Raw genomic sequence first — 72,089 nt, forward strand, 5'->3', positions numbered from 1 at the left:
ACCAAGTAGGCATGCCACGATATTAGAAATGAGTAGATGAGTGAGAAATTTCGGCCAATGTTTCTCAATCATGCATTTATTTAGTTAGTTGTGGACCACCTGACTAGTGATATGAATCTTGGGATGAGAAATCTATGCAGTGTAGCCGTCTGATGGATGCCTTTGGATATTTCACCTATCTGGCACACTGGCACATGCGATGGCGTGTGCATTAGTGAAGTTATATATCTTTTCAATATTCCCACTATATGTACTGTATTTGATGTTGGAAGTTGTCATGTGTTTGGACTTTAGAGGCTGATGGTGGAGGGATCCACTCTTTTATTAGTCGTGTCATTTAAAATATGGTGGTGAACCTTCAACCGTACATGGCATGCTGAGGTCAATCTAGACCCTCCGAGTCTCTAACCCAATGTGTAGTTGGGATATAATAAAAAATTTGTAAATATCTGACTTTTCCTTTCAAATTCGTACCACTCACTGTTTTACTTTTAACAATTCATTTAAAAGCCATTAAGTGGATCGTTAGGACTTGGGATTGCTTAGAGATGTGGTCTATCTACAGTGGACCACAAAATTTGGATACTCTGAGTAGCATTTCTCTTGATAGAACTAACTTTAGGGCTTGCTTAGGTGCCACTATGTTTTCAATTTTATTTTATTTTTTTCATTTTCCCCCTTTGACCCAGATATATATACTTTTAACTACTCATTTGAAATACATTATTTGGCTGGTTAGGATTGCTTGATGGTGTTATTTTAGCAATATTTTTCTCCCAACAAAGGGAACTACAATTTGGCTGGTCTTATTGGGACTTTCCTTAATAAAACTTAGCACTTGAGTGCCACTGTATTTTCATTTATTTTTATCTTCTTACAAATTTTAAGTGGGCTACAACAAGTGATCATATAGAAGTTTTAAGTGTGATTCTACATTACTCTTGTGCTGTGTCCCACCTGAGTTTTTGACGAGAATGATTCTTGGGATGCACGGAGCCCACAACGTGTTGGATTCTAAATATACATAATCGAAAGTCTCCTTACTACCATGGGTTCAAATACATGTGAGCATTCTGTCATGCTCCTAATTGAAAAGCACCACGTGGGCATGATCAATGTGAGACCTATAGTGGAAGGAATCATGGGGTGTAGGAAAAAAAAAAAGGGAAGAGATCCTTCTTCTTCATAATTAATAAGTATCCTTAAATTCATGATGCCAGAAATTATTTTAAAATGAAGACTTAAAGTAGATATTTATTTTTTTTTCATGAAGAGAATGATATACAATGCACAGATGTTGACTTTGAATGGGTAATGCATTCCCAAAACACTAATGCAATTAGATTGAATGATTTTTTATTTTTTTTTTACAAAAATTAAATATTTATTAAAAAAATTTTTAAAAATTATATGAAGCAATCGCAGTCAAATTCTCAAAATAAATGTACTTATGCAAGCAATGACAGACAATAACTATAAAACTAACCAAAAATAATAACTTCTTTAGATGTAACTTTAATCTAATAAATGACATTTTTTCACAAAATCAGTCCACACTGTAGAGTTCATTGAGACCTTTCCAAGATATAATCAAAGAACATAATGAAAAGTTATGCTTGGAATCCATAGTTTGTGCTTGGCTTTTACCTTAAATTGAACTTTTTGGCCCTCCTTCCTATCCAAACTGTCTATGAAATCCTTCATTATCCATTCTACATCAAAAGGGTTCACTCTAGGTTGCACATCTGCCATGCGCACATTATGCTTCTTTATTGACGGCATTTCATTGCTACACGCGCAGTCCACTTCCTTCTCCTTTCAACCCTTTGTAGTTGATTAGTACACCCTTTCCTTTGTATGGCTGCAACTTGAGTTCAGTCAATTCAAAGTCGATTGATCCAATTGGAGTATCACTATGGCTTGCAATCAATTTCTTAATCACACATGTTTAGCTGAATATAGGCCTTCATTAATACGCATGGATATGCGTTCAATTGAATTGCATGAACACCTGCGGCCACCATGATGTTTATTTGCTATCAACCTATATTGATTAGCTCAGTCAAACCTGATAAAGGGAAAAACAAATATCAGCTTGATCCAAAACCTATCTCTCAAAAAATTTCAACAATAGGTGTTCAATCCCCCGCGTTTCCAATAGTGTCGTCCACTTAATCTTTGTCTGTGCTTTATTTTTGGGCCCATGCCTTAAAATGAGCTGGAAAAATAGATGAGTTGCATGGATAAAACATATACACCATGGTAAGGCCTATGTAGGGCGTATAGAGCACCATCCTGTAGCCAGAGTGCTTGCCATGTTAGAGTGCAATGGGCATCCTTACATAGGTGAATTATTGCCATTTATAAAGATACTACTCTACACATATCCATAAGAGACGGTTAGTGGTAACATGACTAAGGACTTAAAATTATAGGCATTGATATGGAAATAGTGCAAATGTAGGCATTGATTTATCATTGGCGCAAAATGTAAAGGGCCATGCGGCAAAAGCTCTGTCTGATGTGCCACCTAAAAGTCATCACGCCGTTCAGACCATTCGGTCAACGACGTGTAAAATGGATGGTAAGGATGAGAAAAAGAGAGTGGAAGAGAATAGAAAGGTTTGTTTGGATGCGGTTAATGGAATCTCTTGTAATATTAATCTCATATGGAAAAGAGAGAGAGAGAGAGAGAGAGAGAGAGAGAGATATGAGGGTGTGGGTGAACTTTGCAACTAAGTAAAGATAAAGGTGACGTTGATTGGAAGTTGGTTTGATTTTTTTTTTCTTCCATCGGTTGCTGTTGTTAAAAATAAAAAATAAAATAAATAAAAGAAACATTTGTGAAGATTTTGATACTTTAAAGCGGGTTAATATATTTTCATTCTATTCATATTCTATGTGGTAGAGATGATGGTGACTCTTGGACCACACACATGGAATGGCTGGATGGCTAGTGAAGTTGTAGACCAGTTGTGTATGGTTCTGAAATTTTCCTTGGTATTTTAACCGTTAACTGTATTACTTCTAACCATTGATTTGAAAGCCATTCAAAAGAGGCATATGAGTCTAGTCCTACAGTAGAAATTTGAATTCGAAAGAACAGGTGTATTTAACAGTCAGGATGGGTGCATGTTGCATTTCTCTTTATAAAATTGACTTCAGATATTGTTTGGGTGGTGGTGTTGTATTTTTATTTATTTTATTTTACCCATACAATCCTGTCCAGGGAACCGTTGTGCATGGCAATTGTGTACTCAGAGAAAAAATAAAATCTTCAAGAAAGTGATACTATTCCTTTAGAGCTTATTTAATTGCAGGTAAATACCACCAAACAGTGCTGAAATCATAATAATTGTTAGTTCCGGCTGGCTGGAAGGCCGGTGAAATTGCACCATGAAAATATTAAAATCCAAATTTTCTCAACTGCTTTCCGAGTCAAAACTTTTTAGGCCCACCATGATATATGTGTTATATCCACACTGTCCATTCATTTTTCAGGATCATTTTAGTGCATAAACCTAGAAATAAGGCAAATCCAAAGCTCAAGTGGACCACACCATAGAAAACAGTGGATTCAACGGTGAGCATCATTATCCTACTACTTATGGTGTGGTCAACTTGATATTAGCACCTGCCCCATTTTTGAGCTCATGCCCTAAAATAATCTAGCAAATTGAATGGACAGCATAGGTAAAATGCAGACGTCATGGTGGAGCTCACACAATTTTGCTATGTATTACACAACTGTACCTGTCACCTAATATAATATAGGTCATCTAAGGGACTATTGGATGGTAAGTTACTTATGCCTTGAGGAGCTTATTTTAATTTCTACTTATTAAACTAAAGTGTTTATCTTTAAATAAAAAAATTTAATTATAATTAATCATAAACCAAACTTACTTATCTTGAATAACTTATCTACTGCTGTAAATTGAATAAAATAACTTATACGGTGGTATCCAAATGGGCCCTTGGAAATTCAATCAATTATCAACCATCCATCCAAGAGCCAATTGAAGAACGGGCAACATAAGCGGACACATACACACATGTTGTGTAGACAGGCGCGCCCAGTCAAGGACGTTCTTTCAAAACGCTGTTGTAAGTATGGCGCGAATTCCACCCTTAAGTCCTTTGAGAGATGGAAGGAGTGGGAGTTATTTCATATTTTAGCTGCTTATGGTCTACATACGCACTTAGAAACTGCAGAGGTTGCGTTTATGGACTCAAACCAACTAAAATGTGAAACCCACTTTCACAATTTACAGTCCACAGCTCTGATTTAACGATCCTAAACTCTGATTTTCAGACGTGGCCTGTTTGTTGAAATAAGGGTCTGCTTGGGAGCGTGGATTTGGAACCCTGGATTCAGGACCCCCTTGGATTTGAAATCCTCCTATTGTGTTTGGCACCTTATATTGGGAATCATCTTCAATCCAAAAGTAGTTATGCATGGTGTATTTATATGGGCTTGAATTTAATTACTAAATCAACTTTAATATCTTTAATTAATGAATGTATGTAATGTTTAACACAATGGCTGCAGTCAGCTCACTGAAATATATGCTTTGCCTGAAAATGATGAAATTACAAGTCTCGGATGGGCCACAAGCATAAAATCATGTCCGAGTGACTAACCAATGATGTTTAACCGTTGATTTACATGGACAATGTTTGGTTGGTGCTGATCATCATATATATTAAAGTAATTATAATGATGCAATTGATAACCTAATTGTTTTGGGACATCATTAGTAGGCCACGTGCACACTAGAATAATAGTCCAGTGGCAGATATGTTACACATGCGACTCTTGGAAGGATTTTAGATGCAATCTAAGCTCTCCTCAATAGATTTCAAACACCCTCTTTGAGAGGATTCCAAACCCCTGCATTTGAAACCACCAGGAAATTCTAAATCCCCTGGTGCCAAATGAACCCTAAGATGATTGAACATTTTTCATTTTTAGCCCATCGAATGTCTACCAATATGATAATGAGAAAATCTAATAAGTATGATTTTTGGTTCATGATACATCCAAACTAATTTCAAGAGTCTATTGTGAATTACTTATCTATAGACATATAACTTTCAAGTGATTTCTGAGTGCCTATATATCACTCACCGCACTCTCTCAGAGTATTAAGTTTTTATCCAGAAAGACGGTCTCCACGGTTCCTATCTGTCTGTCTTTTTTAAGTATAAAACTAACAATTAGAGAGATTGAAATGTGGTTGCTCCAAGGGTGACATGGTTGCCACCTCCAAAGCATTGATATAGGTGCGAAGGGCTCACCTCGATGATGCAATGTATATCCAGGCCGTACATCTATGTTGCCAGCTTATTTCAAGGTGTGATCAGATACAAATATTAGTTAAGTGGAGAATGTTACAAGAAACAGTAGTTATTGACCATTAAAAACCTTCAATGGGCCACAAATGTTTTGAATCAACTTGATTTTCATTTTTTTTTTTTTTTTTTCATCCATACTTGTTTGACCTTATCAACGGGAATAGTCAACAAACGGTGCAGTAGACTCTCGGATGTTTCTAACAGAAGCATTCAACAACCACAATTTCCTTTAGTATGGTCCACCTAAATTTTTTATCTTACTCTCTTCAGACCATGTTACACCCTAAGATAAACTGATAAAACATGTCCACAACATTAGAACTAGGCACCGAGTCGAGTTGGACCAAGTTAGGGCTTGCCTGGCTTGATTCGGTTTTAAAATATGCCTAACCCGAACTTAACCCGACTTAGTACCGAGTTCAGCATACCTAACCCGATCCGAGTCTGGTATGCCCTAGACTGATCCGAACCGAGTCCGAACTAGCCAAAGGTACTAAGTTGAGTCGAGTTGGCACTGAGTCAAATCAAGAGATGAGGGAGGGAGGGAGTGGAGAGGAGAGAGAGGAGGAGGAGGAAGAGGAAGATACCGAGAGAAGGAAAGAGAGAGTTTGCGTTTGGATCGGGGTCGAGTGTGACGGTAGGGTTAAAGATACTTAGAAACTATGATATATATATATATATATATATTCGAGTTGAGTTGGGTTTCGGATTGAGTTGAGTATGACCTGATCGAGTTTCGAGTTGAATCGGGTTAAGTTATTAGGTAACTCGGACTCAACTTAGTTTGAATTTGAATTAGGAGAAGCTTTTAGACCAACTCACCCATTCAATTCGGATTGAGTCGAATCTAAACGTGCCAGACAAATTGAATCAGGTGATTCGAGTTATTGGTGCCCACCTCTACACAGCATGGATATACAATGCATGCATCAAGGTGGGCCCTACGGGCAGGCCACACCGACATAGCTGGTTCCACGTCGCAGCCAAGTCGCGCCCACTTGCAATCTCTTATAGTCAAAAACTTCCAAAAGTTACTAAAAGATGATCGCTGACAGGTGGGCCCACTGGGGAAATTCAAATACCATGCGTCATTGATGTGTATGGTGGCTTCAAAAAAGTATTTTTGTTTTTTCCTTTTTTTTCTCTTTAAGGTAGACTGTTGGATTAAGAATAATACGATCAGTATTCGACCCGTCAAATTAACGGACTCGATCTAATCCACGTACACGCGGATTGCATCCTGCCCACCTCCACGTACTTCGGTTTAGGCAAGGTATTCTGTGGGGCCCACCGTGATCTATGTGTTTTATCCACGTCGTTCATTCATTTTAACGGATCATTTTTAGGTAGGAGCCTAAATCACATCCAAAGCTCAAGTGGACCACACCACAGGATGCAGTGTTAATAGTAACGCCTACCGTTGAAACTATCTTAGGGCCCACCGTGATGTATATTTGCCATCCAACCTTAAAAACTGATTACACTGACTTGGATGAAGGGAAAACACGAATATCAGCTAGATCAAAAACTTCTGCACCTCTCAAAAAGTTTTTAATGGTGTCCGTTTAATATTCATTGTGTGGTCCACTTAAGGCTTTGATTTGCCTCCTTTTTGGGCTCATACCCTAAAATGATCTTTCAAAATTGATGAACGGAATAGATAGAATAAATATATCAAGGTGGGCCCCACGGAACCGATACGATACACAATGGAGGCACTGCAAGATAGAGACACTTTTATCATTCCACGCAATCTGTGGGGCCCACCCACGAGAATAGTTTCCCTCCGTCCGCGTTGATGACTCGAGAAGGAAGGCCCGCTCAATCATACTCCCCACTTGCATGGTGCGAACGCCAGAGGAAGGGAGAACTTCCCCTGCCACGTGTCGTGCCTTCGGACCGTCCCTGACGGACGCGGATTTCCTGGTAAAGCAAGTTCCTGCCAAGGACGATGGGTGGGGCCACTGTGATGTTTGTGAAAAATCCACCCCGTCCATCCGTTTTTCGAGCTCATTTGAGTAATCTCAACCAAAAATTAGGGGGATCAAAAACTCAAGTGGATCACACGAAAGGGAAAATTGTGGAAAGAAATTCCTACCGTTGAAACCTTCCTGGGCTCCACCTTGATGTTTATATGCCATCCAAACCGTTTATAAGGCAATTTCCACTGGGATGAAGTTAAAAAATAAAAATTTAGCCTGATATAAATCTTTTCCTGTCATAAGAATGTTTCAACAGCACTCACTGAATCTCCACTTTTTCCTCATGTGTGTCCCGTATGAGATTTAGATCCACTCCATTTTTGTTGTGATGAACTAAAATGATCCAGTAAAACGGATGTACGGGTTGGATCTCTCACAAAATCTCGGTGGGCCCCAACCAGCATACATCGGCAGGAACTTCCTGCCAAAGGCTTTCGCGGGAAATCCGCGCCCGTCTCTGACACCACCGACTTCTCAGACTATTGTCGTCTTCAGCAGACACGTGGCATAGATAGGATGGCGAATCTCGAGAATTTGGCGAATTTTTTATTAATTGGTATTATCGTGATAATATCTCGAGGGTTTACAAAATCAGATTTTCGTGATTTTACAGTGATTTAATGTAAAATCTATTTAACCGCTAAAATAAATCATGTTCCACCTATATTTATAAATTTGAAAATCCTTCATTAGTTTAGAATAAATATTTTTTTATATTTTATTTTCAGCGAGGATTTGCCCATTATACCGTCAGAGGCCGAGAAATTTCCGAGAACGAGATTTTCATTATGCTCGTGCAACCCGTCCGTACTGTGCGTAGATTATCCGTGCGACGTCCGGAATGGTTAGCTGCCAGCTGCACTCGCTTCACACATGAAAACGACCCACACGAGTGAAAAACATGGACCGTTCGTTTGACGATATATATCTAAGCATTCAGGCCTATACTATGTAACTTGGTGGGTTTTGCATGAATGAAGCAAATGGAATGGCTAAAAGAAGTTGATCAATGGTTGAAAATCCATACATATGTGTGGCCCAGTATTTGAATTTGTCGGTCTGATTTTTTACAGAATGAATCAATACAGGAAGATAACCTGAAAATCCGGTCCGATCTCTCACACGTATGTCTTGTATCCACACGTGAACGGAGGGCACTTTGTAATGTACTCGAGCGACTGCGATTAGCTACTCAAACTCTTGCCTCAGTCGTCCAAATCCTGAATATTTGATACTCTGGCAGAATGTGAGGGATGATACGCGCATGCAGTTAGAAATTCTTGAGAATTTGCAAACGTGGCATACAAGCAATTCAAATAAAAAGACAGTCTAAATTATGCTTATCAGGTTAGATGTGTCATGCGCCATGCTGGGGCCCACACGCAGCTAGATGCACAAGATTTTCATCAGAAGCTAGTCGTGTGTGAGACGTTGTTCAGTTGGGCCCACCTCGAATAGACCAAAGTTGAGAAAATCCAGCCGATTGTGGGCCCCAGCCATCGGACGGATGTTTAAAACCAGGTCGGAGCGCACAGATGTAATGATCAGTGCTATTGGACGGCTGGCAGTGTCTGAGCATGTTTTTAACGGTGGTGGGGCCCTCTGGATGAATATTTCAGATCATCACTGGTGGGTCACAGTCTATAGTTTCAGACATACCTGTTCCTGGTTTCAGAAAAACCAGTGGCTGGTTTCACCCCTCCCACTAAATCTAATGTCCCATTCAAACCCAAGAAAAGATTCGTAGGCCGCTACACCACCCCAATTGATGGTCCAAATCAATCCCCACTTGCCCCAATACAGGTTGACCGGGTCAATGCCTGTGGGCCTCACCACGTGATAGGCTGTACTGGCGGCTTGCACGGTTCTTATGGATGGGACATGGAAGATCCGAAAATCTAACCGTTCATCAGATACTGATAATCTATTTGTACTCATCAGCTCATAAGCGACATACATCCGTGCCCACCGGAGAAGTGTTCATCATCACCGTGAATTTACTTCATGGATGGTGGGGATGGTGGCAAACTGACACCTAAACAAGCGTGGACCCCATCGTGAAGATGATGATAAGCGAAATCCGAGCTAGATCACTTACTTAGGTGGGCCATTTCTGTAGGAAAAGATTGGACGGTGTAAAATAACTTGCCGAGTTCACATCCAACATAGACCACGTGTCCCACCTGGTCAGTCGATCCTTTAAGTTGGCACGCCTGTCGGGTGTAAGGATGCGGGGGAGATGTAAGTTTACCACGGGAGTTATTTGCTACTCCGCAATTGATGAAGGTTGATACGCAGGCACTTATAAACTGTAAACGTGGCATACATTCACTCGATTAAATAGACTAAATTGTCCAACACAACGTCGATAAGTGGAAATCCGAGAATTATATTCGTTCAACAATCCTAGCCTTTGCTTCTTGAACACTTGATTATTGAAATAGGATCATTGGACAATTTTCATTAGCCGTCCAATAAATGTCCAGCAATCCTCTAGTCAGATAATCAAATAAGCGTGATTTTTCGGTTCAAGATCCATCCAGGCTGGGACCCGTAATTAGACGGTTTAGTTTGATTACTTATATGCCAGTAAGTTCTTAGTTTCTAACTGCCTGTGTATCATCCATAACACTCTGCCAGAGTATCAGAGTTCCTCTCGTCAGTGCGTGGGATCCGAACATCATCATAGACGTTATGATTCTCTTGAGAATTCATCAACTACGCGCCAGGTAGCGAACCATCTTTCCCTCAAACATGCCACTCCTGTGGGAAATCGCTACCATGAAAACGGTAGGCCCCTCAATGAAGATCACATGAAACAAAAAATAGTCCATTATGTTTATCTTCCGGGCCACAAACTTAGAATCAATGGAGAACCGACGGTTTGATTCAACGCACAGCGTAGGCTGATATGATCATCAGATAAGTTGTATTTTAAAATGCATGATCTCCATGGTGGGGCTTGTATTTTACACGGTACTGATTTTCTAAAAAGTGTGAATAATATAGTACGGCACCAATGGATGTAGGTTCTCCCTCCACGACGTGTCGGGAATATTTGCTATTATTTCGTACTCAGCAAGAAATATAGGTGGGCCACATGAACGTACGGACAACTCCGCGTGATTTTATCCCAGTGGCGGGTGGTGGGCGGCTTTCAATTCTTCGAACCTCAGTCGAGGACATACACGTGTAAGTCGTCATGTACGTCTGTTGCACTGGGCCTTGATGTGGACGATCATGAACGTAGAACATTCACATGATTTATTAATTTCATCGCCGTGTTATTCAAAACCTTCCGAATTGTGGGCCACATTTGGGATGGGGCATGATCAAAAAGTTATCTTACCTTGAGAGATAATGTCAAATCTTAATTTAATTAGATTATTTAATTATTAAGTATACTTTGATTAAGTCAAACTAAAAAAAGTGTTAGGTAGGAAACTTCCTTGGCTAGTCATTGGGATTGTGTGCATTTAGGGCCTGTTTGGCCAGGCAGGCTGGATTGGATTAGATTGTATTAGAAGGGATTGGAAGGAGTAATCCTGGGATTGGCCGGGCGTGCCAAACAAGCACGATGAAATTTTGCCTGGATTGGAGCAATCCCATGGGATTGCCAGCAATCCACTGACATCACCATCATTACCTTGACATCCACCCAATCCCTCCTAATCCCACCTAATCCCATGATTTTTGCCTGGGACATGTTTGGATGAACAAATTGGAAGGGATTGGCTGGGCGTAATCCCGGGATTGACTAGGCGGGCCAAACATACTTGGTGGTAGATTCCCTGGATTTAGCAATCCCATGGGATTGCCTACAATCCACTGACACAGCCATCATTGAATGCAATCCACCCTATTACAATCTAATCCCGTGGGATGGGCCTGTCCAAACACGCCCTTAGGGTGTGTTTGGCCGGGCACTGGATATGGGATTATGAGGGTTATCCCACGCCATCTCATCCCATCCCTGTTTGGGATGGCGGGATGTACCTCGCCCTCGTAAACACCGCCCGTAGCTAACTTGGATTCTACCAATCCCAAGATGTGAATTTTCACCTCTATGTGCGGCCCACCAAGATATCAATGAGATATCCACTCCGTCCATCATTTTCACCGGCCTACATTTAGTCATAAACTTATTTTTAGGCAAATATAAAAACAGTGAGTGGGGCACACTACAAGAAGCAGTGTAGATGCAAACCCATCCATTTGGGACGGTCCAAACAGGCTGTTGTATATCCCATGGGCTATCCCAAACCCATGGGATCAAGGGACAAATACTGACACCACCATCATTACCTTAAAATCCATTCCATCCCACCTAATCCCATGGAATTGGTCCAACCAAACATGCCCTTAGATGGTCTAGATATTTAAATTACCAAGTATTATAGAGCTCAGATATTGCAACTGTCATCAATTATAATTTCTTTGTTTGGACAACTCTTATAGTGGGCATTGTAATTCTCATAAATTGTAATATTTGTATTTGGCTGACTTACAAATTGAGAATTATGTGTGGTGTATTTGTAATTTATCCATGAAGTGTCCAAACTAAGTAAACAAGCCTTGCTCAAAATCACTTATATTAGAAAATCCTAACTGCCCCTTCAATGTTTAGTGAAATGAGATAACCATACTGATTCCACTAAAAATGATCTGATTATTGATCTAAATCATCCATCATATGGTCCCAACCTTATTGCTAATAAATATAAAAAAAAAAAAAAATCACTTTTGTCAAATGATCTTCACGCTCGTTTAATGGCTATTGAAATGGATGGTTTATGTTGATTATGTTGCAAATGGTTCAATCATTGCCAAGAATATCCATCATGTGGGTCCCACTTTTAGTTGCCCATACCTTTTGAAAAATTACTTCCATTGGAGAATCCTAAATGACTATTCAATGCTAAAGAAATGAATGGTCCATGTTAATAATATTATACATTTGGGTCCCATTCTTGATTTCCCACATTCTTGGAAAATCACTTTAGTTGAATGATCCAAATTTGGGAAAAGAAATTATGATGGTTCATATTAATCATGTTATAAATGTTCTGATCATTGATCATGTGAAAATAAATCATGTGGGTCCTATCCTCGAATGCACATCCCTCTAAAAAATTATTTTGATTTCAGTGATCCTAATCTTCCAATCAATGTCTAGAAAAATTAATAGTCCATATTAATCATGCCACAAAGGGTCAGATCATTGATCTATAACCTGACATCCATGACATCCATCATATATGTCCCACTTGTGATTCATATCCTTCTAGAAATACCGATAAGGTTGGATGATTATAACCCCCAATCAGTGGCTAGGAAAATGAATAACTGATATTGATCCTACTAAAAATGATTAGATCATTGATCTAGACCATTGATCATTTGGGTCCCACCCTTAGATGTTCACCCCCTCAAAAAAATCACTTTGATTGATAATCTCAATCTTCCAATCGATGCCTACAAAAATCATACCACAAGTGTTTTAATCATTAATTTATTATATCGACTATGCAAGACCCATCCTTAATTGCCCATCCCTCTTAAAAATCACTTCGATTGGATAATCCTAACCTACAATCAACAGTTATGAAAATGAATGGTCCACACTATTCATATATATTAAAAGTGGTTCCAATATTAATCTAGACATCCATCACATGGGTCCCACTTCTAATTGCCCATTCCTTTAAAATAAAAAATTAAAAAAAAATCACTTGATTAATCAACCTTCCAATCGGTTTCAAGGAAAATGGATAGTCCATGTTGACCATAATATAAATGGTGTCATCATTGATTTAGACCCTCAATTGTGCCTGCTCCATAGCTTTCATTGCCCATTCCTCTTAAAAACATTACTTCTGACCAATGACCGTAAAGCAAGATATGCAAAATCCTTAATAGTTAGAGTAAAATTTCATCATCTTTTTAGAAATTGAAAGCATAAATTTTCTAACATCATAATATCCCGTGCTCATTTAAATTGTCAAGATCTTTTATTCCCGTCATCGTTTGAACATCAAAATCATGAAGCTAATGGGTATTAAAATACTCAGCCATTCAAATTCTCCTAACACAAATGCACCTTACAATTTTGATGCTAATAGGATTAGGAAATGTATATATGGGAATAGGTTGGCATGTGTACACAGTATCCAGTTCTTTCTCTCCTCTTATTTTTTGAATAAAAGTAATTTTTGTCTATTGTCTCTCTTTCATTCTCTTCTATTTACACTTCTTGTCTCCTCTTTATTCTTGTCCATGGATGTTAAGACCTTTCTCTCCATATCAATCATTGCTTGTATGATGCTTTAAAGCCCCTTGGGTAAGTATAGATTAGTTAAGTTTTATTCCACTTTCTATTAGTTCTCCCATCATGTACTTTTTTCTTTTGGTATTGGTGTACTCGAATATGTTAACATTGAGTGTTATTATTTTTAAAATTCTTATGATAAAGAATTGTTAAAATTGAAAAGTATGGTTGCAAAGCATTTGATGAGCTAGAGCCTTTGGGATATATCTTTAGAGCGATATCAAAAGGGCAATGAACCAAGCAGACTTGCAAATTGAAGAAAGAATCATTAGAACGCTCCATATATGATATATATTTCTTATAAATCAAATACGCTTTCCTGTGTTAGAGAATTAGATTCAACAAATTAAAGGGATCTTGGGTTCAAGTCCTTGCCTTAGTGGTAGACTCTGAGGAGTTTCAACAGAGGTATTGGGTTCGATACCCATAGGTGGTGAAATCCTAGTACGGTGGTGTGCATGGGTGTGTGTGAAAAAAGAAAAGCAAAAAAAAAGAAGCATGCTATGCTTCACCATATTGCATAAGAAGGTGAGCGGTATTAGGAATGCATTTTTGGTAGTAGAATTAAGAGTAATTAAGCAATGTAACAACTTTGTGGTGGAGTTTTTTAAAAAAGTAAAAAGTTTATATAATCCAATAAAGGAAGTGGGTATAAGGATGAAAAATAACACTTAAGTAATGATCATTTCATAAATTTTAAGGACCGATTTTCATGCTATGAGTGTTAATTCAACAAAAGAAGCTTATATAGAGAATGACGGTTAGTATGTAACTACAGAAAACGTTCTTTTTAAAGAGAGAGAGAGAGAGAGAGAGAGAGAGAAAAACTAAAGACCTAAAGTAGTTCTAAAATGGTAAAAATAAGTAATAATATTTTATTTTTATAAACACGTCAAACTTGTGAAATAAGGAAAAGACATGGCATAGAAAAGAATTTTCAAAATTTTCACCAAAATCACCAATAATTTTAAAATTATCAACAATCTCTGACATCCACCACCCATTGAATAGGTTGGTCTACCATAATGATTGCGTAGTGCAAAAATCAACCCATTCCACAGCTGGTCACACCATATAAAACAATGAATACTCACTAATATAACAAATAAGTATAGGTGTGGCTCCCTCTGATAGGTGGACGACTAAGTCAATTTTTTCATAAGGTGATCTCATGGTAGGGCCAACCTGTTGGATAAGTTAGATACCGCACATGCATAATAGCATAATATACATCCATTGGTTGGATGATATATTAGTGGTCCAACCGGCTGTGCATGAGAAAAATAACGCGGGCTATTAGTTCATATATGCGTGTATTGTGTGTGTGCGTGCGCATGCATGCGTGCTAAATTAGAAAATGAAAGTGCGGTTCTGATGAGTGGATGTGGTGACTTTCTCACCAATTGATCTTCATTATGCTAAGTATGTGGTGGATCTGTAGGATGTTATACACGCCTAATAGATTGGAAGTTGTTCAATGGGTGGATCAAACCATCATAAATTATAGTCCACCCAGCTGATAAATTCCAACCTCTCATATTTATACAACATCCAACCCATAGAATAGGTTGGCCCTATCATGATGATTACCTTATGCAAATATCTGCCACATTCACTCATTGAGTGGACCACACTTGCATTTTTCTATTATCAATGGTAGACATTTTGTTCTGTGATTGGTCCTTCTGATGAGCAGATGGGGCTGATACTTGTATTTAGTGATCCTCATGGTGGGGGCAACCCATTGGATGGTTTGGATGTTGCACTTTCTTAATAAGTTGGGAGTTATCCACTAAGTCGACCACAATGGTTCAACCGATTGGACTTGAGGTCTTGCATGTATCTACGTATTTCTATCTTCTTCTTTGAAAATGTGGTTCCCTTAGGTGCCCTTGAATTTTTAAATAGCTATTGGGAATGTGATGGCACGTGAACCCAAACTCTGGTCATTTTCTAACATTGTTTTGAAGACCATTGATTGGATGGCTATGATCTTTTGTTTTCTTTATTGCTTACATGCACAGTAGAGAGAAACTAGATGGATAGTAATATATCATCCAACTGGTTGGATGTGCGCATTTATTTAATACACGAGCAGCCTATGACACTTTATACACAAGCACTCACTAGTTACACTGATGAAATTCTGCGAGCCACCTTGGCTAAGTTACAGAACTAAAACTAAAGTGGTTGAACGATTCTAACCTTTGAAAGATTTTGAAATATGATTTTTTTGATGTTTTCGTTTTAACGGTCCAATAAATATGCGCAAATATTGCGATTGGCAGATAATCAAATAATCTTAATTTTTAGTTCGTGACTCTTGGGATGCACGGTGCCATGAGGAGGTAGCAGATGGACGGTTTGGATTCCACATACACATCACGTGTGTTGGCTCAGAACTCGAACATAGAACGTGGGATCATTCCGGCGGTCTAATTATATGTATGTAGACGGCAGATCAACGTCTTAGGATCTTTCAATATGGAAGATATACAGGGCCTTACCGTTCTACATACAGAGCAGCCCATATGAACGGTTTAGATCATTGATCGTTGACCCCACTTACATGGAATAACTCTATGGGCCCACCATGATGCATGTATTTTATCCACACTGTCCATTCACTTTTTCAAATAATTTTATTCAGAAAAACAAAAAAGAGGCAGTTAAAAGACTAAGTGGACCACACAAAAGGAAGAAGTAGGGATTGAATGCTTACCGTTAAAAACTTCTCAGCCGCGAGATCTCGAGACGAGTCAGTCGAATATATCGTAATCAATACATTGAGAGTTCGCATTGTTTTCCTCGCAAGATCTACAAAAGACACGGCCGCTTTCCTGATCCAAATCCTCGGGAACAAATAATACCGGACGCGGATTGCGTTCTTAGTCAGTACGCTATACCGTACAGAGTAACCTGTGGAGCCCACTGTAATCTAAGTGTCTTATCCAAGCCGTTCATCAGTTTTATCAGATTATTTTAATGTAAAATAAAAAAAATTTGAATCGTATAAAATCACGAATGGACCACACCATATGAAACAGTAGGGATAGTGAAGTGTACCGTTGAAATCTTCTCAGGGCCCACAGTGATGATTATTTGTCATCCATCTGGTTCATAAGTTCAAACAGTCATGGAAGAAAGGAAAACACAAATATCATCTGGATCCAAAATTTCTGTGGTCCCTAAAAATTTTTCAACGGTAAGCATTCATTTCCTACTTTTTCTATCGTGTTGTCCATTTGAGATCTAGATATGATTTAATTTTTGGATCATGCTATAAAATTAGGTGGAAAATTAGATGGACAGAGCGGATAAAACAAATAAATCACTGTGGGTGCCACAGAGTTTACTCGGTACGGTATACTGTACTGAGTAACTCAGTACGCAAGCCACGTCCCTCATTACCGTTATGATGTATTGAATATCGCTCCCTCCCACATGACATTACAACTGACACGTCACCCGGTTGGAGCTTTGCCCACAAACCGGACGCTGCCACGCATGTGTCTTGTATATCCACGCCGGACAGCGGATTAGGTGTGGTCACACCCAAAACGGTGCAGCTCTAACCGTAGGTCCTATCTTGATGTGTTTATTGTATATCCATGCCGTCCATTCTCTTTTTCAACTCATTTAATTGCAATAGCCCAGAATAAAGAGATCCAAACATCAGGTGGACCGTACCATAAGAAAAACTGGTGATTGAACGCCCACCATTAAAAACAATGGTGATTGAATGCACCTATAATGTTTATTTTCCATCCAACCTGTTGATAAACTCACAAAGACTCAGAAGAGGGGAGAATTTTCAGGTTGATCCAAAATTATTTGGTGGCTCATGAGAATTTTGTAATGGTCAATCACTACTGTTTCCTGTGGTGTGGTCTACCTGAGATTTTTATATACTTCATTTTTCTTTTTTATTATTATGCCATAAAACAAGATGAAAATGCGGATGAACGGCGTGGATATACAATTTATTTATCAGGGTGGTCCCTTCTGTCAGGGCCGCACCATGTTGGGTGATCCCAGTGCGCACCTAATCCGCTACCTAACTTGGACGTATTCAGTTCAGGCAGGGGCTATGTAGCGTCCACCATGATGTTTGGGTCTTTATCCACGCCATCCATCCATTTTCCGGATCATTTTATGGTACTAGCCCAAAAATGAAGCACATCTAAGCTCAAGTGGACCACACAGCGAAGAATAAACGCCCAACATTAAAATCTTTTTGGGACCGGCAGAAGTTTTGATTAAGCTGGTATTTGTGTTTTCCCTTCACTCAGGTCTACGTGACCTTATCATAGACCTTATGAAAACGTTGGATGGCAAATCAAATTCACAGAAGGCCCTAGGAAGGTTTCAACGGTAGGCACCACTGCTTCCGGTGGTGTAGTCCACTTCAGCCGTTGATATGCCTCAATTTTGAGCCCATATACTTAAAATCATCTGAAAGAAATGGATGGACGGAGTGGATAAAAAAGATACATCACAGTGGGGCCCAAACAACCCCTGCATAGAGAAACTGCAATCCGTTTCCGTGCCCGTGTAATCCAAAGCCCTATGGGCCCACACGCAACGTCCGTGTGACATCCACTCCTTTCATCTTCAGATCGTTTTATGGATATGACCTCATCAGTTTCTCAAGGTCAAGTGGGCCACACCACTAGCAATGATGGGATGCAAACGACGGGCCATTAAAACCCTACGAGCCGGCCACACGTTATGACGTCTCATGCGTGTGGATGATCTTTCATTGCAAGAACCCCTGTAAATTCGTTGGTAAGAAAAAGTATGCCTTTCTAACCGGTCGTCACACGAGTGGAATCTACGAGGAAAATGGGCCAACAGTTTCCATCCAACTTAAAAGTGTGCATGGCCCGAAAGATGATTGGACCGTCTTGATTACACGAAACAGCAATCTAACCAGTGGGACCCACCACGATGACGCGATTGGGAAGCGGATTGGCTGGTGTACCACACACCACACGTGATGTGTGTACGTGTCGTGCGAAGACGAGCGCTGAAACTCCTTGAGCTCCGAGCTGTAGGAACGGTTCAAAGGAGATTAAAGTTATATGTGCCCACAATGATGTATTTATTATATCCACACCGTTCATACATTTGAAGATATAATTTTAGAGGATGATACTTAAAATTATTGGTATCCAAATCTCAAGTGGACCACACCACAAATAGAAGTGGGGAGAATGATTCTTACCGTTAAAACATTCGTAGGGACCACCATCACAAGGTCACACACCTGGAAGAAGAGTCGAGACAAATATCATATTGATCCAAAACTTCTGTGACCTCAGAAGGCTTTCAATGGTATACGTTCAATCTCCCACTGCTTTTTGTAGCGTGGTCCATTTGACCTTTGGATCTGTCTTATTTTTCTGTCGAAGATTTAGAACGAGCTCGTAAAATGGACGGACGGTTTGGATATAATACATACCTCATGGTGGGATCCACAGAACTTGTTGACGTACAAACACCAGCAGGGTGTGTGGTGTGTGGTGCACCAGCCAATCCGCTTCCACCCGATTGGGCCTTGGACAGAACGCGTCTTGCATCCCCGCAAGTGCGACCCGCGAATACCACTAACATGGACGCGAGCTGCGCGTTGCAATCAGTTATCCAGAGCCCGGTTTGGCTGCTGACCCCCACATCAGCTAGCTAGCTGATGTTGAAGCTCTGTGGGCCCCACCATGATGTATTCGTTTTATCCACGCTGTCCATCCATTTTACTAGATCATTTTAGGATATGAATTAAAAAATAAGGCATATCCAAATCTCAGTTGGACCACAAAACAAAAACTCTTGGGATTGAACGCTTACCGTTGAAATTTTTTTGGGGCCACGGAAGTTTTGGATCAAGCTTATATTTGTGTTTTCCCTTCATTCCGGTCTGGGTGACCTTATCAACCGGTTGGATGGAAAATAAACATTACAGTAGACCCTAGGAGATTTTGATGGTGGACGTTCAATCAATACGTTTTTCCTGTGACGTGATCCACCTGTGATTTAGATCTACCTCATTTTCAGGATCATGCTATAAAATAAGATGAAAAAATGGATTAACGGTGTGGATAAGACACATACATTATGGTGGGGCCCACATAGCTTGGACACAAGCTAGCTGGCTGGTGTTGGGTCACTAGCCAAACCACGTCAGTAATTGAGAGCACTTGAACGCTTCGGATCTTATCACCGCAGGAAGCTTCTGCGAAACGGTACAAACGGACGTGGGACCCACTAAAGGACGCCAAAGAGCAGTGTAATTCCATCAATGTTGGCTCGCCACGTGGACAACGCTAACCATGGTTAAACACTCCGGAGTAGCCTCTAAATGATCGGTTTCTTCAAAACTGATTTCGAGTGAGAGAGGAAGAGCGATGAGAGAGTGAGAAAAACAGAAGAAAAGGGAGCGAAACTCCTCCTTCCCATTCAGAGGTTAGAAATTCGATCAGCAAATGTCCGATTTTTTGTGAATTCCGAACCATTTATTCTTAAATTTTCATTTTCTCGATCTTTTTCTGTTGAATTCGCAATTCTAATCGACCGGATTTGTCTACTTTTAGGTCGACTTCTAGCTTTGGGTTTGAAGGCATCTGAAGTTCTGTTTAGGTTTGGGATTTTGGGGTTTTTCCAGTCTTTGTAAGTATTTGAATTCTGGAAAGATTTGAAGAATCTTCTGTAAAATTGAATTTTTCTGTTCGCTGCTGCTATAGAATTATGCTGTTTCGAGTTCGTTTCTGGATTCGGTTTGGATGGTTTTGTCCAATTTCTGGTTTTGTAGATTTGAAAAAACTTCGTTTTGGTTTTTTTTTTGCCTCTCTCTCTCTCTCTCTTTTATGCAGTTTACTGTTTTAGTTCTTTGAATATCTTATGGTTGTCTTGAGAAATTCTTTTGAAGTTTCTTGTTCAGTATTTCTTTGATGAATTTGAGCGATGTTTTCTTGAATCTTTTTTTTTTAAAAAAAAAAAAAAACCTTTTTAATTTTTGTATATTTTATTTTTGAAAGAAGATGAATTTGGTATTTGATTTGTATATCCCTGAGTTTCTTTTTAGAAAGAATTCTCAAGAGGATCCAGGAATCTGGTGTTGAAGCCTTACATTTATTTCTTAGTCGTCCAATTCTGTTCATTTCCATCCCTGATTTCAAAATTTTGGGAATTCTATTTGAATTCCAGTTCATGCTTTCTGCAAATCTTCCATTCTGAATTTGATTTCTTAGATGATTGCTGAAGAATTTGTTCTCCCTTGAAATTTTATTATCAATCATCTTACAAATTGGGTTCGTTCCAATGTATTCTTACAGCCGGCGTTTGTCCTCTCTAGGACTTAGAGAGGATGGTAATTTTTCTTCTTCTTTTTTTTCTTCCCAGATTGATTCCACGTTTCTGTGTTCTAGTAGTAGTTGTTAACACAGAATCCATTTCCTTGCTGTCTTTGATCTTTTGTCGAGTGCATCACCTTACCAATCAGAAAATATCCGATTTTATTTATTTATTTATTTTTATTTTTATTTTTGTGAATTTCAAAGCATTTATTCTTGAATGTTCGGTTTCTCAATCTTTTTCTGTTGAATTCAGATTTGGAATCAAGTGGATTCGTCTACTTTTAGGTCGATTTTGAGCTTTGGGTTTAAAAGCAGCTGAAGTTCTGTTTAGATTTTGGTTTTTAGGGCTTTCCCCCTCTCTCTAAGTATTCGAATTCTGGAAAGATTTGAAGAATCTTCTCTAGAATTGTATTCCTCTTCTCTGCTACCATAGAATTCTGCTGTTTCGAGTTTGTTTCTAGATTCAGTTGGGATGCTTTTGTAGAAATTCTGGTTTTATGGATTTGAAAAGTCTTTGATTTGGGTTTCTGTTTTCAGTCGTTTATTGTTTCAGGCAGTTCTTTGAAGATCTTATGTTTGTCTTGAGTGATTCTTTTTTTTTTTTCTTTTTTTAAATCTTTGTATATTTTATTTTTAAAAGAAGAAAGTGTGGTGAATTTGTTATTTCAATTGTAGATCCTTGAGTTTCTTTTCAAAAAGAGTACGCAGGAATCTGGTCTGGAACCCATACATTGATTTCTGGGTTGTCCAATTCTGTTCAATTCCATTCCTGATTTCAAAATTTTGGGAATTCTATTTGAATTCCAGTTCATTCTTTCTGCAAATCTTCCATTCTGAAATTGATTTCTTTGATGATTACTGAAGAATTTTGTTCTCCCTTGAAACGTTATTATCCTTCATCTTCTGAATCTGGGCCATTCCAATGTATTCTTACAGTGGGTGCCTGTCCTCTCTAGGACTCTTCAAAGAATGGTAGGGTTTTTTTTCCCCTTCCTAGGTTGGTTCAATATTTCTGTGTTTTAGTATTAGTCGTTGACATAGAATCCATTTCCTTGTTGTCTTTGATTCTTTTGTCAAGTACGTCACGTCACTGATCTTTTGATATGTTTTCAGTATGGTTTTAATGATAAAAAGTTCTAGGGTTAATATGGGGCTTTCAAGCATCAAGATCTTGCTTTTTGACACAAATGCAGAATTTGGGTGTAGGTAATCATTTGGTTTTCCTTTTTTCAACCTTCTCCATTTTAACGACCTTCTGTGAAATCATGTGCTTCAGGAATCTGGCTGTTGTGTTTTTTCTGTTACTCTTTTTATATCTCCTTTTTTCCCATACGATAATCACATGCAATGGCACTTCATTTTAAGAGAACTGTGTGTCAGGCATGGTTACCTGACATGCATGTTCCGTTGCTTAATTGGGGAAAACCCAATTAGGCAAAAGATTTATTCATTAACATGGTAAGTTGCAAAGAAACTGACAGTTTTTTACCTCTACTTGCTGGATTGTATTAGGCTTCTTTTTAGCTTATTATAGTTGTTGCATTTGCCTCTATTCCAGAAACAGCTGAATGCTATTTGAAGTTAGTTATTTGGAAAACTCTTACGGACCTTGTTTAGGTGCCTACTAGGTAACGACTGAACATGGGGAAATGACCTACCTTGCAGGAAAGCCATACCGTCCATCAGGTACATCTCCCATTGCTTGGCCTTTTATCCCAAAATTCAGGATGATTCAACACTCAGGTGGGTCAACCCATAAATTATACCCAAAAAGTCTATTGGTATGGCCCACCTGAGTTTTGGAATACTGTGATTTTTGGATAATTCTTTCAAACTGATGAGGCACATCAGATGGATGGATTGGATGACATACAAACAGACCATGGTGGTACCTATGCAAAACTAATGGTGGGTGTCCCACCCATCCCAACTTTTTCCTAGCGTGTGGCCTACCTCTACCTAAGTTCTGTCTGGTCATGATTTTTGGGCCACAAGGTAAACATGATGCAGGGCACCTGATGGGCAGGGGTGGATCTCATGAAAGTTCCACCCACATGGCTCTTGGAGTGCGATTTCCTAGGATGAGGTATGCTGGCTTGTCATTTTCTTCTTGGTGAGAAGATGCGATGTTTCGATGTGGAAATATGTGTTTTGATCAGTGTTCAAAATATCGGTATCATGTTACATATCGCATTCTTGGGATACGGATACATATCGGTTATCGCATGGGATATATCCGTTGTATTGTATAATGTATCGTTGTTGTTGGAAACATGGGGAAACATTGGGAAATTGGTTGAATATTTCGATGAAACTTCGGTGATTGTTAAAAAAGACATCAATACGCACTTATAAATCAAAACATTACAAAAAACAAGTACACATAATAGGTTTTCTTTGTATGGGTTTCTAATCTATTCGTTATATAACTGAATTGATGCAAGTATATTCAATGTCTATTCATATAATTTATAAATATAAGAAGATGTGTGGAAACACAAGCAATACATTCAAAAGCAAAAGAAGAATCACTAGATTAGGTTACAGACATGTTTGATGTGATGTTTGAACACAAAGATTGCAAACGATTTGCGAGAAATTGGGAAATTTTGATTTTTTTTTTTTTTTTTTCAAATTTTCGCAACTCAGCCCATCTCCTCCAAATCTCGAAATTGAAGCTCCCAATTCATGATTTTTCATGTTCTTTTTTCATGCAGAACATGAAAAATCATGAATTTGTAACAATTTGACACTAATTTAACATGAATTACAGAAAATAAGAGCATCGAAATTCGAAAATGCTCACTAGATCAAACATGTGGGATATATCTCACTGCTGGTGCATTTCGTATCGCACTCGTGGTATACAAGATATATCGTGGGATCTATCGGCAGATTTCATCGATATTTAAAACATTGGTTTTGATGCAGAAAAGTATAAGGACACAAGCACCCACCCCCTCCCCCCATTTATCTGCCTTTGTAATTTTTTACCTTTTGTTTTGTGGTTTTTTTTTTTTTTTTTTGCTTCCAATTTCTTCACCAATATATTGAAAACTTGTGAATTAAGATTTGACTTGCCATTTTTTTTTAAAAAAATTTTTTTACATTTCTGGGATGAAGTTCTTCTGGATAATTTCTGGTCTAACTTTTCAGTCGTGAACTTCCCTAGGTGGCAATTCCTGATCTGATCTTCAAAATCTGGTCACCATGCGTCCGTCAGCACTTGTCTCTCCACCTTGTATCGACTTAAATGCAGGTGATGTGGAGATGGTGATGCATTTGGAGCGAATGCATCATGGGGATCTTCCCCCTGTTAACGTGATTACAGAAGTGAATCCTTACACAGTTGCACCCGATAATTTGCCTGGTAAGGATTGGTTTTGTCTCATATTTAATGCATTATTGACCCTAGCTGTTTAGTATGTTGTTCTGCCACAGTTCTTTGTTGTCAAGTTGTTTGATCTCCTACACCCTGATCCATAGCTCAAGTGGTAGACTGAGTGAAAGATACCTCGTTTCAACACTGAGATCTTGGTATTGATTCCCTGGTAGGGGTGGCTAACAGTGAAGTGTGAACTGACAGTGGGTGTACTAACAAGCGAACCCAAAACAAAAAAAAAAAGTTGTGTGAGCTCCTAAATCCAGAGTTAAATAGAATAAGCTACTTAGCACATAGCTTTATATAATCAAGCCTGGCGAATTCCAACACTGATTTAAATATGAATAGATTTTGGACAAATCTATTACACAAACCACTCCTGTTTGGTGTTGTAGTACTTAAAAATTTTATTTTGTTCTGTTTGCTTGTTGGCTTTGAGTCATGTTACTAAATTGATTAGACTGTAAATAAGTTCATGGAGATCAATGGTGTGTGCAGAGAGGATGTTGTACCTTTGCAATTTGGAGGACCCAAGAGCTGAAGCTAGACTGGAGGGATACTGGCAGCCCAGGGGGAAAGACGATAGAATATCGACGAATTCTCCTACTGTAGGTTGGAAGACTACTTTGGAATTCCATACTGGACAAGCTCCCAATGGAGTAAAAACTGACTGGTTGATGCATGAGTACCGGATGGGACAAAGGGTATAAAGTCTTATCCTCCTCCTGTTTGATAATTCCCCTTATCCCTACTATCGACACAACATAATAATCAACTTCCTCTTTTGGTGGAACATTTGCAGGGTTCCAGTTCGTTATGCAGAGTTTTTCTCAATAATGGTAGCCAAGGTGACACTGAAGTGGACGTTGAAGGAATATTGATGCGTATGTTGGAAACTGAGGATAATGAAAGCACAAACAGTTCCCAGGTAGAATATGAACTTCAAGTCTTGATTTTTTTTATTTCTACATGAATCCTAGGAGTGTAGTGTATCTGTTAGTTGAGGTGATGGTGCTTGATCTGTGCCACAGTTTCTATCCTAGCATATCAGGACGTTTTGCAATTGACCAAAATAATTTGGTGAGTGAAGAGCGTGTAGGCCATCATGGAATAGGGTCCTTACGCATGGCCCTTTTTTTGGGCTTGATTTTTTAACTTTCTTTTCCATTCGTTCTTGTAATTCAACGTTTTCTTTCTTAAAACTTCGAGTCCATTTAATTCATATGCTTCTCTTCATTCCATTGTCGTGAATTATACTAGTTTGTGAGATGGGAGACTCACTCGTTGAAATACAGGGTACTATGGCCATTTGTGAAGTCAGGGGTATTTCTCAGCCTTTGCAAGTGGGTTCTGTTGGACAGATGCATGCTTTATATGCACATCACTAGCAAGCTTAAAACATTCATATATGCTTGAAACCGAATAAAGTTTCTAAGATCAGCATGAATCAAAATTATATAAGGAATGTTTTGCAGTGAATTCATCTGGAGATTCAGTACAGGCATTCCCATCGCAATAAAGATATGTATGTTAAAGGATCATTTGTATTGCCAATAAACTCTGATAAAACATGTATTGTTGGAAATTATCACCGATGCATTCTCCCCAAATGATTCTAATGCAATTGAATATCATAAGTAGCAGAAGCTATCTTACATAATGGGAGTGTATCGCAATAACTTCACACAGCAATATGTCCATTTTAACGATATTTTGAACCCTGAACTGAATAAGCAGTTGTATTCTTTTTAACTTCAATTTTATTTTATTTTTTAAATTCCTGTTTAGGTTGTCAGTAGGAAGGAGCATGGGCAACCAGATGTTTCCACAAATCATCCACATGATATGGGACTTGATCATTTTCCCTTATACCCTCCAGAAGGCTATGATTTTTCGACAGAAGATTATTTGGAATTGGATGATCTTCCGACATCTTCTTCCATTTCAGAAAGCACCTGCATTGCATCCATGACTTCAGATGATTACTTCGATTCAGAGGCCCTGATGTGTTATCTGGAGAATGAAAATATGACTGCAAATGTCCCGAACACAGAGCAACGGCGTGATGATTGCAGGTTCAATGTTTCTGCTTCTCAGGGACCACATCAGATGGTTATACAGCCACCGCCTTCAGGTTTATACCCCGCCTCCTGTAAACATGTGAAAGTGTAACCACTGAAGTATGAAGTTCTAATGCAATTGCGGCAATGATAGACCAAAGAGAGAATTTGTGGCGCAAATGCCAACCTGGCTTGTTTTGTGAAAGATCCAGACCGTTCATCAGGCAGGGCCATCCAACAACATACAGACTAGTCCACTTATGAAGTGGGCAACATGTGTTTTGAGTAAAATGACTTCTTATGAAAAGAATAGCCAAAGGTCTAAATTCAGTGTGCATGCGAGGTCTGCCCTAATGAGTACACCAGCCTAATTAATAGGCCAGCACATGTTTGTGGCATGAATGACCCAGTTGATGAATGGCCTGGATTTCGCATGTGTCATGAGTCACCTCTTAAGTCTATCCTCCTGCAGTCGCCTTATCACTGTCTGCTCAGGTATATGCCGCCACCACATCTCACAAACTCTTTTTTTTTTTTTTTTTTTCTGAAAACATGCTGGATCACCACCTTGAGTCACTCGTTTCATGTTTTGGTGTCTTTAGCTATCTCTGGGCATGTGCCAATGCATGGAGATTGTTTACATGTGTTCTCATTCCTCTTCTAATTGCCTTGCATGACATTTGGGTATATTTGCAAAAAGGTACCTTCAGTATCAAAAAGCCTCACCAGGCTAGCATGCGTGTATAAGGGGCCCATCCTTCATGCTGCCTGCATGTGCCAGCATGGCAGGTGGGCCCACTCTGTATAATGTAGTTGATGCGCCAGACCAAAAATAAGTCCCAGTCCACACATCAGGTAGGCCACTGTTTGAAAAACGAATGGACAGCTAGAAAATATAACTTAGCCAAGTTTTTCTAAGCTGTCCACTGGCTTCTAACATTGTGGCTCACATGATGAGTTGACCAACCTGATCTTCGAACCAGATCATATTCTTTGTCAAATCATAATATGCAAGAGAGAGAGAGAGAGAGAGAGAGAGAGAGAGAGAGAGAGAGAGAGTACCTTTCTGATTACTTATTCTTCATCTGTCATTCCTTGTGTTCCATTTTTGTCATGGGTCATGGCTGTCATATATTCTTTGATATGGGTCATAGCTTACCCTCATTTTACTCAGAACAATGCTTTTATGTTGCCCTCAGGCTCCCTGCGCAGCAACAACAACCGGCAGACCAAAGAAACCATGGTTTCTGCCACAATGCCCAAAAAATTGAGGGTCCGAGATGCTCCTCTTCGCATTTCTGCATCTACTGAACCACAACCCAATCTAAAGGTCCGGAATCATGGGCCCAAGGTGAATATGGCAAATGAAGGTCCTTCAAATGAGCAAGGCAGGACTTCACATCATGTCCCGGGAGAAAGGAAGACTGATGGTTGGATGGCGAAGCTCAGGAGGAAATATTGCTGCTTCTTTCCTATTTAGATTTTCTATTTCTCTATCAGGTATATATATTTACATTATTTTTCTGAAAAAAATTAGGTGATCTTCTCCCCCAAGGGGATAAAAGGAGTGAAAATAGGATAATATATATATCCCTCAAATACAATTAGTTGGCCCGGTAAGTCAATCGTCCAACTAGTACACTATTGTCTGTGTGATGGGTGCATGACATCTAGTCTGTTCAGCATGTTGGCCCCACCATGAATGTTGATCGATCCGCTCATCAGTTGGGTTGCTCTTATAATTTTCTTTGTATTGGCACCTGTCCATTGTTTTCTAGCCTGCAAGCTTGATTTTCCACCAGGTGCTTGTCAGGCCAGGGCCAACCGTTTTTTATGGATCTTTTCTTTTCTTGAAAGGTAACACTACTGAGGATTGAACCCTAGATCACTCACACTACAGTCTCTAACAGCTCGTCTAATGAGTAGGAGTTTATGGGTTGGATCTTGTATGTAATTTGCACTAGTTGGACGATGTACTTGTCATTGAACCAGTAGCATCATCTCAAATTGTAGAAATAGTACCTCTATTTTCACCACTGTTTTCATGTTGTCCTTGTGTTCATAGTACTTTATATATGTAGAGTCATAAACCCGACTAAACCTTCCTTTTGTTTGTATAAATGAGTGAGAGAAATGACCTTTGTGTTATTATAAATACGGATACTATTAGGAAATGTGATGTGTAAGATGATTGGATTTTGCTATTAATGTGCCTTGTTTGTGTTTTAGGATGGTTAGAGTGTTAGGGTATTTGAATATGGTCTCTTTGGGGCCATGTCCGGAGCGATATCTCTGAATGGTCCAAAAATGGGATTGATGGCTATAGTGTGAAAAGGACTTTTACTATAATGACATGTTTGAATGGGCAATGTGGACTGTGACATATATGGTATCATTCTGATGTTGTCCACCTCTTTTATAGTAAAGTTAGATAGCAATTTTTGTATCTTCAGTATGTGGTCCCAAGGCGGACACATTCTCAATGCCGTGTGTACCATTGATGTCCTAACCCATGAGGTGGGCCGCCACTGATTTTTAAAATAATGCAAGTACTATCTCAAGATGTTATCGACGCCCATTCTTGTTTAAGAGCAAGGTTGTTGTTAATTTGCTTATATAGCTTTGACCATGTTGACATCCAAATTTCTTATATGGAGTTTTGGCATGTGAGGGAGAAAACAGCCGCTCTCAGATTATTCTAGCTGTAATAGCCTACCTACAAAACAGTAGGTATATGTCTTGGCCTTTTAAAGCACTTGTGGTGACACAGATGGATTGATGCAGGTGTTTTGGTCGGGCCACTAATGAGCTGATTGATGCTTTTGTGATTGTGGACTCTATGCTTAAAATCATTTGACTTTGTGATTTTGGCATTGCCACCTGAATTAATGATAAAAGGCATCGATTTGCTCTTCTTGATTGGACACAGCCACTGCTCACATTGTAAACACATGCCCAATCCATACCTTTCAAATTAGTGGGTCCGATTCAGATGAACGGCCCCAAAATGATACCGATTGGATAACCCTAGTTTCTGATTAACAGGCATTTGTTTGTTGGATGGGGACGGTTGGCTTGTCTCTTTTATGTGGATTCGATGGCCCACCAATGGAGACATTATGAATATTGGTGCCACGATCCTCACTTTAAGAGCCTACCTAGCTTTGATTAGGTTCTTAACAAATGGTACCCTGTGGTGTATAAATAGCAGAGTAGCCGCACCCAAAAAGAAATAATTGGAAAATGTAGGTGGCCAATGCACTGTTCTCTTTATAACCAGACAACGGTAGGAAATGATAGATGCAACACTGCGTTGTTTCCGTCTCTCCAATTGGTCGATCCATGAGGTGGCCCATCAATCTGATGGATCAGATCCATGGACTCATGTTCTGGTCTTATGAGTCGAAAGTAAATCCAGAAGACAGGGGTACCGACGTGCACTGTATTTGATTCTTTCATAGACCGGATAGTTCGCATGGTAAGCGCTGGATGACGTGCGTCGAGGAGGATTTCTTTATCCAGAGAAGAGAAGGAGGACTTTAAGCTCCGGCAGTGTATGATGCATCATACGCACGCTCGCACAGATTATACATATGATGGCGTAAATAACGAAAATTCAACTATCTTTTACAAATAATAACAAAAATTCAACCGTCCAAGTTTTGGGGCCCACTTCAGATGTGTAAATTGACAGAAATAACTTTCAAGTGATGTTGTAGATGTCTATTTGATTTTCCTCTCACGGATAGTTGAAATTGAGACCGTTAATGGTCCATGTTCAACCAGAAAATGTCCATTAATCATATGGTTCAACTATATTAGATTTTATTTGGATGGATAAAGTCCACGTACACAAACAATAGTGAGTGCATGAACCATGGCACTCTGCTAGAGTATAAAAAGGCGCCCTGGACGCAACATGTACTCTCCAAAACCGGCAAGTGGCGGTATCATGGATATTCGAAAGCCTGCGCTACCAACTAGATGCTTGGATCTGCCGGTCTTTTTAAAAGTGAAAAGCGTTGATACTCTGGTAGATAATGATTTATGATACACATGCACTTAAAAATCGATTACAAAGTGCATGTATGCGTGTGGTATGCGATAATATAAATTAAAATTAAAATTTTATGTTTCCCATTATATAGGTACCATGAAAAAATAAACTGGGCCGACCTGATCATGGGATTAATGGACATATATCGGACGGTTAAGATAAAGAAATCGAACGGTCCCACTTCAACAAACATGTGTACACCAATCAGAGGGTAGGATTGTTTCTAAAATGTGAATTTTTTAGTATGAATTTCAGGAATTGGGATCCACAATTTAGTCGGTTGATTTAACTTATTACATGCCAAGTGTACGGTTCACGTATCAAGCATCAAAATATACCTTGTACCTGCGTTCTCTACCAACTCTTTAGACTTTTGATGCAATAACGACAGAAGCTAGAGTCGTTAGAAAGAAACGGCTTTGGTCGCCGGCATCTCCAGCTCAGCTGCCGAAATTTGACCTTTTGGCCATTTATTTAACAGTCTGATCAGGGCCATTCATCTGGTGGACCCATCATCTAGTGAACCCCACCTGCCTCCTAGGTCCGGGAGATCAAGGCAGTGGGACCACCATGATGGATGTTCATCATGGTGGCACATCCAATAAGAACTGGATTCTTGGATCCAAAATTCACCAAACTATTTGAGTAGGGCTGTACACAAACCGAGTTAGCTAGGTTAATTTGCTCAACTGGACTCGAAAAAGCTCCATTTGACTCGGTTCAAAATTGAGTTTGAGCAGTGTTGTGTTGATTTTTTGAGCTTGAAAAAATTTCGAACTAAGTTCGAGCTTGACACGGATCAAACCCCAACTTGAATCTAACTAGTTCGGTGACTTGGTTACTTTGATATTGCTCTCACTCACCCAGTATAATGACTTAATAAAGTATCGGCTGATGGCAGGAAAGGCATATAGATGAAACAAATATTATTTTTTTCTTGATTTTGATGTTGGCTATAAAGTGTTTGATGAAATACCTGTAAAACTACTGCTGTTGTTTTTCATATAGTGAGAATTTGAAGGTATAGCTCATGTGTTTGTGAAAATGTTGCATAAGTGAACTCGGTTCAAACTGGCCCGGGCTGCTGATCGAATCGAACCAAGTTGGCCAGTTAGGGTCGAGGACCTAGCCAAGCCGCATGTGAGCTGGGGTCAGTTAGTGGCCGAGCTGAGTCAAGCTTGGCACAACCCAACTCGGTTCGACTTGTGTACACCTCTACCATTGAGGTGGGATACTTCCGATATTCATGTATCAGATTAAGCACATCATGGGTATGGAGACTCCTAAACCTAGCCCATTGGTATGGCTACAAGTGTGGATGTCTGGATCTAGGCTTTGGCCCAGCTAAACTCAGTCCATTGGTATGGCTACAGCTGTCAATGGGTATGAGGACCCATAGGCACCCAATAGGTCAACCCTATAGTAATGAGTTTGTGACCAGCCAATGGATCTAACCCATTGTAATGGGTTTAGGTTCAATTTCTTTGACCCGATAGGATGTAGGGTTGGGTTGGTGGCTCTCCTTTTCTAGACCAAGTTAAAAAAATCAGGTTTAATTGAGTTCAGGTTTATTATATATTAAATGAAGGTATAAAATCCAACCAATCATACCATAAGCTACAGTCCACACCATGGATAATTTCCAACCTGTTAAGTGACTGTGAGATCCAACCCTAAGCATAAGCAGCCTAATGTACTCACGAGGTGGTCCAAAATATAGAAAATAACTTCTAGCCATTGATAAATAAAAATATATAATTTGGTCCATTCAATGAGTTTATTTGGCTGAATTTTACCCAGGAAAATTATTAAGATGACGATAACCAATTGGACGGATTGGATGTAGCACACATGTTACAGATTACGAATTATCAATTAAGTGAACCATAACTTGTGGTCCAACTTATTGGACATTGGACCTTTTCATTAAATATAGGTTGACCAATTGCTAATTTGAGATTATATTAACCTAATGAATGGGGGCTAATTTGTGACACCTATTCATTTTCAATGAGACATAAATCACATGGTTAGAATCAAAAAAGTAAAATATTACTTTAGAATTATAAAAAAATATAAAGTAAGATCTACCTGCCAAATGTTTCAAGATGATGATTATAGCTATTTTGTTTCTCTGGTTGATTTTGACCGTCCATTTTCATTGGGTTGATCAGAAGATTAAGATCACCTGGTTTACATAGTTTTTGCACCATAGCTTGCTCCTACTTGTATTAATGAATGAATGGTTCAGATCAACCATAGGTTATCCATGATGCTTGTTGAGCTACACATGTTAGAAAGCTTGTTTCTACACTACTCATGTGTCAAAGTGGGACTGATTGTGTGATCTAATTCGTCCATCAGGTGGGCCCACCATTTAAATGGTCTCATGTGACCTGGACCTAACCCGTACCCAACTTAAAACCTCGGTTCAAAGAGTTGACGGTTGCACCTACGTGAAGGGTCATGGGCCGAGTCCTCAAAAAGACCCGTTCAAGTACGTTGAATTAGGCCGTTGGTTGTCGTTTCCAACAATGAGGCCCACCCGGTCAGCACAACCGGCCTGATTTTTGTGCCAGATAATCTTCATGCTAGGGCCTATCATTTTAATGGTGATGATGATCTGCATTTTGAGTAAAGACAGTGCAAAATGCTATTGTTTTAGTTTTGTGTACGGTGGGCTCTATGTTCCACTCATCAAAACCGTTAATCTGATGGCCCGCGTATCCATGGACCATGCTACAAAAATCACTTGGACCGGAAAATCTTGACCGTCTATTTGAAGGCCATGGGTTGAAAGTTTAGCATTATCTAACCGAGGAGATTGGCCCATCAACGGTATGGGACCGAACATGATATTAGAGCGGATTACCGGAATCCATGGTCCCCTGTACCATGGATACCACAAGCTAAGGCTAATTTAGTAATTTCGTCAATTCCCTCTTCTTCCCGGAGGCGGAGTGACTGCTCCCCCTAGACAGCAGCCCCGTAGCTGATGGTCGGTCCTCCGTGGGCCCCACCATGATGTATGTGTTTCATTCATTCTGTTCATCCATTTTTAAAGATAATTTTAGTTCTCATAAAAAAATTATACAAATAAAAATCTTAGGTGGACCACAGCACAGGAAAAAAATAATGATTGGATATCCACCATTAAAATCCTCCTTAGGCCCACTGTACTTTTTATTTGACATCCAATCTGTTTATTAGGTCATAAATACCCATATGAAGGGAAAAAATAAATATCAGCTTGATCCAAAACTTTTATGGCCCTAAAACGTTTTCAATGGTCAACTTTGATTTAACACTTTTTCCGGTAATGTGGTCCGCATGAGATTGATATATATCTATTTTTTTCTTTAATGATATAAAATGATCTATAAAATTAAATGGACGGAATGGATGAAACACATAAATCATAGTGGGCCCACAGAGCACCTACCACCAGCCAATGGCTGGAAACGGATTCGCTACCCCCCCTGCCCCCAGCCATTGGCTGGTGGTCGGTGTTCTGTAGGCCTCACCATGATTTATTTATTTCATCCATGCCGTCCATATATTTTTAAAGATCATTTTAAGATATGAGACAAAATATTAGATATATATTAATCTTAAGTGGACCACATTACAGGAAACATTTTGAAATGAGTATCAACCATTAAAAATATTTTGGGGGCCATAAAAATTGTTGGATCAAGCTGATTTTTGTTTTTTCCCTTCATCTGGGACTTTATGACCTAATAAACAGATTGGATGTCAAATAAACAGTACAGTAGGCCTTAGGAGGATTTTAATGGTGGATATCCAATAAATATTATTTTCATGTGGTGTGTTCCATTTGAGATTTATATCTCTCTAATTTTTGGGATGAATTACTAAAATGATCTTTAAAAATGGATGAACAGAATTGATGAAATAAATACATCATGGTGGGGCCCACAGAGAACCGACCATCAGCCACGGGGCTGGTGGCAGGGGGAGTAGCCAATCCGTTTCCCTGTCTGCTTGGAAGCAACGCCTAGAAAGGGGAGGCTTCTCTCTCAGCAATTGCTTCCCGCGCTTAAACAGTGAGAGACGTCGCTTCTCGCTCTCCCCATTTCCCGGCCCTTTTTATTCAGACCCTCTGCGTTCTTTTCTTCTTTTTTTTTTCCTTCATTTTCATATCTCTCCTCTCTGATTCTTTCTTCTTAAATCCCAAAAAAAACAGCTGTTTTTTTTGGAAGAATTTTCACTCTTCCTACCGATTTCCCCTATTTCCGAGTTTCTACCTGCTGTTTCACTTCGAAAGATTGAAATTCTGGGGTTTTTTTTTTTTGGTTTAGCTTTGATTAGGAAAGGGGTTTTTATTTGGGCATCTGGGGTTTTCGATTAGGTGCTTTATCTCAAATTCCGCTCGCTTATTCTGTCCGAAAGCTCGAAATTTCGGCCTTTTTGTGTTGATTGGGAGAAGGGTTTCATCCGAGATTCTGCTTCTACTGATTCTGGTGCTCTTTAGCTGATTCTCTTGGACAAGCTCAAATTTCGGTTCTTTTGCTCAATTCCATTTCCCATTTTCTCATTTGGGTTGTAAATTACTGCAAATGGGGGGACAATTCAGCAAGAAGACAGGCGAATCTCTGCCTGCCATCCAAACCCCTGGCAATTTTCTATCCACCGCTGACCTAAGTTCATATGAGTCTGCCTGCCGTCTCGACCCTGACTTGCAAACCTTTGACACCGCCCTCCACGCCCGCACAAACCGTGTAATCAACAGTCTTGCTGTTGGTGTAGAGCTCCGGTCCCTCTCCTTCAATTCCCTCAGAGAAGTCACTGGCTCCTTCGTCGAGATGAACCAAGAAGTCGCGAAGATCCTCCTAGAATGCAAGAAAGACATATGGAAAAACCAAGAACTCTCCAACCTCGTCGAAGAGTACTTTGACAAGAGCTTGCAGATGTTTGATTTCTGCGCGGCATTGGAGAATTGCCTTAGCCGGGCCCGCGATAGCCAGCTGATCATACAGCTCGCGCTCCAACATTTTGAAGCAGAGGGGAATGGAAGCACCGACGACGGGAAGAAATATTCAAGGACGTTGGAGGAATTAAAGAATTTCAAGGCTGCTGGGGATCCATTTACAGAGGAGTTCTTTCAGATATTTGAATCCATTTACAAGCAGCAGATCTCAATGCTGGAAAAATTGCAACTCCACAAGAGTAACATCAATGAAAAGCTGAAATCTGTGAAGACCTGGCGCAAGGTCTCTAGCATTATCTTTGCATCAGCGATTGTTGCAGTCTTCATTTGCACGGTCGTGGCAGCTGCTGTTGCAGCCCCACCTGTTCTGACGGCGCTGGCGGGCGCTGCGTCTGTGCCTTTGGGATCAATGGGTGCTTGGTTCAATTCACTTTGGACGAATTATGAGGTTGCTCTGAAAGAGCAGAAGGAGATGGTTAGCTCGATGTGGGCAGGCACTTTCATTTCAATCAAGGACATGGATAGTATTCGGGCACTCGTCGACCAGTTGGAGATTGAAATCGAGTCATTGCTACGGAATGCTGATTTCGCCCTGAGAGATGAGGAGGCAGTGAGGGTTGGGATTGGGGAAATTAAGAAGAAGCTGGGAGTGTTTACGACAAGTCTCAAAGATTTGGGCGATCATATCAACAGCTGCATCAGAGATATAAAGATGGCGAGGACAGTAGTCTTACAGAAGATGATCAATCCTCCTAACTGAGTGAAAGAAGATGCTTTGTATGGACTCCTGATAACACTTCTCATGTTGTTAATGATCTGATTTTTTAGCTGTGTTTGTTATGCGGAGATTGCTAACTCTGTATCTTTCATTTTGGGTTTTAGAGTTTGTTTTTGAGTTGTACATTTGAATGCTTATTTGAATTGAATTACAATAACTCAATTAGATATATATACGAAACAACGAAATGGGGCAGAATTATTTCATTTCATAATTATCTCAAACCCACATTTGGAACCTCATGTCTATTGAGTTGGACTTGAAACGTTCTAAGTTGTGTCGTTGATATCTTAAATTTGTAAACAATAGGGGTCTGTCGATAGACCACTCGATGCCATCGAGCAGATGTCGATGTTATTGACAGATGTTCAAAGCCATCAGAAAAATTCAGAAAATCCATGTTTTGTTTCTGAAACGTTTTGATGTTTTACTCAATCTCATTGAAGGTGTTCGATGCCATCGACAGATCATCGATGCCATCGAAGTCCCATTGAAGGTGAAGGTGCCAGTGAACGCGCGCAGAATTGTGTAAGTGTGAGATTTGTTTAATATTCCAATTGTGATACTATGTTATGCTATATGTAGCAGGTGTAATCGGGATTTGGGAGAGAAGATGAGTTCTAGGCTTTCTAATCCCTTCCTAAGAGTTTCAAGGGCATAGCTTGGGCTTGTGAAGTGGATTCGAGGCTTGTTCGAATCGGTAACACTCTCTTATATTTCTGCTTTCATAGTGCATTACTTGTCACTTTGTGCCGTAGTTTTTTCCCGAAATGGTTTTTCCACATAAAATTCATATTGTTTGTGTTTGGACTTGGTTGTGCGATTGGTAGTACTTTGCTTAATTCATCTCTTTGTGCTTCCACAGTTCCCAACTAGTTATTAGTTAGGGGTTAGCCCATGGGTTATGAATGGCATAGGGCTGGCACCACTTTGGTCGTTTCCAATTTTGTTGAATAAAATTATTACAAATGAATTCAGTTGAGCATCAAAACACAGACTAAAGAATGTGGCAGTGATTGATCTTTTTTTTTTTTCTTTTAATAAAAAATTATTGTTTATGTTGTCAGAATGAAGGTGCATTGGCAACCTGAGGTTTCCCCAAATCATCTACACGACCCGAAGGCAACTATTTTTTGACAGAAGAGGGGAGATCTGCACGTCGTAACTATATTTATGTACAAAGAGATATAAATGGGGAGACGAATTGTTTTGCATTCTTCGCAGGTATTTGTTCAGGATTTTTCTTATTATTTTTTGTTTTTATGAGATTGTTACAGATGGAAGAAGACGACCGGAATATAAGGAGATGGATCTCTCTCTTTAGTGGTTCGAAGAAGAAGAAATTCTCTCTTTGTTTTAAGTATCGGGTTTGGGCTAGGCTATTTTGGCCCATGACGGTCCGGGCTGGGTTCGGGCTTGCCATGGAAAATGCAGTCCATGCTTGAAAAGAGCTTGGCTCGTCCCTAACCTAGCCCATCGACACCCCTACATGTGTGGAGAATGATTTGCCGTCTGCGGTATCCAGCAAAGAGAAAGGACTTTAAATAACTAAAATTCAATTATATTTCAAAAAATAAAATAAAAATCAACCGTCCAATTTTTTGGTCCACTTCATATGTGTAATTTGATAGAAATAACTCTCAAGTGATGTTTTAAATGTCCATTTGATTGTCCTCGATCCTATTGATCAGCCATAGATGGTCCGTGCAACATTCAAATGTCCACTAATCGTATGGTTTAACCATATTTGGTTTTATTCTGATGGATGAATTTTGTGTACACAACGGTGAGTGCATGAGCCATGATGGTCTGCCAAAGTGCAACATGTCCTCTCCTAAACCGGCAAGTGGCCCTAACATGGACTAGTTGAAGATGGCATTACGAGCTAGATTCTATTAATAGAGTTAGACATGAGCCTAAGTGAGTCGAGCTTGGCACAACTCACCCTACCTCAGTTCAAACTCGGTTTGGCTCGGCTCAGCTCGGTTCAGTCAATAGCCTGGACCAGCTCAAGTCGAGTTCGAGCTGGTCAGACGCACAAATACAATGATGGGGAGAGAGATGCTTGAGTGTGTTACTGGGGTAGATAGAGATACAGAAGGTCCAAATGGACGGATGTGTAGGGCAGAGAGGTGCTCGAGTGTGTTACTGGGGTAGATAGAGATACAGACGGTCCAAATGGAAGGATGTGTAGGGCAGCTGACAAGCTCAGACGGAGCCAAGGAAGGTCAGATAGGCGCGTAGGGTAGCAACTTGCTCAAACAAAGGTAGGGATGGGTGGGGTCGGGGCTCAAATAGAGAAGAGAAAGGAGGGGGGGGGGGGGGGGGGGACGGGTTAGGGTTTGAAATTTCAATTTATATTAATTAACCGAGACTGAGCATAGTTGAATCGAGTTGAGTTCGAGTTGTGGTCTGAGTTGAGTCGAGCTCGGGCCAGCTCGAACTCAACTTGAAATTTTTTCAAACTCTAAAAAACAGCTCTAACTTGGCCTAAACCCAGTTTTGAGCCAAGTTAAGTCGAGCTTTTTTGAGTCTTCTTGTCCAACTCTAATCCTAGATCTACCTTCTTTTAAAAATGAAAAACTTTAATAATCTGGTAGAGCGTGATAGATGAGTGAGATCAAGTCTGACTAAAGGTTTCACATCATCTCATCATCCAACTGTGCCATGTCCACAAGAATTGATTGGGTGTCCACCCCACACAATGTCTAGCATTAGATCATCATCCAACAATCATGAAGTAATGGCCAAGCCAGTAGCCCACGGTCAATGGAGATCTAACCCCAATATCGCGATGGCATGGAAGGTGAGGGTATGCTCATACAAGTTAGGACCACACACCGCCATAAGAGGCTTGTGAGCCACCTCCCACATAAGTGGATGTCCAACCAAGCATCGAAAAAATGAACCATTAGCCCACCAAGAGCATTGAGGTACATCACGCAAGAGTCCACATTGGAAAAACAACATCGTGTGGCTCAGATTTCGCCCCACAACATATTGATATTGTATACAGTTGTAAGGATTGTAATCATTCTCTTTATATAGATTAAGAAAATCTCTCTCAAAATATACTTTTGAGAAAGAGAGTTACGAAAGTAGTTTGGTTGGGTCCTATTTTCTCTTTACAGCCTTGAATGTTTTTGCCCTAATCTTCTTGATTAGGGCATCTTTTGGTCATCGAATTGAAGGATCACTTAGGTTTCTCCCCATTCTGATATCAGATGATCTAGGTCGATTCGTTGAAAACAAGATTAGATGATCACGATCGAATCTAACTACCGTCTTGAAGAGAGTATCAACATGAATACTTGAACGAAATTTCACCCCACTTTGATTGACAGTTGATGAGATGGCCTACTCAAGGAATGGTCAATGTCGAACATCTATTTCTGTCGTGAACTGTACCCTGATCTGAACAATGACTCCTTTATTTTGTATTGCTTGAGATGCTGATCATCATGGATCGTATAAATCTTTTGAAGGAAGATGTTAAAATGTCCAAAAGTGGGCTACATGTGCACAGATTGTGGGCCGCACTTGCTGATCAAGTTGTCCAGTGATGTGTGGGCCTCACACCCTCTATAGAGGTCGTACGGTCAGATATCAAGTGAACAAATAAGATTGAATAGGATGTGGGCACACTTCTTAATTAGAAATTTTAGATTTTAAAACTTTGAATATCGAGAATTAGATTTAATTGGAAGTACGATATTTAGTAATTTCAAAATTTAAAAACGGTTAATCATACAGGAAAAAGAGAGAGGAGATGAAAGTGTCCATGACCTGCTCTACATTCATCCTCTCCACTTTAAAAGAACTTATCGTCGAGTTCTCGTTCTGCTTTAGTTTATGATATTCGGTCAGGCCTGCGATGTTGAAAGTATTGGGGGCCTTGCACAAAACCTTAGGATCTAGCCTCCCAAATCAAACCAAAATTATGGGATAATAAAACAATGAAATAAATCAAAACACAAACCACACGACACAAGAGATTTTTCATGGAAAACCCTCAAAGAGGTAAAAACCACGGGACCTCGTCTAGATCAATAATCCACTATCAAGTAGAATGTTACAACCGATCACAAACATACACCGCTTGGATCAAACCTTCTTTACTCACGCAGGAGTGGATATACAATAAGAGAATAAAAAGAAAACGAAGAGATCTCACCGATCACGAGGATGTAAAAGTGCTGAGACATTGATTCCCTTCTATAAACTTCCTCTCTCTCTTTTCTCTTACTCTCTCACCTTTGATAGCCCTAACACATTTGACAAATCTTTACAAAGCTTTAGGAAGTCCTCTTACATTACCTAAAAAGGCCCTAGGCACCCTTATTTATAATTTAGGAAACTCCCTTTCGCACCCCTTACGAAAGGGCCTCAGATTTTCGCAATCCACACAAAATCGTTGAATGAATCTATGTAACCTCGACTGGTCGAGCCGAGTCCTTGACCGGTCGAGCATGTAATACCCAGTCCATTCCGTACCAATTTCTATGCATATATGCACGATGATCGACACCCTTAGCTAGACCTAGATTAGCCGTTCATAGTACACACCCAACTGACCGGAACCTCAAGACCTTGAAACCTATCTCATATCGACCGCCCCATCGTCGCGATCGTGGAGGTACCACCCGTTCGTCGGTATGATAATCTGTTAGTGAGATACGCCGTGAAGAATAATAAGTGTATCATGTGCGCATGGCACCATGTATTTCATTCCACACATGTGCACAACACATGTAATACACACATGCACATGCCACACATGAGTGAGAGAATCTCTACCCATGTGTGTGATGTCACATACCCATACCTCTTCTCTCTTATGTGCATGAAAATTCAACCTTTCTCCATACCATACACTATGCATGACATCACCACACCATGCCATCCCATGCTCCTTTAATCCACCATTAATTACAAAGCATGAATTAAGTACCATAATCCTAGCCTAAGCTAATATTAATCATATTAGCTTAACTTAACCAAAAATTTATCCATTTCCTTATAAATACCCCTCCATTCCTTAGCATTTCACCATTTTTTTCCATAAGAGAGAGAGAGAGAGAGGAGTGATCTTGGTGAGCCATCAACTCCATCAATCTCATACCTTCCATCCATCTCAACCATCAATTCCATCCCTTCCATCCATCTCAATCATCCATCTAATTCATCAAGATAAGTACACCCACACTATTCATTCTTATTTTGTTTTTGTTGTGTTTTTATATGGTGGAGATGATGTTGATCATAATGATGTGATAATGATGTGTTTAATGGTGTGGATTCATGGGAGAATATAAAATAATAATAATAATAATAATAACAATATTTTTATAGACTTTAAGTGGGACCCATTGATTGTGGGCCCCACTGTAATTTTGTAGGCCATCCAAACCATCCCAAAGTGAGGCCATTGTGCTGGCCAAACACACATATGCACACACGTGCACACACCAAATAAATAAATAAATAAATAAAACAAAAAAAAAGAGAGAGAGGAAGGCTGGACGCTGCAGCAAGTAGCGTCCAGACGCCCCTGCCGCTTGAAAGAAAAAGAAGGAAAGAAGTTTGGGTCCCCAACGGGCCCCACCCATGATGTATGTATTCAATCCACGCCGTCCATCCAATTTCCCAGCTCATTTTAGGCGTTGAACCGAAAAATGAAACTAATCCAGTTCTCTGGTGGGCCACACCATTAAAAATCATGTGAAGACATTTTAAAACATATAAAAGTACTTGCTGGGGCCCAATTGAAATTTTTATGCATTTGAAACTTAGATTGAACGCTCCACCACGTGGGACACACACAACAGATGGACTGGATCATCCTGTTGTGGGCCCCATATATGAGAAACAAAAAAAAAAACAGCACTCTGACGCTGCAGCAAGTAGCATCTCTGATGACGCTAGAAAGAGGTGGGCCCCACCACAGGCCCTACCTTGATGTATGTCGAACATCAGCACCGTGCATTTGATGGGTCCCCTCTTAAAAATGGGTCACGCCAAAAAGCAACCGTACAAAGAACTTAAGTGGCCCACACCATCTAAAATAATGTGCAGTCATGGCTAAAACATATAAAAGCACTTGCTGGGCCCCACCTGAAATTTAGATGCATCTGAAACTTGGACTAACCCATCAATCACGAGGGACACACACAACAGTCGGACTGGATCATCCTGTTGTGGACCCCATATTTGAAAACAAAAAAAATAATGTATATATATATATATATGCTGCCGCCGTCAGCGTCTGGATGACGCTGCAGCAAGCAGCGTCTGCTGCTGACGCTGGAGGAAAGTGGGCCCCATCACAGGCCCCACGTTGATGCATGTCGAACATCAGTACCATGCATTTTATGGGTCCCGCTTAAAAATGGGCCACCTCCAAATTTCAGCCATACATGGAACTCAGGTGGCCCACACCATCAAAACAATAAAATAAAAATAAAATAAATTTATGAAGCTGAATAAATCAGCAATTTTATGGGTCTGATCATGTGACATATGTTATATCTAAACCATTCACCCATTTGGTGAGCTTGACCTAAGGCTTGAAAGAAAAATAAGATAGATCTAACTATCAAGTGGGCCACACGACAAAAGGAGCAAGGATTGAACATCTATCATTGGAACCTTTTTTTGGGTCAGAAGTTTTGAACCAATATAAAATTGTCTTTCCCCTTATTTCAGGTCTTTATGACCTTATGAACAGATTGGGTGGAAAATAAATGTTATGGTGGGCCCGATGAATGGTTTAACGGTGAAATCATTATCCTAATTGCTAATTGAGGAGAGGTCTAGATAATCTTTGGTTATGATTCATTTTTGGATAATTTTCTAAAATGATCTCTAAAAATAGATGAACGGTGTAGATATAATAAATACATCACTTTAGCACCCATGTAACTTTGATCTCCTTGAACCATTCGTACAACTCAAAAGCTCAAGCATGTAAAATCATGTGTTAGGTCCACCTGAAATTTGGATGTATCTGAAACTTGGTTTGACCCCTCAACCAAGTGGGACACACATAATGGATGGGCTGGATTTATGAACCACACCTCTGCAGGCCCAACAAATAATTATGAATATTTAAGGGAGGGTAACCCTCTCAACTTGTGTGTGGTACGGCCCACTTTGATGTAGGCGTTATGTCACTTAATCCACCATGGTTATGACATGATTTATATTCAAGATCCCCATCGTTTATTTATTTTATCAACCCCTTTGATGGTATGTTACCAAGACTCAGGCCCATCCAATGATTAGATAGCCGTTCATTATGAAATAATGTAAATTGAACTCTCATCACTAAAAATTTATAATGGGTCATCCTGATGATGTATTAGATATTCAACCCATCTAGCCCATGTACCGGGTCCCCTCTAGGGCATTGTCCCAAAGATCAGTCAATTCAACCTGAATTGGACCACACAATACAAGGCTGTAAGAATAAGGACTTAACTATTGAATCCAACCTAAGGCCACCATGGTGTATCTATTTAATCCATGCGGACCATCCACTTCCTCATATCATTTTAGAATTTGTACTAAAATCAAAGTAGACCTAAGTCTTAAGTGAGTCACATACAACTTAACCTCATGGGAAAGCCCCATGAGCTCCACCATATAGAACTCATTGTAAATTCCATTTATTTGTGGGTCCAAGAATGTTAAGGCCCATTTTAAGTGAATGTCATGTGGGCCCATCAGTGGTAGCCTTGGGCCAACCATTAGGTCTCTTCAACAAGAGTTTGTAATCTTCATCTGTTAAATATATGACGAACTGGTATTGTAATTTTTGAAGTAATGATGGTTAATCCCTTAAATAGGTTGATCGTAGACAGCCCTTGATCACTTGGCACTTTGGTTAAAGTACGGCCCTAAGTAATAGGATCATGTGACTTGTGTCTAAACCCTTAAACATATTTAATTATAATAAATATGTAGACTCTAGTGGTGTGAGGGTGTGATATACCTGTTTGGTCCATTAATCATGTAGGTATTTGATGTATATATAGCCGCCTAATCATAGGCAATGGTGGAGTATATGTAGTATACGTAGTCATCTAATTGTATGAATGTGAAATACGTACAAGGCCACCTAACCGTATGAAATCAAGTGGCATTGATGGTCATTCAATGACGTAGGTTTGTGCTTATCGATATAGATACCGCCACTTGAATCACATATAACTAAGTTGTACACTAACTGAATGTGATGTAGAGTTATATTACCCAAGCTAATACTATTAAGGTCCTGGATTCTATACGCTGTGATCGTTAAACCGTAAATGGTACGATGAAATGTGACTCTTGGCCCTTAACTATGCAGCACCAAATATGAGTCATTAACTATGTGACGTGTGAAGTGGTTGTAGTATAAGACTTATCATAATTGGTGTAGTCATGTATTCATGGCCTATGAGCAAGGCCCATTGAGATATATTTCTGGCCCATATGATGAGGCTCATTGTGATGTATTTGAGGCCCATGTGTAGGGCTCATCTATTATGCATTTGAAGCCCATGGGTTGTGAAGCCTGATGTGGTGTATTCTTGGCCCATGTGTAGAGGCCCATAGCAATGTGTAAGGCCCATATGATACGGCCCAATGTGATGTATATGCGGCCCACAAGTGAGGCCCAATGCGATGAATGTGTGGCCCTTGCGAGAGACCCAAAGCGATGTATATGAGGACTAATGTGATGTGTGATTTCGACGTGATGTATTTATTAATGTTTATGTGGGTCACTCCTTGGGAGTAATGTTGGGTAAATGTCCACATTGACGGGCAATGATGGTTGAATGTCCACATTGTGACCTTCCTTTAGGCCTTGTTAGGCCCATTCTCACCGATTCCAATTGACGATGCCGATTACGAGTACATGATAGCATAACATCATGATACATGCCCATACGCATCATCTGCATGTTCGTTATGAGATGTGGTTGATCATTGCATATGTCATTGAGCATGTTACTATGAGACTCCCTGATAGGCGGAGGTTATCTCACATGAGTGCACGGTATGCGCAGGATTGATACATGACTGGATTGTATGACTTATGCATCTTGCATTGTGTGTCCTACCGACATCGGGGTCGTAGCCTCCACAGGCATATCGTGGATGGCTAGATGGGATACCGAAAATATTTGGTTCTAGCATACGGGCGCCATAGATGTCCCTGGGTGAAAATCCCTAAACCTCCAAGGCCAGGAGATGCCCCAACGTCGATACCGAGTGGATATATGAGCGCCCAAGTGCCGAATACCAGGAGGCCGCGTCTCCCACTGTGTCGTGGTCGGTTGGGAGAAGGTGTGGCCTTATCTGCCCGAGAGTAGGGGGCATTACTAGGCTGAGTTTGACCAACTCGTGAATGGGTCCGCTATCGACGTGCCGGATAGGTATTGGCAAACTATTGGCCAAGCGGATAGTGAGGTTTCTTACGCTCACTTGGACTGTGCTGCTGGGAGAGAGACAGTGCCATTTGGAGTGTACTAAACCCCGGTGATGATCCCAGAGATGAACTGTACCGATATGTGGACTTATTGAGTAGGAATTGCATACTCATTCATTCATTCATTCACTATCCACTCAGGCTGGTTGTGCGCAACTATTTGTTACGTGTACCTTCACAATAGCCAGGATTTCGGTTAGGGCGCGCGACTAACCTGAGATCAGGAGTTTACCACATTGAGTCTGACTATCCAAATTAGGTATGGGACTAGTTTGGATAGAAGTTCTTTGTGATAGACCCCATAGTCTGCGATACTACGTACTACCGTCCCAACTTCACTCCAGCATAGTCATTTCATTCACATCACATGTTGCATTGCATTAGTAACATTTAGCATTTTGAGTTACTATGTTTCAGTATTTAGATACGACTGACGGTATTCGTGAACTTATCAGGAACTGTATATTGCATTACATCCTCGGCATCTAATATTTGGCTCTTTATAACTCCTCATTTACATACTGGTTTATATTGCGTATTCTGATATTGTATGACTCATGGACTTGTCAGTATTTCTAATATTGTATAATTATGGCATGACAATATGATGATGATGATGAGATTACGGATGCATGTAATATGGTTATGGTTGTGGTATGATTTTCTTGTAGCATATTTATCTTGCCTGCATGTAGGACACATTGCACACACGTGTGTACTCACTAGGCTTTTTGCCTAAGCCTCCTATTTTTCATTTTTTTCAGGGTTGGAGTAACTTGGAAGACTTAGCTTTCTCGATGCATTGCATCTATTCTTCGATTTGGTAATGTTGACGTTACGTACCTTTTGTAAAGCATTATACTTGTAACCATCGGGACTTATGATGGAGAGTGTTGTTTGGTAGTTTGATCATGGATCTTCATGCTCAGGTATTACTATGTATATAAATAAAAAAAATCAGTCAAAAATCTTCCTTGTGGTATGCCAAACTCGGGTCTTGGTGTATGGAAGTCGAGTGTCGAATTCGGGGCATCACGGAAGCTGTCCGTCCCCGGGTTTGGGGCGTGACAGAGCACCTCCCTTGACTGGTCAAGCACTTCGGAGAAAATACATCAGATGGTTGTTGGACTTTGAGTCGAGCCCCACTTGACCAGTCGAGCAGGGCGGTAAACTACTCCGATTTTTCAACCCGCTGCCCCATCTCTCTTCTGAACTGAGGAGGAAAACCCATCAAATCTCCCCCTTTCCGACTCAGGAGGAATTCACCTTCTTCAAGCGAGCTCAGTTTCTACAAACCTCAAACTTGCCCTTGAATAAAGCCTTGGTCATCATGTCTAACCCATTATCGACCATGTAGACCTTCTTAAGCTTTAACACCTTTTCCAAACTATTCCTGATCCAGTGATACCAAATCTCTATTTGCTTCGACTCGAAGTGCTGACTTAGATTCTTGCTCAAGTGTATAGTGTCACGCCCCGAAATCCAGGTAAAGAGTGTGCACCCTCAAACCTGAGTTTCAATTCGTAACTCGTACACAAAGTGTACTAATTTAATTCCTTAATCAGTTTAATCAGATATGGTAATTATATTCAATCTAAGTTCCACCACAATCTCAATCACACATACATAACACTTAGCACCAATCAACCAGGCATATATAAATCTTAACAACCCTTAAAATAAAATAAAACTTAAAAATCATTTATTTATTATATCATCATACTATAATTATGTTTATTACATACTAAAATTGTTTTAATGAAATAAACATAAATAATTCATTAAAATCTCAAAATCAATACCAATATGCATTATACGTTAATCAAACTATGCTAACAAATAAATCACATAATCAGAAATTGTCTAATGTCGCCACTTCATCTTCAGATAAGTATGGCCACGTTTCACATGGGTTATGTTCAGGTACGGTAGATCTTTTTGATTTTTCTGTCACATTATCGAGTAATGGCTCCTCTGTACGATTTTTTCATCATTAAAAAAGTAAGCTGGCTAGGCTTAGTGAAATAACCCAACATGGTTCATAATTATAGCAATTAAAATAATATAAAAATGTATGCACAATGATATAGATGCAAATGGTGTATGAATGCATTAGATGGGGTGATCGTCCATCTGCTTGGGTTGGAGGTCGTCAACCTGCATCCACCCGTTGGGTAGGCTTGGGTATAGCCCGCATCTGGTAACCCTCTACCAGGATCGACATTTCTTCCAGAGAGGGCCCCTAGGATCGACCATACATTATGCAATGCAATGAATGATGGATGATATATAAATGCATATTTTTCATATTTGGCATAATTATCTTGATCAGAATATTCACCTATGAATTTAGTATACAATTATCATATCAAAATACTCAAATCAATAAATCAATTCGACAATCACAAAAAATTTATTTTAATTTTAATGAATTATGAGACAAGTTGGGCTACTCACCTGAGTCTGGTAGTATAGATTCTGTAGGGTAATTAGGATTAGGTTGGTTTGAATTCCAAGGGCCTATCAATTATATTAATGATATTATTATTCATATATTTTTATTACATGGTGGGGCCCACCTCTGATTAACATCCTAGGTAGCCAAATCCAAAATAATCAAATAATTAAAATTTTTATTTTATATTTCTATCTTTTATTTCCTTTTTAAGATCATAAAATTGATAGGAAATTATTTGATCGGAGTGGCCTATCGGATGATTAGATTATTCAGATTCTTGAAGTCATGTCATGTTTTGCCTCTACACATTGGATGAATGGTGTGAATCTAACCACACATACACCAATAGCCCATCTCGACCTTCTATGCCAAGTAATACCAACACTTGTGAAAAAATCTAAGATTCCTTTATTAAATACTTCTAGATCTGACTAATGCAGCCCATCTGATGGTCAGATTGATCTGAAAATTAAAGCCCTTGTATATTTTGGCATTAGGAATCATATGGTCCGTACAGATCTAATCTAATTCGATCAGGATGCACTCATTAAATTTAGTCCTAAAATAATATTGAACTGATCTAAAATCATATAGCATCACTTTGTTAAAATTGTCTCTACACACCCATACAATGATCATGTGGATGATCCACACCATCCATTATATAGATCAAGAAGAAATTAGCAACATAATAAAAAATTAAAAAAATTTGAGGGTTAGAACTTACCTGATCAAGTCTTCTTAGAATTTTCTCTTCTTTTTACTTTAGGGCTTCCTATCTCTTTTTTTTTTATGTAGAAAAAAGAAAATTCTCATAAGATAGGATGAGCACATCCTCCCTTATTCTGAATTTGAATTATTTTTTTAATGACATTTGATAAAAAAATTATTATTACTACTTCAATAATTGATTCCTAAACCTCTCTCTAAACTAAGAATATCTCTACCAACTCAACTATTAACTTATTCTTATTTTTTATTTAAAAATAAAATCTTTAAACATTTATTTTAGTTTTTTTTTAATAATGTACCAAAATTTAGGGTTGTTACATTCTACCCCCCTTAAAATAAAATCTTGTCCTCGAGATTTAGAAGCTAACATCTCAAAATTTTCTGCTTTTAATGGCATTGGTCACACTTATGTTATGGATGGTTTTAGACACTGGATTGGTCTTTTAGTTTTTGTAATAGTGAATTTATAAATATGTAAAATTTTGTCAAAAACTATGGTTTATAGAAGATTTAAAAATTCAAACAGTGATGGTTGTCTAGAAATAAACATTTTTTCAGTTAAAAATTAAATTTAGTTTTTTTTTTTAAAAAAAAAATTATTTTTTTATTATTTTCTTTTGAACTTGATTTATTAATCTACGATGTAGCCTTTAAATCACCTTAATTGGACTTGTACTTAATTAGTTATGAGTTTCTCAAATCAGGTGATTTTTGTTATTTAACAAAATATGAGGTGTCATGCCCCAAACTCGAAAACCGGGCTCACAAAATTTCCGATCGCCGAATCCGGCGGCGACAGCCTCCGTAGAACTCCATTCTCGACTCACAGCACCCATTCGCCAGGTTCCGATCTTGGGATGCTACGAGGAGGATTTTCAACACCAGTTTGATTCGTAATAAGCATAACCAAAGGCATAACCCACAAACAACAACCAAAAACTCCATCACATTTTCACTATAATCAAAAACTTTAAAAGTACAATGAGCATAAAGGGAAATACAATGATAATAAACAAAAAGTTCCAAGATGATTTGCAAAGCGCTCCTGCCTCAGCGCTACTGTGCTCCAACGTTACTTGCACGCAACGGTCGTGCATAAGCTTATGGAAAGCTTAGAGGGCGGTGAAAGTGTGTGTGCAAGGTAGTAGTTATGCAGTATCAGAGTAATGCGGAATATGCTGATGAATCCATGAATGCCATGAGCCATACCAAGGCTATGCAATGCGAGGCATGGATGATGTCGGTCATACCAAGGCTATGTGGTACAAAATGCAACTCAAGCATGCGAATCCTCATCTAAGTCCACATATCAATACAGCTCAACTCTAGAATATCACCGGGGTCTAGTACACTCCAAGCCAGATTGTCGCCCCATCACGCGCAATAAGGTGAGTGGAAAAGACATCACTATCCGCCTGCCAATATCAGGCTCGGCTCGTCGATAGCGGACTCATTCCTCGAGCTGGTCAAACTCAGCCTAGCTTTGCCCCCTCCTCTCGGGCGGGTAAGGCCGTACCCCCTTCCAACCGACCATGACACAGTGGAAAGCGCGACCGTCTAGTAATCGGCACTCGGCGCTCATGCACCCACTCGGTTTAGACATCGAAGCAACCTCTTGGTATCATAAGGGTTTAGGGACTTTCACACAGGGATATCTATAACACCCCATGTAGAACAAGATTTTTAGTATCCAATCCTGCCAACCACGATACGCCTGTGGAGGCTACGACCCTGATGTCGTTGGGGCGTACAGTACCATATCACATAATGCGAATGCATGAATCATACTATCCAGTCATGAAGCAATCCTGCGCACATCGTGCGCTCATGTAAGGCAACACCGCTCATTCGGGAGCCCCAAAAAAAATCTACCCGAAGGCATATGCCATGATCAGTCACTTCTCATATCAAGCATACATATGATGCATATGATCATAAATCATGGAACTATATTAAGCATGTTATATGGTAGTGGATGTTGTTCATAACGAAGATGGGCTTAGACGGCCTACAAGTATGGGCCTAATAATGAGCCTTAGGGAGAATTATAATGTGGGCATTTAACCAACATTATTCTTACAATGTGGACGTCAAACCAACATTGCTCTCAAAGTACGACCGCCATAAACATCATTACTCAAACCATAGTAGGGTTATACATTGTAATGGACTTATGTACATCCTATTAGGCCTCGACCCATGGGCCTTAGTTACATTAAATGGGCCTTATGACATGGGCTTCATATATATCAAGGTGGGCCTCAACGGATGGGCTATAACTACATCAAGACGGGCCTAATCCTATGGGCCGATCAAATGGGCCGAGTTGAATGGGCCTCAGGTATGTCAAATCGGGCCCACCCTCATATATATATATATATATATATATTTGAAATCCGACCCATTCATAAGTTAACATAGAGATAGCTGAAATGAAAACAATTATCAACTAAATTAGAAACTACTGCTGCCCTTAGAAGTTGAACGGTAGATGTCACGGTCCACTATTTAAATGGTGGGGTCCACTTGAACTTTAGATCTGATTCATCCTTTTGCTCATGCCATAAAAATAGTATCTCAAAACGTTTATATGGTATGGATACAGCGTGTGCATCATGGTGGGCCCCACCATTCAAACAATGAATGGTGTAAAATACATACATCAATGTGGGGCCTGTGGGCTTGTTGCCATCAAAGGGGCAACTAAATAGCTGTTACACATATTGTAGCTGCACTAGAAAGGTAGAGGTGGGTCCCACGTAGGGCCCACCATCATGTATATATTATATAATATAATATATAATATATATAATACAATGTATACTATATATAATATAATATAATATATCCACGTCCAGGCCCTGGACGGCCTGGATAGTGCTACATATTATATACATATATATATATAGATATATATATATATATATATATATATATATATATATATATATATATATATATATAATATCATATAATATATTATATTATAATATAGCATGCCATGTAAAGAAAAACCACCGTCCAGAGACCCAAGTCAGGCGTAGCCCCACATGGGGCCCACCGTAATGTTTATTTTCCATCCAAATCTGCTAAGAGTGAGGACCCAAAAGGGTTTCAAGGGCAACCACTCAATCCCACTGTTTCCTACGGTGTGGGCCACCTGAGCTCTAGATCAGGCTGATTTTCGGAGGGGGCCCACTTCAGGAAGTGGCCCACCCAATGAACGGGTTGCATGATAGATATACATCATGGTGGGGCCCACGTATGGGCCCGTGGGCTGCTACCCGCCCGTCCATCCGCCGGTGCGCAGGCAGTGCCTGCAGCCTTCTGATAGCAGCAGCGCCTGCTGCTGCAACATCTCTTTTTTTTTCCCACAGAATTTCACATGTGGGGCCCACGTCTTGAGAATCCACTCCATCCAATGGCCCCCCATGGCTCAAGACAAGCAAATCAAGCCCAATATTGAGCATATTTCGGTGTATAGAGACATTGTAGGGTGTTTCAACAATAAATACGCTATTTACTATGCTATGGCCCGCCTGAAAGTCAGATTGGCCCCATTTTTCGGCTCAACGCCTAAAATAATCTGGAGAATGGAATGGACGGCTTAGATTGAATACATATATCAAGGTGGGGCCTATATAAGTGGGCCACCCCATAAGCTTGGAAACAAGCTAATATTTGCGTCTTCTCTTTTTGTCCAGCGTCCAAGGACGCTGGATGGTTTGGCCTTGCACAAGCATTGAGGTGGGCCCTGCTTAGGTGGGCCACCAAATGATGTATGGTGTGGGTACAACTCATTTAAAGTAGGTCCCTCTTATAAATGGCTTGGATAAAATACCTGCCTCATGGTGGGGTCCATCCTGATGGGCCACATGACCATATTAACACAAGAAAAGAAAAAAATGAAAAAGAGAGGGAGAGAGGAAGAAAGAGAGAGTGGGACACGCGTGATGGAGGGACCCCGACACTATGGGCCCTCCGTTGCAATCAATCATACATGAAGTGGGTCCCATTATATGTGGGCCCATTAATTCAAAAAAAAGAAATCTAACGGTGGAGATTCCTTCTCCACAAAAATAGACGGTATAGATGACCCATATACAAGCTAGGAAGGTAAACATCATGATGGGGTCCATGGAGAATGGCCCCATCATGGAATGATATTGATAATCAAGGTGGGCCATCGACCACATCTTAGGATCCAAGGTGAGATCCATACCATTGATCGGTAGGCCTCACTTGGCCCATCTTAAAAAACGTAAAAACTACCCTATAAAGGCACCCACCGTTCGATCTTCTCGGTCCGTTGGAAAGCCTATCTCTTTGTGCTTCACTTTGATGGGGGAAGATGAGGTTTGAATGGTTAGGATAATGGATTTGGAATGGGAAAGTGGGCCACACAACTCACTCTTTTCTCTCTTGAAATGGCTTGGATGTGCACTCTCTTCCCTTGCTTGGAAAGTGTGTTGAGAAATGAGAGAGAGAGAGAGTTATAAAGATAGGTGATGTGTGATGGAGTGATCGATGGGAGAGAGAAGGATGAGTGTGTAAGGCTTCTTTTGACTTTTGTGGTTGCTTAGTGTAAGAAAGGCATCGGCGGTGTAAGAACTTTTTGACTTTAGGGTTGCTTGGGGATGGGTGAGAGGTGATGGTATACTTAACATGATTGGATGGATTGATTGATTGATTGAGGTGACACCTCGTAAAGATTCTCTCGTAATTCGCACGCGTGGCGTTTTTCTCGCACCGAACGCTGGCCCACATCTCCTAGCCAGAGTATCGGATCGGCGCGCGAGACGCGGCATCGGAACTGCAACGACGGCGCGGTCGCAGGGGTACAAGTCTTGGGTTGAGTTAACTCGAGTTGACGGCATGTGAATCAGGGTCGTGCGCAAATGCCAGTTAAGGATTGAAGATTGCCGAAATTCGACCGGGAATACCGCGGAAGTCTATGGAACGGTACGGTCTAGGATACGGGGCTTACATAAGGAGCAATTTTTTTCTTTTAAATATTATGGGGTCTTAGGTTGGGTTTCTAAGTTTCAGATATTATAACAATCAATGATCTTATGTATTGCATCACTTAAAATAACCAACGGAATATTTTAAATTTGGACTCACAGATACAATGTTATTTACGGAATTTTAACATTCGAATCAAAAGTCAGAATGACTTGAAATTTGAAAAATATGTCATTAACTATATGATAAAAAAAAAGAAAAAAATTCAGATTAAAATTATTACTTTTACGATGGTTTTTATCACTGCCAAGGGTGAAAAATCCTAATGTCCAACAGTCTTTTTTATCGTTTACAGCCTAGTGCTTAAATGTTTATAATTTCTTTACAATTCGAATCATTATAAAATCTTATAGAGTTGTCCAGGATATGTATATGACTCAAAAAAATATTTAGGAATTATTTTGAACGATAATTTAATCTGGTTTGATCAGGGATACTAAACTAGTCTATATTTTCACTCTATAATGTTGAAATTTGTTAGAAAATTAGAAATAATTTTTTTTATACCTTGAAATTTGGGGAGGACATTGTCCTATATGTGAAAAAAAAGTTTTAGTGAGTTTGATATTTAATTTTATTTTTTCTCTTTTTTTAAAAAAAGTATTTTTCTTTTCACCAAATATGGACTTATGATCCTATAAGAAGGAATTTTTAAATTTTAGTAAAGATTATGGTTTTTTTATACTTAATATATTTTTTTCTTTAAATAAAATACTTCAAATAAAAATATTTATTTAACCAAAGGTAATTATCAAAATAAAAAATTCTGTTAATTTAAATCTATAGAAAGTCAGTATGCGCAGATTGATTTTCGGTTTGATGACCATTGTTTCTATCACATTTTATTATACTTTAAAATTTCAGATTAGGTAAAAAAAAAAATTGAAGATCTTATTATAAGTTTACTATGTCTCTGTAAAATCTTAGTTAAAAATTCTAACTACAAAAATTTTTAAAATTCCTGCAGTCAGTCCTGTCCAGAATTTGATGATTTATGATTAGCCTGTACTAATTCACTGGATCAGTATAGTGACTATAAGATTTGATTTTATTATTATTTTTATCTTAATTTAGACTTGTATATCTTCAATCAGGCCTTCGAATCGCCTCAATTGGAGTAGTACTTTAGTACTTTTATAGTTATGAATTTTATAAGTTGAGTAATTTTTGTTGCCCATTGCTGTCCAGCAGAATTTTATGAATTAAATATCTTTAAATTTCATTTTCGTTATATCAATCCATCTTAATCGAAATTATATTCAAATAAGAGTATAGAGAATCAAAATTCTTATTTCTACATTCCACAAAAATTAATAAGAACTGAGATTTGGGTCTCTAAGTTCATCAATCAAGAGGGATATCCTAATGAAATATTTCTAATTTCAAGGATCTACAATTTATGAAATTTAGTTGAGTACATAACCTACAGGTCACTCTAAGTTTTAGAAAAGACCTCTCTTTGATACCATTCTTTCACACCCCGAAATTCGGGTACAGAGTGTGCACCCTCAGACCCGAGTTTCAGTTCGTAACTCGTATACAAAGTGTACTAATTTAATTCCTTAATTAGTTTAATTAGATATGGTAATTATATTCAGTCTAAGTTCCACCATAATATCAATCACACATACAAAACACTTAACACCAATCAACCAAGCATATATAAATCTTGACGACCCTTAAAATAAAATAAAACTTAAAAATCATTCATTTATTATATCATCGTAATATAATTATGTTTATTTTATACTAACATTGTTTCAATGAAATAAATATAAATAATTTATTAAAATTTTAAAATCAATACCAATATACATTATACATTAATCAAACTATGCTAATAAATAAATCACATAATCAAAAATTGTCTAATGCCACCACTTCATCTTTAGATAAGTATGGCCACGTTTTACATGGGTCGTGTTCAGGTACGATAGATCCTTCTAGTTCTTGCGCTACATCATCTATTAGTGGCTCCTCTATAAGATTTTTTCATCAATAAAAAGGTAAGCTGGCCAGGCTTAATGAAATAACTCAGCATGGTTCATAATCATAATAATTAAAATAACATAAAAATGTATCCACAATGATATGGATGCAAATGGTGTATGAATGCATAATATGGGGTGATCGTCCATCTGCTTGGATTGGAGGTCGTCAACCCATATCTACCCATTGGGTATGCTTCCACCTTTCGGTAGGCTTGGGCATAGCCCGCATCTGGTAACGCTCTAGCAGGATCAACATTTCTTCCATGGAGGGCCCTTAGGATCGACCATGCATTATGCAATGCAATGAATGATAGATGATATGTAAATGCATATTTTTCATATTTGGCATAGTTGTCTTGATCAGAATATTCACCTATGAATTTAGCGTACAATTATCATATCAAAATACTCAAATCAGTAAATTAATCCGATAATCACAAAAGATTTATTTTAATTTTAATGAATTATGAGATAAGTTGAGTTACTCACCTGAGTCTGGTAGTATAGATTCTGCAGGGTAATTAGGATTAAGTTGGTTTGAATTCCAAGGTCCTATCAATTATATTAACGATATTATTATTCATATATTTTTATTACATGGTAGGGCCCACCTCTGATTAACATCCTAGGTGGTCAAATCCAAAATAATCAAATAATTAAAATTTTTATTTTATATTTCTATCTTTTATTTCCTTTTTAAAATCATAAGATTGATGGGAAATTATTTGATCGAGGTGGCCCATCGGATGATTAGATTATTCATATTCTTGAGGTCATGTCATGTTTTGCCTCTACACATTAGATGAATGGTGTGGATCTAACCACACATACACCAATGGCCCATCTCGACCTTCTACGCTAAGTAATACCAACACTTGCGAAAAAATCTAAGATTCCCTTATTAAACACTTCTAGATCTGACTAATGTAGCCCATCTGATGGTCAGATTGATCTGAAAATTAAGGCCCTTGTATATTTTGGCATTAGGAATCATATGATCCGTACAAATCTAATCTAATTTGATCAGGATGCACTCATTAAATTTATTCCTAAAATAATACTGAATTGATCTAAAATCATATAGCATCATCATTTCGTTAAAATTGTCTTTACACACCCATATAATAATCATGTGGATGATCCACACCATCCATAGTATAGATCAAGAAGAAATTAACAACATAATAAAAAATTAAAAAAATCTGAGGGTTGGAACTTACCTGATCAAGTCTTCTTAGAATTTCCTCTTCCTTTTACTTTAAGGCTTCATGTCTCCTTTTTTTATTACAGAAACGTTCTGTATCTTTTTTTTAAAGAAAATTCTCATAAGATAGGATGAATTTTTTTATGACATTTGATATAAAAAAAATATTATTACTACTTGAAGAATTGATCCCTGAACCTCGCTCTCAACTAAGAATATCTCTACCAACTCAACTATTAACTTATTCTTATTTTTTATTTAAAAATAAAATCTTTAAACATTTAATTTAGTTTTTTTAATAATATACCAAAATTTAGGGTTGTTACATATAGGACTTTAACTATCGCAATAGACCACGTGCTGCTCCTGCTTTAGGCTAAGTTCCTATAAGAACCTCTTCATCCAAAGCACCTCTTTACATGCCTCTGTGACTGCAATGTACTCGGCCTCTATCGTCGATAATGCTACGACCTTCTATAGCTTGCTCTGCCAAAAAACCGCTCCCCTTGCAAACGTGAACATGAACCCCGATGTAGACTTCCTGGAGTCTATGTCGCCTGCCATATCTGCATCTGTGTAGCCCTCTAACACAGGTTTTTTGTCACCATAGCATAGGCTCAACTTGGATGAACCTTTTAGAAATTGCAGTCTTCATTTCACCGCTGCTCAATGCTCTTTGCTAGGATTGACAAGATACCGGCTGACAACACCAACCGCATATGCTATTTCTGGGTGTGTACAGACCATAGCATATATCAAACTTCCTACAGCTAACGCGTAGAGTATCTTCTACTTCTCTTCCACCTCTGCTTTCGTCTTGGGACACTTCCTGTCGCTCAATCTAAAGTGACCATTCAGTGGAGTACTGACCGGCTTCGCTGCATTCATATTAAACCGCTCTAGGACTTTCTCAATATACCGCTCTTGTGACAACCAAAGTCTCCTGCTACTTCTGTCACGGGTTATCTCCATTCCTATGATCTGTTTAACCGAACCCAAGTCTTTCATCATAAACGACTTGCCCAAATCCTGTTTCAGCCTGTCGATCTTCTTGATGTCTTTTCCCATGATGAGCATGTCATTAACATATAACAGCAGAACTAAGAAATCACCATTTGAGAACTTACACGTGAATACACAGTGGTCTGACTCCGTTCTGTCATACCAATACTTCAACATAAACGAGTCAAAATTCTTGTACCATTGTCGTGGAGCTTCACCATATGCTCTTTGCCTTTGACTTTGAACCCCTTTGGTTGGTGCATGTAGATTTCTTCTTCCAGGTCACTATGGAGGAAGACAGTTTTAACATCTAACTCTTCTATCTCTAAATCCATGCTAGCCGCCAACCCAATCAACACCCGTATGGATGTCATCTGCACCACTGGTGAGAATATCTTCTCGAAGTCTATGCCTTTCCTCTGACTAAACCCTTTCACCACAAGTCTGGCCTTGAACCTCGTCTGTGAATTCTTCTGCTCAACCTTCTTTTTGAACACTCACTTGTTGCTCAAAGCTTTTTTGCTCTTAGGCAATTTCACCATATCATAGGTGTAGTTCTTATACAAGGATTTCATCTCCTCTTGCATAACTTTAAATCACTCTCCCTTATGCTCGTCGGCTAGGGCCTCAGAATAATCTTCTGGCTCTCTCCCTTCAGTCAGCATAATATACTCGTGTTGCGAGTACCTCTTGGAGGACTATTTATCCCTATATGACCTTCTCACCTGTAGCTCAACAGGTGGATCAAGTGAGGGCTACTCCCCCGGTCTATCTTCTGAAGGAACTCTCTCGTCTTTTGCACCTTTCTGTACTCCCCCGTCATCAAGCACCACGGGAGGAATAATCGGATTCATGTCCTCTAGCTCACTTGAACTAGGCTGGTTCTTCTCTGGCTTACCAATGTCTTCTATACACTGACCTTCAAAGAAAACCACATGTCTGCTCCTGACGAGCTTCTTCTCGGTTGGATCCCACAATCTGTAACCAAACTTTTTATCACCGTACCCCAAGAACACACACTGCCTGATCTTCATATCGAGCTTGGACCTCTCGTCCTTTAGTACGTGAACGGATGCCATGTATCCAAACACCTTGAGATGACTGTACGATGGATCCTGTTCAGTCCACACCTTCTCAGGCACTTCTCCATTCAACGGGGCTGATGGATACTTGTTTATCAGATACACTGCTATGTGCATTACTTCTCCCCAGAACGTCTTGGGCAATTTCGCATGGGATAACATGCATCTGATTCTCTCTATAATGGTGCAATTCATTCGCTCAGCCACACCATTATGTTGGGGGGGTCTTGGGAACTGTCTATTCACGCCGTATACCCAGGGACTTACAGTACTCATGAAAGTCGTCAATGTATTCACCACCATTGTCAATGCGAATGTACTTCAATGATCTACCTGTCTCTCTCTCTCAACCATAGCATGAAACAATTTAAACACACCAAAGACCTCGTCCTTAAATTTCAAAGCATAAACCCAGACCCTCCTAGATGCATCATCTATAAAAGTGATAAAATACAATTCCTCACCCAAGGTTTTTGTCCTCATAGGACCACATACATCAGAATAAACCAAATCTAATGCATGCACTTTATTAACATGAGAAGCAGATTTAATAAATGAAAGCCTATGTTATTTTCCTGATAAATAATCAATACAGGTTTTAAGAGGTATACCTGTCACGTCTGGAAGGAGCCGCTTCCTCACTAGTACCTGAAGCCCCTTTTCACTCATGTGGCCTAGACGCCTAGACGCCTGTGCCACATATCAATAGTTAAATCTTCCGCTGCGTTTAACCCACCCTTGCACACACTGACACTTACCTTGTAAAGGGTGCAACACTTCTTTCCTCTGGCTGCGATCAACGAACCCTTGATGAGCTTCCAGTGCCCACTAGTAAACCGGCTTTCATAGTCATCATCATCCAACTTTTCCGTCGACATCAAGTTGAGGTGAAGGTCTGGGATATGCCTCACATCCCTGAGAACCAATGTGCAACCCACATCGGTCTTCACTCAAATATTATCGACCCCTATGATCTTCGATATGCTAGAATTTTTTATCTTCATGGTCCTATAGTCATTTGACTTATAGCTTGTGAAGAAGTTCCTGCGTGGATCGCATGAAAAGAAACTCCCGAGTCAATCACCCAGTCGGTGTCCTGACTCGTAGCTGTGAGACAAACATCATAATTTGCTGAAAGAATAACTACAACGTCGCCATCTGAAGCAACCACAGTGGAATCTGATTCATCTTCCTTCTCCTTTCATTTTCCTTTCTTATCATTCTTATTCTTACGACATTCATGCATATAGTAGCCTTTCTTGCCACAATTCCAGCATTCAACGAAACATTCCTGGTAATCAACTTACCTCTTGATTTATCTCGGGCCTTCCCACCTTTCCTGTTCTTTCCTCTTCCCCGTTCCTATGTCATAAGGGCCTCTTGCTGAGTAGACCTCTGAGACTTCCTCCTTGTCTCCACATTAAAGAGATAGCTAGTTACCCATTCCATGGATACCTTTCCGTCTAGCGCAGAGTTACTTAGAGACACCACCAATGTCTCCCAACTATCAGGCAATGAGCTAAGCAATAGCAAAGCCTGTAATTCATCATCTAGGACCATCTTCATAGCAGAGAGTTTATTCACTATATTGCGGACCTCATTCATGTGCTCAGCCACAGAACCATCTTTGAACTTGAGATTCACAAGTCGTCTTATCAGGAAGATTTTATTACCAACTGTCTTCCTCTCATACAATCCTTCCAATTTCAGTCATAAGCTAACGGCTGAGGTCTCCGTAAACACATGGTGGAACACAGAATCATCCAGGCATTGTCTAATAAACCCCACCGCCTTCCGGTCCAACTTCTTCCAATCATCATTAGACATATCCTTAGATTTTGCTGATATGCCTAAAATTGAATAATATAAGTCATTGCAATAAAGCAAGTCCTCCATCTTAGCCTTCCATATAGTCCAGTTAGAACCCTTGAGGCTGATCATCCTTGATGAGCCACTTTGCATAATTCAAAACCGATCTCACTCCGTTCAATGAACTTAACTCTGATACCACTTTGTTGGGGGCCTTGCACAAAACCTTAGGATCTAGCCTCCCAAATCAAACCAGAATTATGGGATAATAAAGCAATAAAATAAATCAAAGCATAAACCACACGACACGAGATTTTTATATGGAAAACCCTCAAAGAGGTAAAAACCACGGGACCTCGTCCAGATCAACAATCCACTATCAAGTATAGAATGTTACAACCGATCACAAACACACGCCGCTTAGATCAAACCTTCTTCACTCATGTAGGAGTAGATAAACAATAAGAAAATAAAAAGAAAACGGAGAGATCTCACCCATCACGAGGACGTAGAAGCGTTGAGACATCAACTCCCTTCCACAAACTTCCTCTCTCTCTTTTCTCCCACTCTCTCACCTTTGATAGCCCTAAACACTTTGATAAACCCTTGCGAAGCTTTATGAAATCCTCTTGCATTACCTAGAAAGGCCCTAGGTACTCATATTTATAGTTTAGGAAACTCCCTTTCGCAGCCATTGTAAAAGGGCCTCAGATTTCTACAATCTATACAAAATCGCGAAACGAATCTGCGTAACCTTGACGGGTCGAGCTGAATCCTTGACCGGTCGAGCGACCCACTCGACCGGTAGAGCACCTCCCTCGACTGATCGAGCACCTCGGAGAAAATACATCAGATGATCGTTGGACTTTGAGTCGAGCCCCACTCGACCGGTCGAGTAGCGCAGTAAACTACTCCGATTTTTCAACCGGCTGCCCCATATCTCCTCTGAACTGAGGAGGAAAACCCCATCAGAAAGCACATAAGATTTTCGTGTCATCCGAAAGATCAACAACGTAAGCTTTATCATTGATCTTTCGAATGATCAGTACCGGTCCAATGTTGTTATTCTTCAACTTGTTGTAGGTCCTGGTCGGAAATCTCTCATTGTGTAGATGGATCATGACATGGTCGCCCACCTCAAACACCCTTTGTTGTCAATGTTGTCGGCTTGCTCCTTGTACTTGTCGTTTGAGGCATGTAACTTAGCTTGCAAATCAGCATAAATGCCCATGATGAGAGTCAGAACCATCTACTAGAGAAAAGTGCCTTTGACGACATTGAGGAGTTCGTGCTCGAGGTGGTGGCCCTTGATCACAAATAGGTACCGTGAAAATCCCAATATAGGGTTTGGAAGAAGGAAAAAATGGATTTAAAACCTTTGTCTCCGTGTTGGAAAATCGCAGAAGAGCTTTTAGAAATGAAATTGGCATTTTTTTAGTACTTCTTTAAATCTTTGTTATTTAGGAATGGTTTAAAACCATACTCATCAGGATCCGCTAGACTCATTCCTAAACCAAAGACCTGCCTGTTCCTAATCAACAAATTTGGTATAGTGGGTTGTTAGATAACGGATCGTTTACTCTTGCTCGGGTGGTAGACTCTCGGGAGTTTCAACACCCGGTCAAGGGTTTGAGTATCCATAGGCCGTGAAATTCCACTAGCGTGAGTGTGTGGGCTGTGTGTACATGTAAAAAAAAAAAAAAGAGTTGTTAGATCTGACACAATAGAACAATCTTAAATAGGGATAGATGACATTGGACAATTGCCACTATTATGATGCAAATTATAAGAATGGCCGAAGTGATGAGTGGATGTCATGCATCTATGACTTGGACAATTATGCATTCGTTGGGGACTCTAGACAAATTGCATATGAGACCTGTGTATCTATACTATCCTAATAGAGCCATAGAAAATCTATCATGGAATAAAGCAGTTTTCGATTGTGAAAGAGGTGATAAATAGGCTCTGTTTCAACCGTGAGAACAGTGAGAGATCTCCCCGTTCAAAACCCCTCCTTTCTACTTTACATGCTCCCCCGTTTCGTGGTAAGCTCGTTTCGTGACATAACTCATTTCGTGCCATCTGTCGTTAGAGAACACCAGTCGCGGAATCTTCACGGAGGTGGGTGGATCCCTGACTGTGGGCACATAATGATATATGTGCCTTACATCCACGCTGCCCATTCGTTTTTGATAGGGTCTGATGTTAAAAATGAATCAAATAAAAATCTCATGGGGACTACACCACAGGAAACGGTGGTGATTGAATACCCACAATTGAAAACTTCTTGGGGACCACCGGAATGTTCATTTGCCATCCAACATTTTAATAAACTCAGAAAGAGCAGGTTGATTGGACCACACAAATATCAACTTGATTTAAAACTTTTGTGGCCCACCACAAGTTTTTAATTGTCAATCACCACTATTTCATGTGGTGTGATCTAACTGAAGTTTGGATCTGCTTCATTTTTTTTTAATACTATAAAATAATCTATCAAAACGTATGCACGGTGTGGATGTAAGTAATATATATCACGGTAGGCCCCACCATCAGGGATTCAATCCATTCACAGCGGCGCGATTCTCATGCAACATTTCGGAATCCAATTGATTTTTAAAGCATCTATCCACCTTTAATATGTAACATTTCGAAGAATCCTATTGATTTTTAAAGCATCCATCCGCCTTTGATTGTAACATTTCGAAGAATCCTACTGATTTTGAAAGCATCTATCCGCCTTTCATACGTAACATTTTGAAGAATCCTATTGATTTTGAAAGCATCTATCCGCATGTAACATTTTGAAGAATTCTATTGATTTTGAAAGCATCTATCCCCGCCTTTGATATGTAACATTTCGGAAGAATCCTATTGATATTGAAAGCTTCTATCCGCCTTTGATATGTAACATTTCGGAATGCTAATCCTAATGATTTTACAAAGGATCTGTACCCTTGAAACCTTGCTAGACACCACAGTGATGTTTATTTGTCATCCAAACTGTTGATAAGATCATAGAGACATGGATGAAGGGAAAACACAAATATAAGCTTGATCCAAAACTTCTGTGGCTCCCAAGAATCTTTCAACGGTAGATGTTGAATTCAACTATTTCATGTGGTGTGGTCGATTTTAATATTGTACATGCTTCATTTTTACGCACAAGCCCTCAAATTATATGGTAAAATGGATGGACGGAGCGGATAAAATACATTAATCATGGTGGACATAAAAAGGTTATGCAGCACGCTAAGCTTAGTGAGTTACTCACTACGCAATCCGCCCCACGGTCAGAAAAGCATCTGTCTGCCCTTGATATGTAACATTTCGGAGAAAAGCATCTGTCTGCCCTTGATATATGTAACATTTCGGAGAAAAGCATGTGTCTGCCCTTGATATGTAACATTTCGGAATGCTAATCCTATTGATTTTGCGAAGCAAATGTTATATGGTTATATAGACGGGACCCTTAGCCGCTGGTTATATTGATCGGATTCCAAGATCATTTCCCATTTCTCATTTGAGTGATAAATTAGAGCAAATGGGGGGAGAATTCAGCAAGAAGACAGGCGAATCCCCGCTTCCCATCCAAACCCCTGGCAATTTGCCATACCCCGCTAAAGAGCTCCGGTCCCTCTCATTCGATTCCTTCCGTCGAGTCAGTAGCTCCCTTCTCAAGATGAGTCATCAAGAAGACCCGACGATGATCCTAGAGCGCATGAAAGACGTATGGAAAAACCCACAACTAATCAACCTCGTCAAAGACTACATCGACAAGGGCTTACACAAGTCCGATTTCTACATGACATTAGACAAATGCCTTAAGTGGACCCACGACAGCCAGCTGATCATACAGTCCACGCCCCAACATTTTGAAGCGGAGGAGAGTGGAAGCACCAGCAACAGGGAGAAATATTTGAGCATGTTGGATGAATTAAAGAATTTCAAGGCTGCTCGGGACCCATTTACGGAAGATTTCTTTCAGAAATTGCAACTCTGCAAGACCAATATCAATAAACGGCTGGAATCCTCAAAGAGGTGGCGCAATGTCTCGTGCATTATCTTTGCATCAGTGTTCCTCGCAGTTGTGATTTGTGCAGTCGTGACGTCTGCTGTGGCAGTCCCTCCCGCTGGGGCCGCACTGGCAGCTGCCACAGCTTTGCCTTTGGTAACAATGATTCAATGGTTACATTCACGCTGGAAGGATTCTGATGTTGCTCTGGAAGAGCAGAAGGAGATGATTAGTTCAATGTGGGCAGGCACTTTTGTAGCAATTGAGCACATGAACAGCATTCAGCCACTGGTGGACAAGTTGAAGATTGAGATTGAGCAGTTGCTACAGTTTGCTGACGATTCCCCAATAGATAAGAAGGCGGCCAGGTTTGAAACAGAGGAAATTAAGAAGAAGCTGGGAGTGTTTACGAAGAGTCTCGAAGATTTTGGCAACCACATCAACTGCTGCATCCAAAATATAGGGATAAGGAGCAAGGAGATCGTGCAGAAGATGATCAAAGATCCAAGATGAGTGAAGAGGAGTGATAGCTGTCATTAGCTTTCTTGTGTATTTTTGTGCCATGTAATATTCATACTAGGGCCCACCGTTTTAATGGTGAAGATGTCCTGCATAAGTTGCATTTTGAGGAAAAGACTGCAAAATGCTATTGTTTTGGGTTTGTTTACGGTGGATTTTGTCAGAGTGCCTTTAATCCGTGCGGAGAAGGAATTTTCGGTCACACGAAGGCTATGTCAGTTACATTCAGTCCAACCAAAGGTCCATTCAGTTCAACCGGACCTAATATGAAAGTGCGAGTTTTGTTTCTAGATATGAAATTACATTAATTAGAAAACATAGTTTAAGAGTTTTGAAGGAAGCTAGGGTTCTCAACTCTAAAGTTTTAATTTATAAGTATGAATTTGTTGTTGCTTGGTGCCGTTTTTTCTCATAAGAGATTTTCACATAAAGTTTATATATTCTCAATGTTGTTTGGATTTTTTTTCTTTTTCTTTAGTGTGTTGAATTCATATCTAAGGTTGGTTCACACCTTATGTGTGGCGGATCCATACACCTGGGTACTCTATATTTCACTAGCCAAAACCATTAATCTAACAACCCAGGCATCCATGGACCATGCTAAAAATAAAAAATAAATAAATAAAAACACTCGGAGTGAAAAATCCTAACCGTCTACATGAAGGCCATGGGTTGAAAGTTTAGTATTATCATATCGGGAAGACTGCCGGAGAATGGCCCTTCAACGGTTGGGCCGAACATGCCATTAGAGTGGATTACCGAAATCCACGCTCATATGTCCTGCGAAAAGCACATGGCAGGGGTAATGTAGCAATTTTATTCAATTATTTCTTCGTCTCTCCGTCTCCTTCACAATGCTTATTGCCTAGAAAGGGGGAGACCTCTCTCTCTCTCTCTGGCAGAGTATGATGCTTACGCTCGCACCCAAAGATTGTACACGTGGTAACGTAAATAACAAAAATTCAGCTATCTTTTAGAAAAAATAACAAAAATTCAAAAGTGGGCCCCATTCATATGTATAATTTGGCATAAATAACTCTTAGTAATGTTCTAGATGTCCAATAGATTTTGTTTATGGATGGTTGAAATTGAAACTGTTGATGGTCCATGTTCAACATGCAGATGTCCCACTGATCATATTGTTCAACCATATTTTTTTACATACAAAACGGTGTGTATGAACATTATACTCTGTCGTCAGGGTATAAAAAGCTGCCCTTTGGACACAAACATGTCCTCTCCACAACAGGCAAGTGGGGGTAACATGCACGAGTAGAGGACCTCGCTAAGGGCGTGGATTGGGTACTTCCCGCCCGTCCCAAGCTTAGGCACAAGAAAGGGCTTTTAGGGCAACTATTGTTGGTGGTCAGTGTTTTGTTGTATGTGTGCGGGCGTGTCAGAACTGAAATTATGACTCAATTGAAACCGAACAACTATGATCCAACCATCAAAATAGGCGAATACGCAATATGTAATCGAGATCTGATGAGATAAGTTGTCTATTTAGCCACTTTCTCAATGTGTAAACAGGACCAGGCGATATTCAGAGAGTAGGATTAGTCCTTTGATGATGGGTTCTACCTTTGCCTTCCATACGAAAAGAATTTTCAATGCAGATAAAGTAAAATAAGAATGAGATTCTTACAGTTGGTCGTTAAGAACAGTTGCAAAACATCTTTTCGAGTGAGAACTGAATCCAGTGCATGAGTATAGACTCGAATTACAAATGAAATTACTGGTTACTTGATTAACACTACGGATTACACTACGGAATGTAAACAGCAAGTAAAAAGTAAAATATTACACTAAGAAATATAATTTGCTTGAAATGGAAAGTAAATTATTACACTTTGGAATGTAATTTGCTTGAAAAGAAAAGTAAAAATTACAATATGGAATGTAAATCGACTGGTAATTGAAAGGATAATTAAAATAATAATATTGGGCTTGATTTCATTGGTATGCGATGAAATCTTCCTCTTGCATTCCTCTTCTATTTATAGGTTTAATTTGATCGTCTTGATCTTTTTCACGTTCTGAATGTTACTATAACCGCTCAACACTATTTGGCTTTCTGAATGTTTCTCATGTTTTAACAGTTGTTGTAACCGTTCAGCACTGCACAACCTTTTGGAGACTTCCTTGCCACGTACCTGTCTTGGTAACCACTCCAGGCCTCCTTACTGACTCGACTTCATTCCGCTTGACTGCTTGATTTAGATCTTAAATGATCATCTGTCGCTTGATTGAGTTCCTGGATGACCATTGACCTCTCGGTTTGCCTCCTGGGTGACTATTGACCGCTTAATCGACCTCGTAGATGGATATTGACCGCTTGATTGACCTCCTGGATGATAATCAACCGCTTATTCGAGCTCATAGATGACCATCTAATGAACATCCTGAATGTATATCAATCACTTTCTTGACCTCTTAGATGGCTATTGGCCGCTTGGTCAACTGCTTTGTTTGCTTTTGAATTCTTCCCCACTGTTTATTGTCTTGTTATCCTATCAGCTATGATTCCATGAAAAACACTCTAAGCATCATTAAAAATCTTTAGCTTAAAATATCTTTCTATTGCTATAACATGTGTCTATTCCAATTGGATTTCTCAATAACAATAAAAAATATGTTACGACAATTGTGATATATGGATTTTATCCACACCGTCCATACATTTTCCATGCTATTTTAGATTATGATATAAAACATGAGCCATATAAAAGACTAAGGTAGGCCACAAAATGGGGATTAAACTTTTACATTGAAAACTTCTTAGGTGCCATGAAAGTTTTGAATCAAGTTGATATTTGTGTTTTCCCTTCGTAAGGCCTCCATGATATCATGAACAGGTTGGATGTCAAATAAGCATCGAGGTCAGCCTTAGGAAAGTTTCAGCGGTAGGCGTCATCAACACTTCTGCTTCCTATGGTGTGGCCCACTTGAGTCTTGGATCTGGGCTCATTTTTTGGCTAATTACCTAAACTGATATGGAAAAATGCATGGACGGTGTGGATAAACTCCATACATCACGGTGGCCCTCAAATCCCTAGCCTGTCCCGAGCTTGGGCCGGGCGGGGAAGTACCCGATCCGCACCCATCCGCATCCCCGGGCTACAAGCTAGATCCTCGGATCCGCCATTCTCATAAAACTGAAAAACTTTGATACTTTGGTAGAGTGTGATAGATGATACACACACGTTTATTGGACGGCCGAAATTGAAGAAATCAGACAGTCCCGCTTCAACAAACATGTGTCCAGGATTGAGAGGTTGTGATTGTTTATCCAATCTGAATTTTGGATTATGACTAATAGCCGGTGGGCAGAACGAATTAATCAAATTAATCTAAGTTAAAGCAGGCACGGCTTCAGTGGATCCATGACTGTGGGGCCCAGCATTACGTTTGTCATTCATCCATCTTATCATCTCATTTTAGTGAATGATCCAAAAATAAAATAATGCAAATCTCAGATTGATTGTACCAAAGGAAACAATAATTGCAGGCCACAAGATTATTGGATAAAGTTGATATTTGTGTGGTCAAGGACCTTATAATGAGGTTGGATGAGCTTCGATGAGCTTTTAATGATGTTGTCCACCTAAGATATGAATTTATTTTATTTTCGGGACCATGCCTAAAATGAGATGCCAAAACATATAGATAGCATGGATGTAAGGCAGCTACATTACAGTAGGCCCCATGGTCAGGTATCCACCCAGTGGATCGGGGGATCCATGGAAGCCTACGTCCAATTAATGCAATCCAAGTGTACAGTTTATTAGGTAGACAGATTGGCTACTTCGCCCTGACACCAGCCTGTGGCTGGTGGTCGGTGCTTCATGGGCCCCACCAAGATGTATGTGTTTCATCCATTCCATTCATCCATTTTTATAGATCATTTTTGGATTGATACAAAAACAAAGATAGGGATATAAATCTTGGGTGGACCACACCATAGGAAAACAATAATGATTAGATATCCACCGTTAAATTCCTCTTAAGGCCCTCTGTACCGTTTATTTGACATCCAATCTGTTGATTAGGTCGTAAAGACCTGGATGAAGGGAAAAAATAAATATCAGCTTGATCTAAAACTTTTATGGCCTCCAAAACGTTTTTAATGGTCAACGTTCATTTAACATTGTTTCCTATAATGTGGTCTACTTGAGATTGAGATATACCTTCTTTTTTTTTTATCATTAAATGATTTATAAAAATAGATAGGCACCATGAATGAAACACATACATCATGGTGGGTCCCATAGAGCATCTAGCCGGAGAGTAGCCAATCCGTTTCCGTTTGTGAGGAGAGCGGATTGGCTACTACCCGGTCCACCCGTAGCTGATGGTCAGTGCTCCGTGAGCCCCACCATGATGTATGTGTTTCATCCACTCGGTTCATCCATTTTTACGTATCAGTTTAGGGCTTGATGCCAAAAATGAGAGGAATATAAAACTCAGTTGGACCACACTACAGGAAAACAATAGTGATTGAATATCCACCATTGAAATCCTCCTAAGGCCCACTGTACTGTTTATTTGACATCCAATCTGTTTATTAGGTCATACAGATCCAGATTAATGGAAAAAACAAAGATCAGCTTGATCCAAAACTTGTATGGCCCCCAAAAAGTTTTTAATGGTTGATGTTCATTCAACACTGGTTCCTGTAATGTGGTCCACTTTAGTTTGGGATATAACTCATTTTTGGTTTCATGCTATAAAATGATCTAGAAAAATAGATGAATGGTATGGATGAAACATATACATCATGGTGGGGCCCACAGAGCACTAACCACTAGCCATTGGCTGGTGGCAGGGGGAGTAGCCAATCCGTTTCCGTTTATGAGTACCGTCGTGTGTCAATCATCAGGAAATGCTGGGGATGGATTTCCTAGCATGGAAGCTAGGTGAGGCTCATCGTAATATTTTTGAGAAATCCATTATGTTTATATATTCTTTCAAATCATTTTAAAATATAGACTAAAAATGAGATAGATCCAAAACTTAAGTACACCATGCTACATAAAATAATAAGGATTGAACCCATTGAAACATTTGTAAGGCTATAAAAGCTTTAGACCAAAGCTAATATGTTTGTGTTTTTGGTTCATCTCACCAGAAATGATATTATGAATCATGTAGATGACATGTAAATAGACTAGAGAGATTCCATCACTAAAAGCATTTTCCTACTCATGTTTCTTGTCGTGGCCCGCGTGACTTTCTAATTGACCTTATTTTATCCCATTTCTGAAATTGATCTGAAAAATGTATACATAAGGTAGATATCTTACAAACATCCGATTGGCCCACCTAACTTCCTTAGTAGTAACTTCTATAAGGAAAGGCTTTCTATAGGTGCAATTTACCCATGGGACACAAAAGCTAGGTGAGGCATGTTTGTAAGAAATTCATCCCATCCATCTATTTTTTCAGCTCGTTTTAGGGCATGTGACTAAAAAATGAGGTGAATCTGAAACTCAAGTACCCAACGTGAGGGGAAAAGTAGGAAAAAGGAAATATTTGCAATAGAAATCTTCTCAAGGTCCACCTTTAATGGTTATATATGCCATCCAAACGGTTCATATGGTCAGTACCTAGCACAGGGATGAACGTGATGAGGATAACTACTCCGAATCCACAAAGCTTCTTTGGACTCCTCACAGAGACTTCTCGAATCCACGAGGAAAGAAAGCAGAAAATAGAAATAAATTCTAATAAATTCGAAATTGATTAATTGATGAATAAAAACGAGTTCACAACCCTTTAAATAGGGGTACCAAGCAATGGGAAAAAAATTAGAATCAAACTATAACTCAAACTCTTAGAATCTACGACTTACTATAAATAGTAAACTTACTATTTATAGACGGTCGTGATGTCTACTAGTGCACAAGGTTTTCGGCCAAAAATAGTAAGTATCCTATTTGGCTTCGCCAAACCGTTCTCCTAATTATTGTAAGCTCTTTTCACGTTGGGCGCAACTCCTAAAGCTCGACGGACGAAGAGTTATAATCAAACTAAAACTTACTATTTATAGTAAAAACAAAATTAAAACAGGGAAACGACCGTCGATCCAGGGGTTTTTTGCAATTCCGGGCTGCGCAACCCGGCATAGCAGGGTTGGTTGGCTTCAGTAGCTCGTTCTACCCCAAAATCATATATTTTACGTCAGATAACTCATTCCGGATTGCAAGATACGCCCGATTTAAGGTTCGATGGTCTTGATCACTTCTGTTGTCGACCGGGCCTTTTCTGATCCATCTTAGCCATGTAACTGTCCGCGAAATGTCCGATCTCCTCCACTTCAAAAGAACTCGTCCTCGAGTTCTCGTCATGCTACGGTTCATGATACTGGTCAGTTGCGACATTGAAAGTCTGTGAGATTGCCATGTCATCTGGAAGATCAACAATATAAGCGTTGTCATTGATCTTTCGGATGATTGGGACGGATCCAATCTTCTTATTTTTCAACTTGTTGTACGTCCCGGTCGGAAATCTCTCTTTGCGCAGATGG

The 72,089-nt window shown here is 39.5% G+C and overlaps 3 protein-coding genes across 5 annotated transcripts; all 3 read left to right on the forward strand.

The window, feature by feature from the left end:
- The first annotated feature begins 20,026 nt into the window (after window positions 1–20,026).
- Window positions 20,027–28,693, forward strand: LOC131218546 (NAC domain-containing protein 41-like). Of its 3 annotated transcripts, none has more exons than XM_058213149.1 (6): window positions 20,027–20,130; window positions 24,193–24,390; window positions 24,901–25,106; window positions 25,205–25,330; window positions 26,191–26,536; window positions 27,662–28,693. In XM_058213149.1, exons 2-6 carry the CDS (start codon window positions 24,231–24,233, stop codon window positions 27,940–27,942), a joined length of 1,119 nt encoding a protein of 372 aa, XP_058069132.1. In that variant the 5' UTR covers window positions 20,027–20,130; window positions 24,193–24,230; the 3' UTR covers window positions 27,943–28,693. The 3 variants fall into 3 exon arrangements, with proteins under 3 accessions (XP_058069132.1, XP_058069134.1, XP_058069133.1); XM_058213151.1 differs by lacking the exon at window positions 20,027–20,130 and adding an exon at window positions 22,042–22,706; XM_058213150.1 differs by lacking the exon at window positions 20,027–20,130 and adding an exon at window positions 22,725–23,106.
- A 6,098-nt stretch (window positions 28,694–34,791) lies between these two features.
- On the forward strand, window positions 34,792–36,419 carry LOC131218548 (UPF0496 protein 1-like). The gene has a single exon (XM_058213153.1). The coding sequence runs from the start codon at window positions 35,100–35,102 to the stop codon at window positions 36,228–36,230; it is 1,131 nt and encodes a 376-aa protein (XP_058069136.1). The 5' UTR covers window positions 34,792–35,099; the 3' UTR covers window positions 36,231–36,419.
- Window positions 36,420–64,573: 28,154 nt separating this feature from the next.
- Window positions 64,574–65,557, forward strand: LOC131219062 (UPF0496 protein 1-like). Its single transcript, XM_058214036.1, has one exon. It carries the CDS (start codon window positions 64,574–64,576, stop codon window positions 65,555–65,557), a length of 984 nt encoding a protein of 327 aa, XP_058070019.1.
- Window positions 65,558–72,089: the final 6,532 nt, after the last annotated feature.

Source organism: Magnolia sinica, chromosome 11 (assembly GCF_029962835.1).
Source record: "Magnolia sinica isolate HGM2019 chromosome 11, MsV1, whole genome shotgun sequence".
Taxonomy (NCBI): domain Eukaryota; kingdom Viridiplantae; phylum Streptophyta; class Magnoliopsida; order Magnoliales; family Magnoliaceae; genus Magnolia; species Magnolia sinica.

Bases quoted from the DNA above. Each gene is read 5' to 3' on its own strand.
- LOC131218546 (XM_058213149.1), top strand. From the start codon at position 24,231: ATGCGTCCGTCAGCACTTGTCTCTCCACCTTGTATCGACTTAAATGCA. The intron at 24,391-24,900 runs GTAAGGATTGGT...TGGTGTGTGCAG, and splicing joins TGCACCCGATAATTTGCCTG to AGAGGATGTTGTACCTTTGC. The intron at 25,331-26,190 runs GTAGAATATGAA...ATTCCTGTTTAG, and splicing joins AAAGCACAAACAGTTCCCAG to GTTGTCAGTAGGAAGGAGCA.
- LOC131218548 (XM_058213153.1), top strand. From the start codon at position 35,100: ATGGGGGGACAATTCAGCAAGAAGACAGGCGAATCTCTGCCTGCCATC.
- LOC131219062 (XM_058214036.1), top strand. From the start codon at position 64,574: ATGGGGGGAGAATTCAGCAAGAAGACAGGCGAATCCCCGCTTCCCATC.